A 72,089-nucleotide genomic window follows, 5' to 3' on the forward strand; every position below is an offset into this window, starting at 1 on the left:
TAGACCACAGTTTTCTCAGCCACTCATCTGTTGTTGGGCACCTAGGTTGCTTCCAGGTTTTAGCTATTATGAATTGTGCTGCTGTGAACATAGGTGTACAAATATCTTTTTGGTTGGGTGTTATGGAGTCCTTGGGGTATATCCCCAAGAAAGGAATTACTAGATCATATGGAAGGTCCATGTCTAGCATTGTGAGAGTTCTCCAGACTGCTCTCCACAGAGATTGGACCAATGTACATTCCCAGCAGCAGTGCAGAAGGGTTCCTCTGTCCCCACAGTCTCTCCAACATTTGTTGCTGCTGTCCTTTTTGATGTATACCATTCTCACAGGAGTGAGGTGGTATCTCAATGTTGTGTTTATTTGCATTTCTCTGACAATCATTGACCTGAAGCAATTTTTCATGTGTTTGTTAGGCTTTTGGATCTCCTCTGAGGTGAATGTTTTCTTCATATCCTCTGCCCATTTTTGGATGGGGTCATTTGCTTTTTTGTTGCCAAGTTTGCTGAGCTCTTTGTATATTTTGGTGATTAGTCTCTTGTCTGATGTATGGCATGTGAAGATCTTCTCCCATACGGTGAGGGGTATCTTTGTTTGTGTGATAGTTTCTTTGGCTGTGCATAAACTTTTCAATTTGATGTAGTCCCACTGATTTGTTTCTGCTTTAGCATTCCTTGCAATTGGGTTTATTTCATCAAAGATTCCCTTGAGGTTTAGGTGGGAAAGTATTCCACCAATGTTTTCCTCTAAGTATTTGATATTTTCCTCTAAGTATTTGATATTTATCTAACATCCATGTCCTTGATTCATTTGGAGTTGATTTTTGTTTCTGGTTCAATTTCATTCTTCTGCATGTTTCTACCCAGTTTTCCCAGCACCATTTATTGAAGAGAGTCTTTTTCTTCCATTTAATACTTTAGGCTCCCTTATCAAAGATTAGATGTCCATAGGTGTGGAGGTTTAGTTCTGGGCTTTCAATTCCATTCCACTGTTTTTTGTGCCTATTTTTGTTCCAGTGCAAGGCTATTTTGATGATGATGGCCTTATAATATAGTTTGAGATCTGGGAGTGTGATGCCTCCATTTTTGTTTCTTTTCCTCAAGAATTTTTGGCAATTCTGGGTGTTTTCTGGCTCAAGATAAATGATTGCAGTTTTATGTTCTATTCTCTTAAAGAAGCGTGGTGGAACTATGATGGGTATTGCGTTAAATATATATATATGGCTCTAGGGAGACTATTCATTTTGATGATATTAGTTGTTCCAATACATGAGCATAGGATGTCCATTTCTTGGTATCATTTTCTACTTCCTTGAAGAGTGACTCACAGTTTTCAGTATACAAGTCTTTTACTTCTTTGGTCAGCTTTATCCCTAGGTATTTTATTGATTTTGTTGGAACAGTGAATGGGAGTGATTTCTGGATGTCTTCTTCTTCAGTTTTAGTGTTTGCATAAAGAAATGCCACTGATTTTTGTACATTGATTTTGTAGCCTGACACCTTGCTAGATTGCCTAATAACTTTCAGTAGTTTTCTACTGTATACTTTAAGTCTTTTCTATGTATAATATCCTATTACCAGAAAATATTGAGAGCTTGAATTCTTCCCTTCCAATCTGTATTCCTTTGATATCTTTCTCTTGCCTGACTGCTATGGCAAAACTTCCAATAGTACATTGAGGAATAATGGTGATAATGGACAGCCCTGTCTTGTACCCAATCTGAGGGTGTTGTTTTCTCCGGGGCGGCTTCATGGGCAGGAGACAGAGACAACCAGAAACTCATGGCTGAGCAGAGGAAGTTTAATCTTTATTTCACGAGCGGGCAAGCAGTACAACAACCTAATCACAACACAATGGGCTCTTCCATCTCTCTCCTCAGCCGCAGCATCCAGAACCCAGGAAGTATGTAGGATGGGGGCGGGGAGAAGAGAGAAGTGCGAAAAGGCAAGGACTAAACCAAAATCTCCCAGAGGCAGGGGGAGCGAGACCAAACCAATGTAACAGAATGACCATGTAAATAGACAACAACATCAAGCAATGTAACAGAAGGGATCCCAGAAGCAGGACTAGAAGCATACCAACAATTCCCCCTTTTCTTTTTAACTAATTGACCATAGTATCAGGAGTGTGGGGTGAACAGAAGCGTATATCGTACAGGCATTAAAAAAAAAAAAATCCTGGCACAAACATGGAGGAACAAGTAAGCGAGCAACAAGAACCAGTGAGATGCCAAGGGAAGGCCTAAGGGGGGTGTTTCTTGCCTCTGTGGGCTTCTCTGATCAAGCTAAAGGACATTTCTTACCTCTGTGGGATTCTCTTGCCTCGACGGGCGTTTTCTATCTCTGTGGGCATTACCTAGCAAGGGGGGGGGGGGTTATAGCCTATAGAGTCCCAAGGCAGCTGGCTACAGTCAGTCTTTGAGAAACCCAGCAGCATAAAGGGAAGCTGCTATAGTTTTGTGCAAAGTGTCCAAGAGGTGTATCAGTGAGTCCGATAGAAGTGCCAGTCCAAAGCAGATGTCCATGGAAGAATGCCAGGGGATGAAACGTTGCATGAGAAAGGTCAGCTGCCTGAATTCTGTTTTTCTGTAGAGAACTTGACAGCTGCAATTCACTTACTTATGAAACAAAACTTGTAGCAGGTTAGAAGGTTACCACAATTGAATAACTCCATTGCAATTGGAAGTCTTTTTTAGTATGATTTTAAGGTTGTTTAAACAATAAAATGTGGAAAGGTAAACAGAAGAACCATGGTTAAAAGCCTCAGGCATGAGAATCATTAGCATAACCATTGTGCAATCTACAGTTCTTAATTGAGAAGGTATTTGAGAGCTTCACTTATCAACAACATTTTTTTTTACCCTTTGTTACACCCATACAAGATGGAGATGCACCCTAGGTGTGCACAGGTTTTTTTAGACCACCTGAGTTAAAATATATTGATTTTTTAGCTAATTTTTACCTCAGACTTTAAACGTAAGTTAATTTTACCTGTATGAGAATTATGTTGAAAACCTTTTTCATTTAACTTTGCCTGGTAAGAATATAGTCTTAAATTTACATATTTAACCTTAACGTTAATGTTTACCAAACTTTAAACACACATAAACATGGTCTTCAATACACAAGGAGAAAAACTTTTGTTACAAAGACATGTTATTTTAAACACGAATTTAGATCTGTACTGTCTTAGTTGTTCAGGGAGTGCATTGTCCGGTGGCTGTGTATTCTAACTCCTCTGCATTCAGAGCAGATCTGGGGATCTCGGCCAGGGGGCCCAGTCCCGGCAGGGAGCCCGCGGTCTCCAGGTGGTCTGGGATCTGCCCAGACACCATAGCAGGAGGGCGGGTGGGTTGGCCGTGCAGAAGGTGCAGGCCAAGATGCCCCAGGGCAGCAGCCAGGATGGGCTGCAGCCCTGCCCCCCATGTCTGCTGCCCTGCTCCCGGCGGCCGAGCAGCATGGAGGGAGCCCGTGCCCAACGCCCCACACCCCACGGCAATGAGCAGGCTCCTGTGGGCGGGCAGCGGGTGGAAACCAGAGTGAGGCCCAGAGCGAAATGTTCCAGAGACAGAGAAACTGTATCATGAAGAAAGGGCAGAGGCTTTTAGAAACCTCTCCATAAGTAGAAAGGCAGGCCATTGTAGCTTTACTTATCTGATCTTCTTTGGTCTGTTGCATGTGTGTGGAGTGGAGATTCTTGTCCCTGTTCAGGGCGCCATTATGTTGTTTTCTTTGGGGTGGCTTCACGGGCGGGAGACAGAGACAACCAGAAACTCATGGCTGAGCGGAGAATGCAGTTTAATCTTTATTCACGAGCGGGCAAGCAGTACAACAACCTAATCACAACACAATGGGCTCCTCCATCTCTCTCCTCTGGCCGCAGTATCCAGAACCCAGGAAGTATGTAGGATAGGGGGCAGGGAGAAGAGAGAAGCGCGAAAAGGCAAGGACTAAACCAAAATCTCCCGGAGGCAGGGGGAGCAAGACCAAATAAATATAACAGAATGACTATGTAAATAGACAACAACATCAAGCAATGTAACAGAAGGGATCCCCAAAGCAGAACTAGAAGCATACCAACATGAGGGGGGAATGCTTTCAGCTTCTGTCCATTGAGTATGATATTACTTGTAGGTTTGCTATATATGGATTCCACTATCCTGTGGAATTTCCCATCTACTCCCAATTTTTGTAGTGTTTTGAATATGAATGTGTTGGAATTTGTCAAAGGTTTCTTTGAATCATGATAATCATGTGGTGTTTGGTTTTGCTCTTATTGATGTGGTGAATGACATTGATTGACTTACATATGTTGAACCAGCTTGCATTCCTGGGATAAATCCCGCTTGATTGTGATGAACAATCTTTTTGATATACTGCTGTATCCAGTTGGCCAGGATCTTGTTTAATATTTTGGCATCTATGTTCATCAGAGATACCGGTCTATAGTTTTCCTTTTTTGTTGTGTCCCTATCTGCTTTTGGTACCAGAGTGATGTTGGCTTCATAGAAGGTGGAAGGGAGTGTTCCTGTTTCTTCAATCTTGTGGAAGAGATTTAGAAGTATAGCTATTAGCTGCTTCCTGAAGGTTTTGTAGAATTTGTTTGTGAAGCCATCTGGTTCAGGACTTTTGTTGTTGGGAAGATTCTTAATAACTGTTTCAATTTCTTTCAGTTTTGGAAGGGTATATGTTTCCAGCAATTCTTCCAGATTCTCTAGCTTGGTGGCGTATAGTTCTTCCTAGATGTCTTGCATGATTTTCTGGATTTCAGTGGTGTCAGTTGTGATATCTCCTCTATTGTTTACAATTCTATTTGTTTGGGTCTTCTTCTTTTTTTTTAGTGAGTCTGGCTAGGGGTTTGTCAACCTTGTTTAATTTTTCAAAGAACCAACATTTGGCTTCATTGATCTTTTGTTTGGTTCTCTTATTTTTGATGTTGTTTATGTCTGCTTTAATTTTAGTGATTTCCATCCTTCTGGTTGCTTTAGGGTCCCTTTGTTCTTCTTACTCTAGGTCATGAAGGCATGCAGTAAGGTAGTTTATTTGAGCTTTTTCTTGTTCTATAATATGTGATTGTATGGCTATGAGTTTCCCTCTCAATACTGCTTTAGCTATACCCCAAATATTTTGATAAATTGTGTCTTTGTTTTCATTTGTTTCCAGGAACATTTGAATTTCCTGCTTGAGTGTCTCTCTGACCCAGCAGTTCTTAAGCAGTATGTTATTGAGTTTACAAATTCTGTGACTTTTAGTAATTTCCTGTTTGTTGTTAAATGTTAGCTTTATTCCACTGTGGTCTGAAAAGATACTTGGGATGATTTCAATGCTCCTCAGTTTGTTGATACTGTGTTTGTGGCCTAACATGTGGTATATCCTTGAGGATATGCTGAGTGGATTAGAAAAAAATGTGCATTCCAGTTCTTTGGGGTGAAGGACTCTGAAAATGTCCAGTAGGTCTATCCTGTCCATCTCTTCATTTAATTCTCCGATGTCTTTGTTGATTCTCTGCTTCACTGATCTGTTCTAAGTGTGAGAGTGGAGTGTTGAAGTCTCCCACTATTATTGTTATTACTATTGATGTATTTTTGAATTTCTTTGAGTAGGTGCTTGATGTATTTAGATGGTCCCTTATTGGGTGTATAGATGTTAAGAATTGTTAAATCTTCTTGGTTGATTGATCCTCTAATCATTATGCAATGGCCTTGCTGATTCTATTTGGGACTCTCTGAAACTCTTGAATATTAATGTCCTTTCTGTTGTTTAGATCTGGGAATTTTTCTTCCATTATTTCTTCTAGAATGTTTACTTCCCTTTCCTCTCTTTCTTCCTCTGGTAGGCCATTTATAGGAATGTTACTTCTTTTGAGATCATCCCATGTGTCTCTGTTGTTTTCAGTTTCTCTCAATCTCTTTTTGAGCTCTTTTACTTCTTTCTTAGTTTTTTCTAATTCATCCTCTATCTGGCTAATTCTGTTTTCTGCTTCTGTTAATTTGCTTTCCCTTCCCTTAGCTTCTTTCTTCAGTTCAGTTATAGTATTAGCTTATTCTGCTAGTTGGCCTTTTAGCTCTGCTATTTCAGCTTTCATTTCTCTAATTATCTTGAGGTAGCTTGTATTTTCTTAGAGGTTCTCCTCTGTTGTTTCCCTAATTCTGATAGCCCTTTGATCCATAATTGTCTTCATTTATGTGATTATTAGGTTTATTATTGCTTGCATGCTTTTCTTATCTATGGTTACTTCTGACTTATTTGGAGTTTCTTCTGGGCTCCTGTTGTGATTCATTGTGGTAGCAGATTTATTTGCTCTGTATTTAACCACTCTTTTTACTGATGTAGTCTTTATTTTTCTGTTATGTCGTTCTTCAGTTTTTGTGTTTTGAGTATAAGCTATGTTATGACAAGTGCAGTCACCAACTTCAGAAAATACAAAAATAGTAACTGAGGCAAGGATTGATGCAGTTCAACCAATACCATTTAGCCAAACAACACCTCCATTCCAAGAAAAAATAGCAACCAAACAAAAGAAAAAGAGACAGAAAAAAATGGAAAGGAAGAAGAGACAATTATGCAAATCTTCTGTCCACTATAAATTCTCAGAATAGAAAGGGGGAAAAAGGAAAGTAGAGAAGACACACACACATAGATTCCACTCGGAGTCAGATTATTTCCCCAAAATAATTCACAAGTGAGTATCAGTAAATTCAGAAAACAAATGGAGGAAACAATTTTTAAAAAAGGAAGAAAGATAGAAAAAAAAGAGCAGTGAAATTAGTTTTTTTTTTTTAATTAGCTAAAAGGAGGAGAAAAGGAGAGTGGAGAGAAGAGGTAGAGAGAAACAAGTTCCTCTCATAATGGATAGGACACCCAGTCACCTAGCAATGGAAAAAACAACAACAGTTAATTTTTGTCAACCTGAAGAAGGTGGATGGGAAAGGGACACGTGTATATAATAATAATAGTAATAAAATAAAGTAGAGTAGGAAACCCCTAACAGTCAGTCTTCAGCTTGGACCGCTCAATTGGTTGCAGGCAGGCTGAGCCTGAGCCTAAGCAAAAACAGCCAATTTTATGAAGTATCAAAAAAAAAAAAAAAAAAAAAAAAACCCTCAAGTTAGACTTTCCCAGGCAGGGATGATCCTTTGATTGGTCAAGCATTTTGTCACTCAAATAGAGCTCCAGCCACTTAAAAAAAGAGAGAGAAGTTAAAGGAAAAGGGTTGGAATGACACCCCTGGTGAGCTAGGAATTTTGATAAAGAAAATAGCTCAGTGCAGAGTCTGCTAGGAGCAGCTGCCCTGCCCCTGGGGGCTGGTACTGGTGTGTGGGGGGACAAATGGTTTTCCTTCATCTACACCACTGTTCCTCAGCCCAAGAGAGAGTTATGGGACTGTATTTTGGTATCACTCTGACCAGCCAGTCCATGTTCACCCTCCTACAGACATCCCAGTATCCTACCCTATCCAATGAATCCCAGGTTGCAAGCTGCTGCATCTTGGAGCTCATGGCAGCTGCAGCTCCAAAGTCACCATCTTGGCTCCACCAAGTCTTATGTTCTAAGGTTGATCTATCTCCATGGCTGGTAACTCTGAATTGAAAGAACCACCCTTTATTCTCCCTCTCTTAGGACATGCCCATCCTTAGCTGATTAATTTTTCTCTATACTACTTCATCACCCATTGTTATCTAATATCCTGAGTAATTAACAAATATACAGAAATATAAGGACAAGGGACTACTGCATTAGACTTCACTACTGTAGAGGAAAAGTGCCTGCTTGAGACCTTTGGTTGCCTTTCCCCTTCACCCCTTTGCTCCTTTGCCCATTCGCCTTTGACTCTTTGCCTCTTTGCCTTTTTGTCTTTCCCTTTTTGCCTTTGCCGTTTTGCATTTGCATTTGCCTTGCCTTGCCTTGCGTTGGCCTCCAGGGTTACTTCTGGGGAGCCTGTACCACAAATCCACTGCTCCTGGGGGATATTTTTCCCCTTTTGTTGCCCTTGTTGTTTAACATTGCTGTGGTTATTATTATTGTTATTGTTATTGTTATTGATGTCATTGTAGTTGGATAGGACAGAGAGAAACTGAGAGAGGAGAAGACAGAGAGGGAGAGAGAATGATAGACACCTGCTTCCTCACCACTGAAGCAATCCCCGGCAGGTGGGAAGCTGGGTGTTCAAATTGGGATCCTTATGCCAGTCCTAATGCTTTGCCCCATGTGCGTTACCACCCCACTCCCCCAAGCCTTTTTTTCTATGATAAGATAATACTGCAGTAAAGACAACTTCTAAACTATATTAGTATAATGTCTCCTTACAAAATGCATTAAGATCCCCTATTCCATTTGTCAATAATTCATCTATGGACAACTCAACTATTATATGGTAGGTGTTGGGGGATGGTAGTGAATAACAAACATATACTGAATATACATTCTTAGACTATGAATATACATTCAATGACTATGGATATAGTCATTGAATAGAGGTTGCATATTCTACTATTTATAACTTAATGATTTTATTTTTCTGTTGTCAGAAATTTACATTTATGCTTATAAGAAAATGACTAAGTAATTTCTAAGTGGTAAGGTGAAGGGAGCTGTGTAGAGTCATTTACGATTCTTTATGAACTTTAGTTGAAGCAAGAACTGGTGTCTGGCCTTGATTAATCTCTGTGTGTAGATGTGTTAACTACATAGTATATACTAAGTAAATGATTTCACAGTCTACCTAGCGTAACTAATACTGTTAATAAAAACATTGTTCAATTTTTTATTTATAATGATGAAGTCTATAGTCATCATTTGTATTAAATGTAGTTCAGATTTCTATGTCAGGTTAGAGTATAAATAATATTACATGTATCATTCTATCATATTTTCTTTTAAATGTGAATGCATTCATTCCAGTCCCTAAATCAGTTCATCCATCCATCTATCCTTCCATCTGTCCTTTCTTCCTACCTTCATTTCTGACTATATGCTCAGCTCTGGTTTACAATAGTGCCACACATTCAACACTTATCATTCCCTGGGCAGGCATGAACATCCTTTGTTTTATGCTGTCTCCTACTTCCTCATCCTTAAAATTATAGTTGACTTTTTTCTTCATTGCTAGGTATTCACTTCATAAAATCAACTTTTTGTACATAGAAAAGATAAAAAGACAGAGGGAGTGGGGAAAAGATAACACAACACCGAAAATTCCTTCATTCCTGTAGAGTTCTGGCTCAAACCTGAACTGTGCTGTGATAAAGCAAACACACAAGTCCTTTGAGCTATGTTGTTGCCCCTGGTGATTATTCTCTACATATTGATATTGAAACTTTGTTGTTTTTCTGTAAGACTGAGGATTTTTTTTTCAGGGCAATCAAATATCTGGAAATGCCTTGGTAGTTGCAGCCACTCACACCCAGTAACAAGGACTCACACAAGGAATCAGGTTTGAGGACCCACTCCCAACAAGCAGCAGGGACACTACAAGGGTGGTGAGGCAAGTCTGAAGAAGCCCCCAAAAGAAATTTGTTCTTGCCGTCATGACAACCAGTGTCTCAGATGAAGCTGCAGAGGTGAAGAGAGGGTGAGCGATGTAGTCAAGGGCATGTCACTCACAAGAATATCAAAGGAGATCATATGGGACTGCAACAAGACAGGACTAAAATGACTTCAGAAACTCACCAAATCACCGGTGAGTGCAAAGACATGTGGCTCCTGGACAAAGAGGAGCCTAGGGAGTGATTAAGTGGCTGGTAACAGTCCAGAAGTTTACCAGTTGAGACACCACCACCAGTCTGTTTTGCCAACAAGAGGACAGCTGAAGGGAGCAGAGGACTCCACTAAGACTCACCAAATGCAACTGACTCTCCATTGCTACTGCCCTCAGAATCTGAAGCAGCAGCAGGGAGGCCCTGTGCTAAAACCAGGGGTCAGAGAACTAACCAGAAAACTCAGGAGAAGGTATTTCTGGGCTATCAGTGGGGGTGTGAGAGTCTCTTTGCATAACCACTGGATTATCTCTTCCCCACCATGACTTATCTCCTGGACAGGAGTGAGGGGGTAGCTAAGAAGCCTACTTATAGTTGAAAAGCCCTCAGGCTCCCATAGCCTACAGGGAAGAAAAATTACAAAAGAGGCTTTTAAGTCACTGAGCTCCAACTCAGAGATTAAAATACTATAGAAACAACTGGAAATTTCCACAACTGTGAACTCTTTAAGTTCTTACTTAGACACAAGTCAAACCAGGCAAGAGTGATCAGTAATTTGAAAAGTACTGAGAGAGGGACCTCATAACATACTGTATAAAATGGTTAAACCAACAAGAAGAAATATTGGAGAAATGAACCAGGACAAGAGTCCAGCTAAAAGCCCCGCAAAGGTTGAAGCACAAAATAATGAGGTCAACATCCAAACACTAGTTAAGAAAATAATCACCGGAGTCAGTAAACAGTTTGAAAGAATTGTCATCAGAAATGAAGAAACAACAAATGACAGTCTGGAAGATAATACTAACTATCTCAAGGTTATTAGAGAGCTAAAAGCTGAAATAGCTGAGCTAATAACATAACTAGCTGAACAAGCTAAAACAGTATCAGAACAGGGTAACAATAGAGATGAACTCCAGAAAACAGTAGAGGGGAGAGAGAATAGAATCAGTGAGGCTGAAGACAGAATTAGCGAGAATGAGGATGAATTAGAGACAGTTAAAAAAGAAGTAGGAGATCTCAAAAAGAGATTAAGAGATACTGAAAACAACAACAGAGACCTATGAGATGACTTCAAAAGAAATAATATACACATTATTGGCTTACCAGAAGAAGAAAGAGAGGCAGGGGAAGAAAGCAATCTTCAGGCCATAATAGCTGAGAACTTCTCTTGTCTGGACAACAAGAAGCCCAGAGGGTCCCAAACAGGATGAACCCAAACTTAAAGACATCAAGACACATCCTATTTAGAATGGAAAGGAATAAGAATAAAGAAAGGATCCTCAAGGCTGCAAGAGAAAAAACAAAGAATCAACTACAGAGGAAAACCCATAAGATTAGCAGCAGACTTCTCCACACAAACACTACAGGCCAGAAGAGAATGACAAGATATCTATGGAGTGCTCAATGAGAAAGGCTTTCAACCAAGACTATTGTATCCTGCTAGACTGTCATTCAGACTAGATGGAGACATAAACACCTTCTCAGACAAGCAATAGTTGAAAGAATCAACTATCACCACACTTGCCCTGAAAAAAGTTCTGAAAGGTCTCCTATAAACAGTCAGACCACCATAAATAGGCCATATATCAGAACACTCTAAAAGATCTACAAGAATGGTGTTAAAATGTCTTCAATCTTTGATATTAAGAAATGTTAATGTCCTGAATTTACCTATTAAAAGGCACAGAGTAGAAAGATCAGAAAATGCAATCCAAAAATCTGCTATTTAAAGGCAACCCATCTAACTCAACATAACAAACACAGACTCAAGTGAACGGATAGAAAACTATCATACAAGCAAGCCAATGGCCCACAAAAAAAGGGGCAGGAACAGCTATTCTCATATCTGACATAATAGTCTTTAAAATCAATACAATTAAAAAAGATAGTGATGGACATTACTTAATGCTCAGTAGATTAGTCAAACAAGAGGACTTAACAATTATTAACATCTATGCACCCAGTGAGAAGCCATCTAAATACATCAAACGTCTACTGAAAGATCCACAGCAATATATGAACAGTAACACAGTCATAGTAGGGGATTTCAACACAACACTCTGACAAATGACAGATCATCAGGGCAGAAATTAATAAAGACATGAGGGAGCTAAATGAGGAGAGAGACTAGAACTATTGGACATTTTCAGAGTCATTCACCTCAGAAACTGGAATACACATTCTACTTAAGTCCACATGGGTCATTCTCAAGAATAGATCATGTGTTAGGCCACAAAGACAGCATCAGCAAATTCAAGAGCATGGAAATTATCCCAAGCATCTTCTCAGAGCAAGGTGGAATTAAACTAACACTTAACAATCAACAAAAGATTAGTAATAGTCTCAAAATGTGGAAGCTCAATAGTACACAACTTAACAACTACTGGGTCAAAGAGGAAATAAAGGAAAAAATCAAAATGTTTTGAAAGTTCAATGAAAATGAAAACAAGCTATCAAAATATTTGGGACACAACTAAGGCAGTACTGAGATGGAAGTTCATTAAAGGGATACAGATTGGAAGATAAGAAGTCAAACTCTCCCTATTTGCAGATGACATGATAGTATACATAGAAAAATCTAAGGAATCCACCAAGAAGCTTTTGGAAATCTTCAGACAATACAGTAAGGTGTCAGACTACAAAATTAACATGCAAAAGTCAATGACATTCCTCTATGCAAACACTAAGTTAGAAGAAGTTGAAATCCATAAATCAATTCCTTTTACTATAGCAACAAAAACAATAAAATATCTAGGAATAAACCTAAACAGAGAAGTGAAAGACTTGTATACTGAAAATTATGAGTCACTACTCAAGGAAATTGAAAAAGACACAAAGAAGTGGAAAGATATTCCATGTTCATGGGTTGTAAGAATTAACATCATCAAAATGAATATACTACCCAGAGCCATCTACAAATTTAATGCTACTCCATAAAGATGGCAACCACATTTTTTAGGAGGATAGAACAAATGCTACAAATGTTTATCTGGAACCAGAAAAGACCTCCAAGATCTCAAATTGTATTATAGGGCCATCGTCATCAAAACTACTTGGTACTGGAACATGAATAGACACACTGACCAGCAGAATAGAACTGAGAGCCCAGAAGTAAGCCCCCATACCTATGGACATCTAATCTTTGACAAAGGTGCCCAGACTATTAAATAGGGGAAGGAGAGTCTCTTCAACAAATGTTGTTGGAAAAAATGGGTTGAAATATGCAGAAGAATGAAACTGAACCACTATATTTCACCAAATTCAAAAGTAAATTCCAAGTGGATCAAGGACTTGGATATTATACCAGAAACTATCATATACTTAGAGGAAAATATTGACAGATTTCTTCCCTGAATACATTTTAAAGACATCTTCAATGACACGAATCCAAAGTAAAGTAAGGGAATCATAAACCTATGGGACTACATCAAATTAAAAAGCTTCTGCACAGCAAAAGAAACCACTACCCAAACCAAGAGACCACTCACAGAATGGGAGAAGATCTTTACATCAGACAAGAGGTTAGTAACCAGAATACATAAGAAGCTTGCCAAACTCAACAACAAGAAAACAAATAACCCCATCCAAAAATGGGGGGAGGTCATGGACAGAATATTCACCACAGAAGAGATCCAAAAGGCCGAGAAATACATGAAAAAATGCTCCAAGTCTTTGTCAGAGAAATGCAATTCAAGACAACAATGAGATATCACTTCACTCCTGTGAGAATGTCATACATCAGAAAAGGTAACAGCAGCAAATGCTGGAGAGGTTGTGTGTGGGTCAAAGGAACCCTCCTACACTGCTGGTGGTCCAACCTCTTAGGATAACAGTCTGGAGAAATCTCAGAAGGCTAGAAATGGACCTACTCTACAATCCTGCAATTCCTCTCCTGGGAATATATCCTTAGGAACCTAACACACCCATTCAAAAAGATCTGTGTACACATATGTTCTTGGCAGCACATTTTATAATAGCCAAAACCTGGAAGCCACCCAGGTGTCCAACAACAGATGAGTGGCTGAGCAAGTTGTGGTCTATATACACAATGGATATACACAATGGAATACTACTCAGCTATAAAAAACGGTGACATCACCATTTTCAGCCGATCTTGGACGGACATTGATGTTGTAAATTAACTTAAAAGAGGTTTGAGGGTTGGGTCTGCTTGTGGCACATATAGAATTCACAGCGGTAGCTGGGAACTGGTTTAATCAATACACGGTTTATTAGGGTAAACAGGTAAAGTGCAAAATCAGCAATTATCATCAAGGGTTAAGCGTATGCTAGGTCTATAAAGTCTGAATATGGTTATCAAAGTTTAGTCCCATAAGATAAACAAGTATAAGCTCTGGTAAAGGTTGCTCATGGCTGTAGAGGGATCTAAAACTTTACCAGCTAACAGAGTCACACGTATTCAGTTCCCAGGAGAAGTAGACATAGTGGATGGTTGCCTGGAGCACCTCCGCGGGAGGCACCGGACCAGGAGAAGAAGCCACAGCCCAAGAGCCCCAGAGTTCCGGCTGCTGTCCTTTTAAGTCTATTCAGCCTACCCACAATGCTTTGCACACCAGCACAGTCTGGATTCACCTACAGTCCACCATGCGTTTGCACAGATCACTGCACACTCTGTCAGCCTTCTGTCGCCAAGGCTGACATCACAGTGTCGGGGCATATAGCGTCACCACACATTGAAAAATTCATGTTCAGTGGAATAAGTCAGAAACAGAAGGATTAATATGGGATGATCTCACTCTCAGGCAGAAGTTGAAAAACAGGGTCAGAAGAGAATACAAGTAGAACCTGAACTGGAGTTGGCATATTGCACAAGAATACGGGTCCAAACAGACAGAGACACACAAAAAAGATGCCAGAGGACCTCGTAGAGGCTCTATTGTTATATGGAAAATTGGAAAATGTTATGCATATACAAACTTTTGTATTTACTGTCGAATGTAAAATATTAATTCCCCCCAAAAAGAAATAAAATATAAGAAATACCTTACTTTTGTTTCATTTTCAACCAGAACATGTTTTTATTAGCAGTTTATAAAAATTACCTCTCGGCAGGGGGGTGGGGGTTGGGGAAGGGTGGTTGGGATGGGACACAGTCTTTTGGTGGTGGGAATGGTGTTTATGTACACTTCTATTAAAGTGTAGACATATAAACCACTATTTAATTAATATGAGAGGGGAAAAATTGATCATATGTCTAGAACTACTTAAAACACAGACTGAGTCTTTTTAATACATAGGCTGTCTTTGATATGTTGACTCTTTCAAAAGCCTAGACCAGGGAGAACAGAAGCAACTGGTAGCACAGCTATATACAAGATGCTGGGTATTATACCCCAAACCCTAACAAAAGGACTTTTCATAGTTAACCCAATCACCAAATAATGTAATGATAACAATAACTATCCATTGTCTTCTTGAACACTGAGACAGCAGGAACCTTACATTTCCACTATAGAGCCTATATTTCCCCATTCCTGGAACCCTAGGGTGGGGCCCATTTTCCTGCATGCTTCTCTCAATCCAAATCAAATAATATTGCATCTGCTAATCGCAACCCAATCAATGCAATGAGTGCCAACCGAGCATGCTTCACTTCAGACTTTGTCCAGAGACTTCAGGTATGGAATGACAACCCTTGAGCTTCATCACTCGGGTGAGACTTTTCCTTTCATAGTATTCTCTAATTCCATTCCAGGTGTTCCACTCCCCAATAAAGTCCCCAAACCTAGATATAGTCCAGGTCCCCCGAGATAGAGCATATGTTTACAAGCACCCATAAGCTAGGGAAAAATATATACCTGAAAGCTGAAGTACACAAGAGTCTGCAGGGAATACCTCCCAGCACTTCATCTGCACTATTTCACTCTTTAGGTCGATGGTCATTCAACAATTTGTTTGGCTTTGTATGTTAACTCTCTTCAGCCACCAGGTTCTGGATGCCAGCATGATGCCAACCAGACTTCCCTGGACAGACGACCCCACTAGCGTGTACTGGAGCTCCACTTCCCCAGAGACCCACCCTACTAGGGAAAGAGAGAGGCAGCCTGGGAGTATGGATTGACCAGTCAATGCCCATGAGCGGGGAAGCAATTACAGAAGCCAGACCTTCCACCTTCTGCAACCCACAATGACCCTGGGTCCATACTCCCAGAGGGATAGAGAATGGGAAATCTATCAGGGGAGGGGATGGGATATGGAGATCGGGTGGTGGGAATTCTATGGAACTGTACCCCTCTTATCCTATGGTTTTGTTAATGTGTCCTTTCTTAAATACAAATAAATAAAAATAAATAAAAAAGGATTATCAGTTGCAAAAAGAAATTACCTCTCAAAACTCCATAAAAATTTCTTTGACATAATAAATGCATACCTGCATAAACTCATTCCAGGAAAGTTATTGGTGGAATAACTCTCATTGAAACAGGTCTTTCCTAAAAGTAAACTGGCATAATTTGAGGTATTATAAACCACAGCTATCTGAAATTGTCTCCCCCCACACAACACTACCGCCAAATGAGCCTCTACTTTACTGGTGTTTGTCTTCACTCATGTAATATGTAGGCTAAGGTGACGTTTGCAACTGCAGATTTTCTTTTTCCTCTATCTAGATGGAATGCTTAAAGAAAAGAGATGGTGTCAGATGGTGGTACACACGGTTGAGTGCACACATTACCATGCACAAGAACTTGGGTTCTAGCCCTGCTCTCTACCTCCAGGGGGAAAGTCTCATGAGTGGTGAAGCAGAACTGCAGTTTTCTCTCTATTTCTATCCCTCTCTATCTTCCTTTCCCCTCTCAATTTCTCTCTGGCCTATAAAACAAACAAACAAAAAAGACAGATAAAAGAGATGATGTTACATGGCCTCTGCTACATAAAATATAAATGCTGCTTTAGGTTGTAATTCTTCAAATTAAATATATATTTTAATTAAAAGTCATGAACAGTGAATTTAATCTTGCTAACTAGTCAACTTCTCACTCAAGCCCTTCAGACAAACAGACACACAGACAGACAGACAGACACACACACACACACACACACACACACACACACACGTGTGCAATATCAAGTTTCTTCTTTATAAATATCATTTGCCGGGGTTTGGTAAAGGTAAACTAATTAAAACTATGGTGTTTCATGTGTCCCTTTAACAGTGAATTTCATTTGTTTGAGAATATGTAGTAAAAATCTCTAGTCAAAGTTTTCTGGTTATTTTTTTCATCATTTTTAGTTGACAGTGCCCTCACTAATTGACTACTAGCAGTTGGTTTTACTCAAGCAAAATCAAGTAATGTTAGCATTTGATAGTCTATTCCTGATTTTTTAAAAGAAAATTACATGTAGCACACTCATAATATGTATATATTCTATAATGTACATATTATGAGCCTGTTATATGCAAATTTTATGAAAATATAGGTGAAAATAGGCTTTTCTGAAAATCATTTTCTCTTAGTTACATGCTATTCACTGTTATGGAATAAATACCCAAAGAACTGAAAAAAACTTTGAAGTATTTCTTTATGGGGCTGGGGTGGTGGCGCACCTGGTTTAGTGCACATGTTACAGTGCTCAGGGACCCAGGTTTGAGCCCCCAGTTCACTGCAAGGGGAAAGCTTTGAAAATGGTGAAGCAGTGCTGCAGGTGTCTGTCTCTCTCCCTCTCTATCACTCCCTTTCCTCTTGATTTCTGGCTGTCCTATCCAATAAAAATAAATAAAGATAATGCAAAAAAAATTTAAGTATTTCCTACTAAATGTCTCCATCTTTACATACCCACACAAGTACCCCTTCCCCTTTTAGAAGAGGAAAGCAAGCAGCATGTTCTAGTTCACTATCCAATAGTCCTTACTTTCAGCACTGTTCAACTAATCTGAATTTCCAAAGTCATACTCTAAACCTGTTCTACAAAATTTATAGTAAGTGTAACTTTTATTTTTGAAATAAAAATTATTTTCTTTTCAGTATATTCTCTAGCTGTAAAACTTTCCAATATTTAATTTTCTTTTTTTTTTTCAAGATTTTATTTATTTAAGAGAAATACAGGAGAAGGGAGAAATAACCAGCCATCACTCTGGCAACATGTACTGCCAGGGATCAAACTAAGGACCTCATGCTTGAGAGTCCAAAGCATCACTGCACCACCTCCTGGACCACTAATTTTGTTTTATTTATTTATTTATTTATTTTTGAGAGAGCTGCAGAGAGACACAGAGAAAAACACCAAAGCAATGCTCAGAGTATTTAATTTTCTAATATTTTATACAATCTCTACCAATTCCTGTTCAGATTCTAATATTTTCTAAGGAAAATGAGATTATCACATAGTATCTCCTATAGATGCATATATGTGTGTGCTAGTCTTGGTTTGCAAATACACTTAGCTTCAAAAGATATTGCTTAGGGAAGGACATTTAGAATAAGCAAATTCAGTAATTTTAAAATAGTATTTGATCAGCTTTTGTTCAATATGTCTCCTAGTGTGAAGGGTAGCAGTTTATGTAAAATAGAGTCGTATTTTTTAAATTCAAGCCTCAAAAATCTAATCAAGGCCAACCAACCAATTATAATTATATTTATTATATTTTATTTAAATAAATTAAATAGCCTATTTGCAACCCATCCCAAAAATGTTAACATGAGGATATGTTTGTGTATAGAAACTTTGCAAACCTAGATGTTTTATTACCTTCCGAATCACTTTATAACTGCAAAACAATCTAGTATCAGTGCATTTTGAAGTATTTTGTGTTAAGTTCTTAAATACTCATTGTGAGTGTCCTAAAATATTCTAAAGGTTATAGAGGCAACTCTTAGCAAGTTTTCATATAATATCAGTTAACTCCATCTTTACTCTGATTCAGATCTATTTTTTCTTGACTCTTCATGGCTTAATTATTACAGAATTACTAAAATGTTAGTGTTAAACTGTACAGTGCAATGGGAATTAGACACTCTCCTAATTCCTCCTTAGAGTACCTTATACTTCCACTACTAAAAATAAGCCTAGTGGGGTCAGCACAATAGCCTACCTGAAGGGGTGCCTGCTTTGCCATGCACAGGACCTGGGTTCAAACACTCAGAACATCACAGGGGAGTACTATACTATTGAAGGAAACACTGGCATGGTGTTCTCTCTTCCTTAAAAATAAATAGAAGCAAATAAGTCTATATCATACCTATACTTACATATTTCAGTTTTGGGCTTATACATTTGAAAATAGACCTATTTCTTTATTTTAGAATACTTTTTTTGTCATTATAGAGTATATTTCTAATTTATATTGTGCCTATTTTTCCTTTGAGAATTTCAAATACTTTAAACAATTTGGGCTTTCCCTGATTCAACCGCAAATTGTGGAATATGATTGATAACTGCTGTTGGAATTGTTAATAGCTAAATTATAATTATTATGCAAAGTCCTACAATAGACAGTTATATGGATTGTTAAATGACTTTGCCTTTTTTGCAAACTATAATCATTTTCCTTTATTAGCTGAAGGATTTCATAATTTAAGGAAGATGAGAAACCTATAAGTCACGCTTTCAAATAAGGAACATGGATATTGCAAACATTAAATTCTCCCATAAAAATGTTAAGGCATCATTAAACTAGGTTCAGATTAATACAATTCAGTCAACTCTAGATAGATATCTCCCATAATAAGCTGAAACAATACCTAGTGATCTAAGATGTAAAATGTTTTACTATAGCCAATTTATAAACCAATAAAACATACAGGTATCGTTCAAGCTCATTATTAATAGTGCATGCTTTGTAATAAATCAAAATCATTTTAAAGGACCCTTCCTTTTGCCATTCCATCCCTCAGCAGTGCCCCTCATTACATGTTATCTCACTGAAGCTCATCCAAAGTGAATAACAGCGTCTTTTTTTTACTAGAAGCAGCAAAGGCAATTCCCAGTCTAGTGATACAGTTAACTATCTCTGAGATTTATAGACAGGCTTGCTACCCTCAACCTGCAACATTCTATAGCCTAATGTTGATGTATTTGTTTCTCTGTAAGTAGATGTGCTTTTTCTTACTTTAGAAAACTGTTATTTATTATCCTGAGGTTTCTACAAGTCACTTCACATGTGAATTATATTCACAAGAAAATTAATACTGTGATGACTTCATGTTGTAGGAACAATTTTCAGTGTTTCCAAGAAAACTTCTTTCCCCCTGGTTTTTCCCAGTAAGAAAGTCAATGAATTCATATAGGTTGAACTGTGGAAAGTTTTAATGAATTAATTTATGGTTACCTACTGCTACATAACAACACTAAAATTTTTTTTTTTACAAGTCAGGAACTCAATATATGCTAATTGTAGGAGGTTATTTTTCATTAGGTATTTAGAAAGCAAGTAGGAAGACACCGTACAGCACTGTCCTTGGAACCATGCTGTTCCCATATAATACTGTGACTTTAGCCTTACCATAAGACATGGGAAAGCAGCCACCCTACCCTGTGAACTATTCCTCTAGCCAAAAGAATAATGGATTAAAATCCCCCAATAAACAGTTATGCTTATACATTTGCTACTGGGGAAAGATTTAGGTTTCTCTGTTCTCTGCTCTTCTTGGAATCAAGTTAAAGGCTGGAATCACCTGGAAATTCACACGTGTATTTGTTGATTGTGTGGTTGGCTATTTTGGCTGTTTGTTATCTCCAACTTTGTACTGTGAGTATAGTCAGATTAGTACTTGTTGACTCATGACTCCTAAAGAGGAATCCCAAATGGAAAATCCAGCTCCTTTACTAGTGGCCTAAGTTCTGTCCATTACTTCCCACTCATTTCTTCTGCAGAAAGAGTACAAAGTCTGTCTAAAAGGTCTCTTAAATATATCTACAAGGGGAGAGTGGAGCCCCATCTTCAGTTGGGAGACCTGTCAAAAGTGCAAGTATATTGTTTAAACTCATATGATATAAAAGGGGAAATAACAATTTAAATAACTCTGAAAAATAATCAACTGTCATTTCTGAAGTGGCCTCCTGGAGACTTTTTTCTTTCTTTTTCTTTTATTCTTTCCATTTTTTTTTTCTTGCCTCCAGGGTTATTGCTGGGGCTCAGTGCCTGCATTACAAATAAATTCACTGCTCCTGGCGCCCTTTTCTTCCATTTTGTTGTTGTTATTGCTGTCGTTGTTGTTGGATAGGGCAAAGAGGAATGGAGAGAGGAGGGTAAGACTGAGGGGAAAAGAAAGACACAGGGGTCAGGCGGTAGCACTGGTTAAGCGCACATGGTGCAAAGCAAAGCTTAAGAATTCCTGTTCAAGCCCCAGCTTTCCACCTGCAGGGAAGTCGTTTCACAAGCGGTACATGTCCGCAGTTATCCATCTTTCTCTTCCTCTCTCCGTCTTCCCCTCCTCTCTCCATTTCTCTGTCCTATCCAACAACAATGACAGCAATAAGAAAAATAACAACGATAAAAAAAACAAGGGCAACCTTGAAAAGTCCCTTTGTTAGGGTTTGCTATATAATACCCACCATCTTGTATACAGTGGCGCCACCAGTTGCTTCTGTTCTCCCTCATCTAGGCTTTTGAGAGTCAACATATCAAAGACTCAGCCTATGTATTAAAAAGACTCCATCTGTGTTTTAAAAACTTTGAGACATATGATCAATTTTCCCCTCTCATATTAATTGAATAGTGGTTTATATGTCTACACTTTAAAGGAGTGTACATAAACACCATTCCCACCACCAAAAGACTGTGTCCCATCCCAACCACCACCCACCCCCCACCAACCCGGGAAGCTGAATGTCTGCCCTTCCCCTCACCACAAGGTTTTTACTTTGGTGCCCTACTCTCGATTTAATCAGATCCTGTTTTAGTTTCCCTTTCTGTTCTTCTTTCCCAACTTCTGTTGATGAGTGGGATCATCCCATACTCATCTTTATCTTTCTGACTTAGCTCACTTAACATAATTCCTTCTAGCTCCATCCAAGATGGGTCAGAGAAGGTGTTCATTGTTCTTAATAGCTGCATAGTATTCCATTGTGTATATATACCAGAGCTTTCTCAGCCACTCATCTGTTGTTGGGCACCTGGGTTGCTTCCAGGTTTTAGCTATTATTAATTGTGCTGCTATGACCATAGGTATAAACGTATCTTTTTCATTGGGCATTATGGGATCCTTGGGGTATATCCCCAGGAGAGGAATTACTGGGTCATATGGAAGGTCTATGTCTAGCCTTGTGAGAGTTAACCCAATTACCAAATAATGTGATGATAACAATAAGTATCCATTGTCTTCTTGAACACTAAGACAGCAGAAACCTCACATTTCCACTATAGAGCCATATTTCCCCATTCCTGGAACCTTAGGGTGGGGCCCATTTTCCTGCATGCTTCTCTCAATTCATATCAAATAATATTGCATCTGCTAATCGCAATGCAATCAATGCAACGAGTGCCACCCCAGCATGCTTCACTTCAGACTGTGTCCAGAGACTTCAGGTGTGGAATGACAACCCTTCAGCTTCATCACTCGGGTGAGACCTTTCTTTTCATAGTATTCTCTAATTCCATTCCAGGTGTTCCACTCCCCAATAAAGTCCCCAAACCTAGATATAGACCAGGTCCCCTGAGGTAAAGCATATGTTCACACGTGCCCATAAACCAGGGATAAATATATACCTGAAAGCTGAAGTACACAAGAGTCTGCATAGAGTACCCCCAAACACACACTTCACTGTACTATTCCAGCCTTTAGGTCCATGATTGTTCAACAATTTGTTTGGCTTTGTATGTTAACTCTCTTTTCAGCCACCAGTTTCCAGATGCCAGCATGATGCCGAACAGACTTCCCTGGACTGTTGACCCCACCAATGTGTCTTGGAGCTCTGCTTCCCCAGAGACCCACCCTACTGGGAAAGAGAGAGGCAGACTGGGAGTATGGACCGACCAGTCAACGCCCATGTTCAGCGGGGAAGCAATTACAGAAGCCAGACCTTCCACCTTCTGCAACCCACAATGACCCTGGGTACATACTCCCTGAGGGATAGAGAATGGGAAAGCTATCAGGGGAGGGGGTGGGATATGGAGATTGGGTGGTGGGAATTGTGTGGAGTTGTACCCCTCCTATCCTACGGTTTTGTTAATGTCTCCTTTCTTAAATAAATAATAATAAAACAGGGGCAACCAAAGAAACAATAGCCTCGAGGAGCAGTGGATTCCTAGTGCCCCAGCGATAACCCTAAAGGCATAGAAAAAGGGAGGGGAGAGAGAGAGAGAAAAGAAAGAAAGAAATTTAGAAGCGCCCCCCTCCCCTCCAGGTAAGGAGCTGGGGGCTCAAACCGGGAACACTGAACAGGTCACATTGAACAGTCACATTGAACCGGTCTTCACACTTCAACACCATGTGCGCTTAGCCTCCTGTGCTACAGCCCAGCCCACCTTGAGACCACTTTTAAAATATAAATTATTGTACTGGGGAGATAGCTCAACTTTCATACCCAGAGATCCGAGATTCAATTGCTGGAGCTGCACAGAGAAGAGCTGAGCAAAACTATAAATACTATGTTCTCTCTGTCAATGAAATAAATAAGTTAATATAATACATATTTTTTATGAAAAAACAGTGGGATTTCCCCTAAATTTATTGAGTATTATTGACAAGTAAACTTTTAAAGCATTTTCCAGTGTGAACTTATGATCTGACATACATGGAACATGTAAAATGACTTGCCACAGTCCAATGCATCTCACATCTCTCTCTGCTATCTTTTTTTGATGAGAATGCTTGCTCTCATTCCACAGGCTATAAGATGTGACAACCTGGGCTTCCTACTAAAAACTCAAAGCATAACAAATAATAATAATAATACAATTTTGAAATGCATACTATTCTTAAAAAAGAAATTGCTGAACTATTACATCACAGATGGACATGGAGTGTGAAATTTTTTTAAATTTATTCCCTTTTGTTGCCCTTGTTGTTTTATTGTTGTAGTTATTATTATTGTTGTTGTCATTGTTGGATAGGACAGAGAGAAATGGAGAGAGGAGGGGAAGACAGAGAGGAGGAGAGAAAGATAGACACCTGCAGACCCGCTTCACTGCCTGTGAAGCGACTCCCCTGCAGGTGGGGAGCCGGGGTTCGAACAGGGATCTTTATGCTGGTTCTTGTCCTTTGCGCCACCTGCGCTTAACCCGCTGCTCTACAGCCCGACTCCCCAAGAAATTTTTATACCAATTTGACAGTGGATATTTTACACAGAGCATAGATAAGTATATCATTTTAATGAAAGTCATCCCCTACAAATATTTTACTGGGAAAACTGGCTCAAGGATTGAAGATCAGGATAGACTTGTCAACATCCATGTCCTGCAGTGAAGCAATTACAGAAGCCAGACTTTCCACCTTCTGCTGCCCACAAAGATCTTTGGTCCATAGCCCCAGAGGGATAAAGAATAGGAAAACTTCCCGTGGAGGGGGTGGGATACAGAACTCTAGGGGTGAGAACTGTATTGAGTTGTACCCTTCTTTTCCCACAATCTTGTCAATCATTGTTAAATCACTAATTAAAAAAAAAAGATTGAAGATCAAATTTCTAAAATTGAGACTATCCAGAATTATAAAAACAAAACAAAAATATTAAAGTCAAATTACTACACTGAGATACATGTATCATAAATACTGAGACTATAAAGACTAACAAAACCCCTAAAACTAAACAAAAAACACCAGGTTTTTAAATTTTTAATTTTAAAATAAATTTTAAAATTTTAATTTATAATGATTTATTTTTACTCATTTAATTTGCTTATTTCACTTATTTAATTTTACTAATTTAATTTAATCTGAACCTGATCTGAATGTTTCTTTTTTTTTTTTTTTTTTTTTTTTTTTTTTTTATTTATTTAAATTTTTAATTTAAGAAAGGATTAGTGAACAAAGGCATAAGGTAGGAGGGGTACAACTCCACACAATTCCCACCACCCAATCCCCATAACCCACCCTCTCCCATGATAGCCTTCCCATTCTCTAGCCCTCTGGGAGCATGGACCCAGGGTCGTTGAGGGTTGCAGAAGGTAGAAGGTCTGGCTTCTGTAATTGCTTCCCTGCTGAACATGGGTGTTGACTGGTCGGTCCATACTCCCAGTCTGCCTCTCTCTTTCCCTAGTCAGGTGTGTCTCTGGGGAAGCTGAGCTCCAGGACACATTGGTGGGGTCTTCAATCCAGGGAAGCCTAGCCAGCATCCTGGTGGCATCTGGAACCTGGTGATTGAAAAGAGAGTTAACATACAAAGCCAATCAATTTGTTGAGCAAACATGGATCCCAAGATTGGAATAGTGGAGAGGAAGTGTTGGGGAGGTACTCACTGCAAACTCTAGTGTAATGCTGCTTTCAGGTATATATTTTGCAGTAGTTTATGGATACGTGTGCACATACGCTCTCTCTCACAGAAACTGGTATATGTCTAGGTTATGGGACTTTGTTAGAAAGTGAACTACCTGAGATGAAATTAGAGTGTACTATAAAAGGAAAGGTCTCACCCGAGTAATGAAGCTGAAGGGTTGTCACTCCACACGTGAAGTCTCTGGATACACTCTGAGGTGAAGCATGTTGAGATGGCAATCGTTGCTTTGGTTAGGTTGTGATCGGCGGATGCAATATTATTTGGTATGGAATGGGAGAAGCATACGGGAAAGTGAGCCCTATCCAAGGGTGCCAGGACTGGGGGAAGTAGGGGCTCTATAGTGAAGATGTGAGGTTCCTGCTGTCTTAGGGTTCAAAAAGACAATCAATAGTTAATATTACCCACACATTATTTGTTAATTGGGTTAACTTTGAAAAGTCCCTTTGTTATGGTTTGCTGTACAGTACCCAGTATCTTGTATATAGCTGTGCTATTGGAAGCTTCTAATCTACTTGGTCTAGGCTTTTGAGAGAGTCCGCATATCAAATACGTAGCCTATCTATTAAAAAGATTCAGTTTGTCTTTTGAGAACCTTTGAGACATACAATTGATTTCCCCCTCTCATATTAATTAACTACTGATTTATATGACTACATTTTGCTAGGAGTGTACATAAACACCATTCCCATCACCAAAGGACCGTGACCCATCCCTCCCGCCCATTCCCACCCCCCACTGGCCCAGGAAGCTACATGTCTACTCCTCACCACTGGGTTTTTACTTTGGTGCCCTACTTACAATTTGATCAGGTCCTGCTTTTAGTTTCCCTTTCAAATCTTCTAAGTCAGCTTCTGTTGATGAGTGGGATCATCCCATACTCATCTTTAACTTTCTGACTTAGTCCACTTAACATAATTCCTTCTAGCTCTGTCCAAGATGGGTCAGAGAAGGTGAGTTCATTGTTCTTGATAGCTGCATAGTATTCCATTGTGTATATATACCACAGCTTTCTCAGCCATTCATCTGTTGTTGGGCACCTGGGTTGCTTCCAGGTTTTAGCTATTATGAATTGTGCTGCTATGAACATAGGAGTACACACCTCTTTTTGGTTGGGTGTTATGGAGTCCTTGGGGTATAACCCCAGGAGAGGAATTATTGGGTCATATGGAAGGTCCATGTCTAGCCTTCTGAGGGTTTTCCAGACTGCTCTCCACAGAGGCTGTACCAATTTACATTCCCACCAGCAATGTAAAAGGGTTCCTCTGTCCCCACATCCTCTCCAGCATTTGTTGCTGCTGTCCTTTTTGATGTATGCCATTCTTACAGGAGTGAGGTGGTATCTTAGTGTTGTCTTAATTTGCATTTCTCTGACAATCAGTGACCTAGAGCAGTTTTTCATATGTTTGTTAGCCTTTTGGATCTCCTCTGTGGTGAGTGTTTTGTTCATTTCCTCTGCCCATTTTTGGATGGGGTCATTTGCTTTTTTGTGGCTAAGTTTGCTGAGCTCTTTATATATTTTGGTGATTAGTTTCTTGTCTGATGTCTGGCATGTAAAGATCTTCTCCCATTCTGTGAGGGGTCTCTCTGTTTGTTTAATAGTTTCTTTGGATGTGCAGAAGCTTTTCAATTTGATGTAGTCCCATTGGTTTGTTTCTGCTTTGGTCTTCCTTGCAATTGGGTTTGATTCATCGAAGATATCCTTGAGGTGTAGATGGGAAAGTGTTTTACCAATGTTTTCCTCTAAGTATTTGATTGTTTCTGGTCTGACATCTAGGTCTTTGATCCATTTGGAGTTGATTTTTGTTTCTGGTGAGATAAAGTAGTTCAATTTCATTCTTCTGCATGTTTCAACCCAGTTTTCCCAGCACCATTTATTGAAGAGAGCCTCCTTCTTCCATTTAATCCTTTGGGCCCCCTTATCAAAGATTAGATGCCCATAGGTGTTGGGATTTACTTCTGGGCTTTCAATTCTGTTCCACTGGTCTGTGTGCCTATTTTTGTTCCAGTACCATGCTGTTTTGATGATGATGGCTTTATAATATAGTTTAAGGTCTGGGAGTGTGATGCCTCCATTTCTGTTTCTTTTCCTCAAGATGGTTTTGGCAATTCTAGGTGTTTTCAGGTTCCAGATAAATGATTGTAGTGTTTGTTCTATTCTCTTAAAGAAGCTTGGTGGAACTTTGATGGGTATTGCATTAAATTTGTATATGGCTCTGGGGAGAATGTTCATTTTGATGATATTTATTCTTCCAATCCATGAGCATGGGATATCTTTCCATTTCTTGGTATCAGTTTCTATCTCCTTGAGTAGCGACTCATAGTTTTCAGCATACAAGTCTTTCACTTCTTTGGTCAACTTTATTCCTAGGTATTTGATTGATTTTGCTGAAACAGTGAATGGGAGTGATTTCTGGATGTCTTCTTCTTCAGATTTAGTGTTTGCATAAAGAAATGCCACTGATTTTTGTACATTGATTTTGTAGCCTGATACCTTGCTATATTGCCTAACAACTTCCAGTAATTTTCTACTGGATTCTTTAGGTCTTTCTATGTATACTATCATATCATCTGCAAATAGTGAGAGCTTGACTTCTTCCCTTCCAATCTGTATCCCTTTGATTTCTTTCTCTTGCCTGATTGCTATGGCAAGAACTTCCAATACTATGTTGAAGAGTAACGGTGACAGTGGGCAGCCCTGTCTAGTCCCTGATCTGAGGGGGAATGCTTTCAGCTTCTCTCCATTGAGTATGATGTTGGCTGTAGGTTTGCTATATATAGACTCCACTATCTTGAGGAATTTCCCATCTATTCCCATTTTTTGTAGAGTTTTGAGCATGAATGGGTGTTGGATTTTGTCAAAGGCTTTCTCTGCATCTATTGAGATAATCATGTGGTTTTTGGCTTTGCTTTTATTGATGTGATGAATGACATTGATTGATTTACGGATGTTGAACCAGCCTTGCATTCCTGGAATGAATCCCACTTGGTCATGATGAACAATCTTTTTGATGTGTTGCTGTATCCGGTTGGCCAAGATCTTGTTTAATATTTTGGCATCTATGTTCATCAGAGATATTGGTCTGTAGTTTTCCTTTTTTGTTCTGTCCCTATCAGCTTTTGGTATCAGGGTGATGTTGGCTTCATAAAAGGTGGAAGGGAGTATTCCTGTTTCTTCAATCTTATGGAATAGCTTAAGAAGTATGGGTATTAACTGTTTCCTGAAAGTTTTGTAGAATTCGTTTGTGAAGCCATCAGGTCCAGGACTTTTGTTGTTGGGGAGATTCTTAATAACGGTTTCAATTTCTTTGTCTGTGATTGGTGCATTTAGATTTTGTAGTTCTTCTTGGTTCAGTTTTGGAAGTGCATAGGTTTCTAGGAATTGTTCCATTTCTTCCAGATTCTCTAGCTTGGTGGCATATAGTTCTTTATAGAAGTTTCGCAGAATTCTCTGGATTTCTGTGGTGTCAGTTGTGATATCTCCTGTATCGTTGACAATTCTATTAATTTGAGTCTTCTCTCTTTTTTGTTTGGTGAGTCTGGCTAGGGGTTTGTCAATTTTGTTTAATCTTTCAAAGAACCAACATTTGGCTTCATTGATCTTTTGTATGGTTCTTTTATTTTCGATGTTGTTTATTTCTGCTCTAACTTTAGTGATTTCTGTCCTTCTGGTTGCTTTAGGGTTCCTTTGTTCCTCTTCCTCTAAGTCCTTGAGGTGTGTAGTAAGTTCGTTCATTTGGGCTTCTTCTTGGTGTTTAATATGTGATTGTATAGCTATAAGTTTCCCTCTCAGTACTGCTTTCGCTGTGTCCCAAATATTTTGATAGGTTGTGTCTTCATTTTCATTAGTTTCCAGGAACATTTGAATTTCCTGTTTGAGTGAGTGTCTGACCCAGTGGTTCTTAAGGAGCGTGTTGTTTAGTTTCCAAATTCTATGTCTTTTAATAATTTTCCGTTTGTTGTTAAAAGTTAGTTTTACTCCACTGTGGTCTGAGAAGATACTTGGGATGATTTCAATGCTCTTGAATTTATTGATGCTGTCTTTGTGGCCTAACATGTGGTCTATCCTTGAGTATGTGTTATGTGGATTTGAAAAGAAGGTGTATTCCAGTTTTTTGGGGTGGAGGAGTCTGAAAATGTCCAAGAGGTCTAGTCTGTCAATCTCTTCATTCAATTCTCTTATATCTTTATTGGTTCTCTTCTTTGTTGATCTGTCTAAGTGTGAGAGTGGGGTATTGAAGTCTCCCACTATTATTGTATTACTATTGATGTATTTTTGAAATTGTTTCAATAGGTGTTTAATGTATTTAGATGGTCCCTCGTTGGGTGCATAGATGTTAATAATTGTTAAGTCTTCTTGGCTGATTGATCCTCTTATCATTATGTAATGTCCTTGCCTATCTTTTATTACTTTATTTAATTTAAAATCTATCGTGTCTGAGATGAGAATGGCTGTTCCTGCCCTTTTTTGTGGACCGTTAGCCTGTATGATAGTTTTCCATCCTTTCACTTTAAGTCTGTGTTTATCTTGTTGTGACAGATGTGATTCTTGCAAGCAGCATATGGTTGGGTTATGTTTTCTGATCCATCCCCCCACCCTGTGCCTTTTGATGGGTGAGTTTAAGCCATTGACATTTATTGATATTATGGATTTAATGTATTGTAGTGCCATTGTTCTAAGAAACAATTTGTTTGCTCTGATATATTACAAGTATTATAGTGATGTTCTTGTTTATAAGAGGTCTTTTAATACCTCTTTCAGGGCCGGCTTGGTGATAGTTGCCTCCTTTAACTGTTGTTTGTCTAAGAAGGTTTTGATCCCTCCATCTAGCTTGAATGAAAGTCTAGCAGGATATATAATCCTTGGTTGAAACCCTTTTTCATTCAGGGCTCGATAGATATCTTGCCACTCCCTTCTGGCTTTTAGAGTTTGAGTTGAAAAATCTGCAGAAAGTCTTATGGGTTTTCCCCTGTATGTGACTTTTTGTTTCTCTCTTGCAGCCTTTAGGATCCTTTCTTTATCCTTACTTCTTCTCATTGTGACTATGATGTGTCTTGGTGTTTTCAGGTCTGGGTTGATTCTGTTTGGTACTCTCTGGGCCTCTTGCACCTTGATATCCTTTCTGTTATTCAGGTCTGGGAAATTTTCTTGTATTATTTCCTCTAGGATGTTTGCTTCCCCTTCCTCTCTTTCTTCCTCTGGCAGGCCAATTATACGAATGTTACTTCTTTTGAGATCATCCCATATGTCTCTGTTGTTGTTTTCAGTGTCTCTCAATCTCTTTTTAAGCTCTTTCACCTCTTTCTTAGTTTTCTCTAACTCATCCTCTGTCTGACTAATTCTGTTTTCTGCTTCTGTTAGTCTGCTTTCCCTTGCCTCAGCTTCTTTCTTCATTACAGCTATTTCAGCTTTCAGTTCTCTAATTGTCTCAAGATAATCAGTATTTTCCTTGGGGGTCTCAACTGTTGTTTCCCTAATACTGCCATTTCTTTCCTCCAATGTTGTTTTCATTTCTGTGATTAATAAGTTTATTATTGCTTGCATACTTTTCTTATCTATGGTTACTTCTGACTGATTTGTGGTTTCTTCTGGGCTCTTGTCTTCATTCATTGGGGTAGCAGTTTTATTTGTTTTTAATCTACCCATTTTTTTTTTAATTTATGTGTTTCTCTCTTTTTTTTTTTTTTTAATGTTCTGTTGTTCCTCAGTTGTTGTGTTTTGAGCACAAGTAACACTGTACTAAATACCTTTATGACAATTGCACTCACCAACCTCCGGAATAACCGTAGCAACTGAAGTAAGTATTGAAGGAGTTTAATCGTTACCAGTTAGCCAAACAATTTCTCCAGTCCGTGAAAAAATAGTAACCAAATCCCAGTGAAGAAAGAGAAAAGGAAGAGAGGATAGCAAGAATAGACAGTTATGCAAATCTACTATCCAGTGTATATTCTAAGGGTAACAAGAGTGTAAAGGGAACTAGAGCAGAGATACACACATAGAGAGTCCACTCTGGGTCAGATTTCTTCCCCAAAGTAATTCAGAAATTCAGAAAGGCAAAGAAGAAAGAAGTGTATGACAAGATTAAAAAAAAAAAAAAAAAGAAAAAAAAAGAGAGAGATTGAGAGAGATAAGAGAGAGAAAAGGGAGAAGATAGGAAGAAGAGTTGTAATTAAAGAGCAGTGCGAGGAACTTCCCAAATGTGTATCAGTGAATTAAAAAAAAAAAAAAGGAAAAAGGAAAAAAAAAAAAAAAAAAAAAAAAAAAAACCCTGTTTGGTGGTATGGGGTATCCTGCTAGTAGCTGGTCCCAGGCACTGCTTATGGGGGGAGGGGGGGCGGCGGGAAGGATGTATGCTTGAAAATTAAAAGGAAGAAAAAAGAATTTTTTCCCCTACTCTAATTCTTAACCCAAATTAAGTTATAGAAACATCCTTGGTATGACCGTTATGGCCCCTTATTGGATGGCCTGCTAAAGGCAGAAAATCCTATTGTTTACACGAGATGTGTCCGGAGCTCAAAGGCTAACCGCTTCTGCTTCTCCGGGCGCCATCTTCCGGGAAACCCCGCCCTCCAGACTTTTTTAAAGGATTTCTCAAAAATGAACACTAGCTCCAAGTCCTTTGATCCAATGAGAGCTATACTCAAGAAGTCTTTGGATCCACCCTCAGGGTCGCGGTGGACCCTGGCAACTCCCAAGAGGCAGCCCCCGAGCTAAAGTGCTCTCTCCGGGTCCTCTGCCCGCCGCGCTCTGCAACCGGCGGAGGAGCCGCCTTCCCGGGCGGGCGGAGGACAATGCCCGGCGCACTTGCCTTGCCTGGCGCCGCCTGGGAATTCTGGAGCCCCGCTAGTCCGTGTCACCTTTGCTCTAATTGTTAACCCAAATTAAACTGTAATAACTTCTTTGGTGCCCTCCCCCTTATTGACTGGCCTGCTAAAGGCAGAAAATCCTACCTTTGCCGGCGATGCTATCAGAGCACTCCATACCTTCCTCTAGTGAACATTTCTTATCCTGAATGTTTCTATTAGAGTTTATAGGAATTTGTGTTCACTGAAGTTTCATGAATTATAGCAATGAAGATTTGACTGACCTGCCTCATTACAGTCGTTTGCAAAGCAACCATGAAATTCATTAGTAGAAGAATTCTTGACACATTCTGTTGCCTATCTTGTATTCTAGGAAAGGTGAAAGGTAGCACATTTGTCTAGGAGTTGATCAGTGGTTTTTCTATTTGATCAAAGCTCTGTAAAAGGTAAGAGTGGGAAATTAGTGGTAAAAATTACTAGAGAGAAAGCAAAGGAAAGGATCTCTCTGTGAGATGGTAAAATATACAGACATTTGTGTGACATATTAACACTCTTCAGAGGAAATCTACCAATGAGGATTCACTTTACAACTGCAGGAAAGAAACGTCTTGTGCTACAGGCAACAACATACCCTTTCTTGGGTGACCTTTGTTTATGAGATGAATCTATGATAACAGTGGCCATGATGGCAGCAATAGAGGCAACACCTAGGCCCACCGTATGGACTTGGCCTCAATAAAACTTTTTAAGTTTCCAACCTGCTAACTGGAACTTCTGCACTCCAGAGGCTGAGGGATGAATAGCAGGCAAGTTAAGTGCTGGCATCCAGATTCTGCTTTTCCAAAATTCTGTCATCTGCATTGATTTTTGCAAGTTTAGTTTGATGGCAAGATTCCTATAGTCAATTTTACTCTGTGCAGCAGTCATTATTCAGCTCCTCAGAGTCATCTACGCCCCTTAACCAGGGTACTCCTCACTTTCTTAGGAAAGGAAGTACATCTGAATTTGTCCCATATGGCACATTCAGAGGGAGGATTCTTGGGTTAAATCTAGCAGGCCAATTCTAATGCCCTCATCATTATAATGTTCTGAACTAAAAATAGATCACACAGTTTTCTTATTGCCACTAGTGCTACTCATGTATAGCATCAAGGTTAGACGTTTTCTTCCCAAGGTCAGACTTCTAAGGAATAGCAAAGCTACAGAGATGAGCTCTTGATGTTGCTCCTGAAGTGCAAATAATGACTCATGGACACTGACACCATGTCAATGAATTCTCTCTTAGTCAAATGTTATACTTTATCCCTCCACTCCAGTCAACTACCCTCTACTCAAAATTGTCTTCCACCGTGGTCTCTGCTTACCCACACATGGCAAATAACCCTGTGTGTTTTGTGTAACCTAACTCCCAGTTTAACTTCTCTAAGACATAACCTCGGGAGCCGGGCTGTGGCACAGTGGGTTAAGGGCACATGGCGCAAAGCACAAGGACTGGCATAAGAATCCCAGTTCGAGCCCCTGGCTCCCCACCTGCAAGCGGGCTGCTTCACAGGTGGTGAAGCAGGTCTACAGGTGTTTATCTTTCTCTCTCCCTCTCTGTCTTCCCCTCCTCTCTTGATTTCTCTCTGTCCTATCCAACATGGAGAATAACAATAACAACAACAACAACAACAACAAGTCCAACAAAAGGGGAAAAAATAAAATTTTCTAAAAAACTTTTTAAAAACATAACCTCAGTTAAAAGCAATTTGACTGAAATTTTCTCAGGGCCACAACTTGAAGTGCAACAAGTTGCAAACTCAGCAAGGGCAGCTTCGGTGGTACTGAAGAAGGTCCCAGAAGAAGGTGGATAACTTCTGAAGGAAACTATATTCAAAGTAATCAGAGAAGGCTCAGATATTTTATATCTAATACAGTGTTTCTTTCAGGGCAGTCAAGTTTTCCTGGATGGATACATGCACACACACACACACACACACACACACACACACACACACACACACACACGGACAGATATAGATATATAGATGGAGACACAGGTAGATATAGAAACTATTTTAACCTAAAAGGCCCTTAGCTGTGTAAGTTCATTTTTTACCCTTGTTAGCATAATAGCATACAAGGAAAATCACATTTTCTCATCATACCAATTACAAACTATGCACTTATGGGTACAAAAATTAACTTAGGGTCTAACTTGCAAATAAGATTTGTATGCTATCAAGTGGCTTTCTAGTTTGGTGAAGGAATCAAGAAATAGCTAGTGCCTTGCCATGGGCTCAGACCAGATTCAAACTTTGGCAACAAAGAGGAGTACCCTGGTGCCAAAGAAAACTGGTGTCCTTCCCTCACTTTTTCTCTCTCTGAAAGAAAAAAAACTTGATACAGTAAAATATGATACAGTAAAATATGCACGGATATTGGGTGGGGGACATTAGTATAAAAACATTCTCTGCATTTATAATAAATCATGGGTTTTCACATCTGAAAAATTATCCCCTATATTAGTTATATGTATACTACCATGTTTTATTTGAATGAAATGATTACAAACTGAGGTCTATGGGATGACACTTTAATACAATCACAACAATTTATTTGAAAAGGCAAACCTGACAGCCACCCAATGATGGGCTATACTGAGTGCAATTTTTGTGTCATGAAGTGGGTAAAATGTGAAGTGAACAGGATACAATCATAAAGGCCAACTGTATGTTTAAAAACAATGCAGTTCATGCTCAATCATACCACACCTCTAAGCGAATTAATTTTAAATAAACACAACAGTAAATTTAATTGTCGTGTGAATGTATCGTGTGTTTACTAGACAGATTTCCTTCGCTTCCCAAATACATTATTGATCAATTTGGCCACTGATTTAGATCCACTGGGTCTTCTCTTTTCTTTGAGTTTGAAGTTTGTCAGGATTTCTGTGATAATTTTGATAAACATCATTTCTACCTCCAGTCTCTGCTCTGCTGCAGACAGTTCATGGAATTGGCATCCATTATCCAGTGCCAGTTTTTGCCCTTCTTCCCAGCCAACTTCTCTCACATGACAGAGATCTTGCTTATTACCAACCAAAAGCACTGCTGATTCCACAGTTCTGCAATACATATACATAATTCTTCGGTGCACTTCTTTTCTTAGATTAAGTATACATCAAAGGGATTGTTAACCAACAAAAAAGCATGTGCACTGTGAGTACACACACACACTTGTGTGTTTGTGTGTATGTAGTGACAAACACTAAGCCATGGATATAATAGATATAATATAATATACATAAATAACAATACTCTTAGAGTATAAGTTCTATTTTTTAAAGGTTTATTTACTTGAGAGAGGAGAGAGAGAGGGTAGAAAGAAGACAGAGAGAGCCAGAACACGTCTCTGGCATATATGTGAACCTCATAATGCAGGTTCTGCACTCTACCTGCTGAGTCACTACCTAGCCACATGGATATGATTCAAAATGACACAAATGTAATCTTGACTTGTGGCTCTGGTTATTTAAGAGGCACAATGATATAACTATTACTTTCTCTACTTTAAGTGTCCTTTTGTATGATAGTTCCTATGATACAGGATTCTCCTAGAGCCGACTGAGATGCTGTTCATAAAAAAATATCCACCACAGTGCCAAGTAACAAAGATACCTTATTGAGATTATTTTTCATTTTCTTATCACCTGAAAGGGGCTAAAGCCCTAAACCAAACTGTAAATTAACACTAAATTTAGAGAAAATTTTCTTATAAAAATATTACTAGGCATTCATGGATGCTTGTTCTTTATTAACGCTCATTAAAATACTCTGAAAGACACCTGTGGCCTCGGGAAATATTTCCCAGTAGTTTTAATACTGTAAAGGATAAGTAAGAATAGTTAAGTGAAATATTTTGAAGACCGAGTCACAAATATGAGATGTTATAAGAACAACACACATTCTGCTTTCCTTGTGACCTACAACTAAGAACTGGAAACATTCTAAAGAACTGTTGAATGAGCAAACTGGAAAATCGCCTGAAAATTCCCATCATATATGCAATTTTTTTCAATTTTTTAAGTGTCCTTGAGTGATTCTTTTAATTTGGAAATGTGTCAAACTATCAGCATCAGACTTATTTTTTTCCTTATCTAGGTTCATAAAGCATGAATATGCTTTAAATCAAAATTTAAATGTAAATCAGTATTATAAAAAATTCAGAGTTATGAAGTAAAATCTCACATTTTTGCATGTCCATGTTTTTATCAGTTCTGATATATATGTATATATTATAGAGATAATATTTAAATATATTTATATTACACTTAATAATATCATAGTGATTAAACATCGTGATGAAAATATATTTATATCAATAATATAAAAATGAGATCTAGTGATTAAAGTGGTTTACTTAAGGTAAACCAAGTATAAACAAGAAGTCCTAACAACTGACTCGAGGGAAATACCCTTTATTAATTGTCAAATATTTTCACAATACTGACGCTTAAAATAGACATATAAAGCACAGATAACCAATTTTCAGTAACAGTGCTATGATTTTTTTTTTTGCTCTCAGATTAAAATGTCATTTTACACTTTAAGGGAAAAACTCATTAAGAAAATGAAGAATCTCTTACATCAGCATGTTGAAGAAAAATGTTTTAAATGGGAATGTTTAAAACAAAAAATATAAGAAAAATAAAAATTAGAAGTTCATATAGTTATTCGCTATCCTAAACTAGGACATTTTTATACTTATTTGTGCCAAGGAAATTAACAAGAGGGAATTGTTTATCAACTCATTTTAAGTAGCAAAATAAAGAAAAACGTACTCACATATTAGAAATTGTAAGAGGTTTGATTATTCAGTCTATTTTGTTTTGATAGACAGAACAAGTCAACAACTAGGAATTGGATGCCAGATGTAATAAATGTGTATTGATTTAGTATCCTTAACATTTTTCTGGAAATGTAAAGGAAAGGTTGGAAAGCAAACTGTCTTGTATACAGAGAGCATTATTATTTCACAAGTGAGTGTCATGTTAACAATAGAAGCTGTCTTGTAAAATAGCCATTTACTCAGGGCAAGTAACTATTTCTGTCAGCCAGGATATAAAGTATTCTCATCTTATTCCTTTTACTACATGTGTAACTCCTGTGGAATGGAAGGTGAATTGTTCAGGGCTGTTAAATTTTGTAATTGGAAGTATGTATTAAACTCTTCCTAATGATGCTTACAGCTATATGATGGTTTACTAAACAGAAAGGAGAGAGGAATGAAAAATATCTTACCTTTTACAGTGACTTGTTTGTGGTTCCCGGATTCTATATATCAGTGCTTTGGCAAAAGCAAATGAAGACCTGTCACTGATGTCATATACAATAATAAACCCATCTGCCCAGTGTAGTTCATTTGTGAGGGAGATTTTTGCTTTCTGGGGCTGAAAATAAAGCAAGCACATTGAAAGTGGTGGGATCTGATACTTGTATTTTGCAGTTAATTAATGAAACCAGTGTTACTTGGAAAAAAAAAAACTAAACTAAGACAAATGATTTTTTTCTTCTTTTTTTTTTGCCTCCAGGGTTATCACTGGTGCTGGGTGCTGGCACTCTAAATCCACTGCTCCTGGCAGCCATTTTTTTCCATTTTATTAGATAGGACAGAGAAAAATTGAGAGGAGAGAGGGAGATAGAGAGAGAGAGAGAGAGAGAATGATACCTGCAGACCTGCTCCACTGCTCACAAAGTGTCCTCCCTGCAGGTGGGGAGCAGGGGCTCGAACCCGGACCCTTGCACTTCATACTATGTGTGCTTAACTGGGTGTGTCACTGCCCAACCCCTAATTAGATGTTTTCTAGTTAGTATTTTTAGTTCTCATTATCAGCCTCTTTCTTTAGTTGAAATCCTTACAACTTTAAAATTAAAAGGAGCACTAAGGACCCAGGAGATAACTCAGTAGAGCTCACACTACCCAAGGAACTGGGTTTCAGTCCCTGGGCACCACATAAGACACCATGCAAAGGGAAAGCTTCATGGCTGGTGGAATGGTGTGGTGTTTCTCCTTCTCTTTGTGACTCTTTTACCTCTCTCACCTTCTACCTTGAAAAAAAAATCCACTGGGAGCTATAGAATTTCTAGGCCTTGGTGGGGAAAAAAAGGAGCGAGAGAGATTGTGTGTGTGTGTGTGTGTGTGTGTGTGTGTAGTTTTGTAATGCTTCCCCTTTCTCTAAATAAATATTTAAACTTTTCCTGAAAATAATAGTAAGATATAATAATTGTCTTTTAAATAGCCATATAGTTGATTTGAAAATAAATTTAACAGTATTTTATAAAATAGAAGATATATATATATATATATAGTACAAAGCTTATATCTGCTACACACACACACATATTCCCTCATAGGATTCAAGTGATATTTTTCTTGCCTAAAAGAATTTTCCCGGCGACTGGGCAGTTGCGCAGTGTGTTAAGCACACAGGAAACCTAAGGACCTGCGTGAGGATCCCAGTTCCAGTTCCTAGCTCCCCACCTGTAGGGGTGTTGCTTCACAAGCGGTGAAACAGATCTACAGGTCTATCTTCCTTTCCCCGTCTTCCCTTCCTCTCTCGACTTCTCTCAGTCCTATCCAACAACAACAGCAGCAATAACAACAACAATAATAACAACGATAAACAACAAGGGCAACAAGAGGGAAAAAATAGCCTCCAGGAGCAGTGAATTCGTAGTGCAGGTACTAAGTCCCAGAGATAACCCTGGAGGCAAAAAATAAAATAAAATAAAATAAAATAAAATAAAATAAAATAAAATAAAATAAAACAGAATAACATAGAATAAATAAAAAATTTCCCCATGAAGTTATATTAAAATATCAAATAGCTGGTCACTCATTCTCCTATTTATATATTCTAATTCAACACTTGCATTTGAATAAACAGAAGGGTTTGTACTCAAAATTTATCTTACTATTGCCTTGGTTAATTACATTCTATATAGTAAAAATATAAATCAAATACACATGCCATTAAACTATTATCTTCTGACAAATACATTATAACCCTGTAGACATAAAGTTTGAATGTAGTCTAATGCAATACTGTAATGTCTCTCCCACTCTGTCTCTTTCTCTATCTCTCCATTCCTGTCTGAAATAAAAAGAAAGAAAAAAAGTTGGCTTGGGGTCAGCAGAATAATATATAAGTGAGGTTCATTGTTGCAAAATAAATAATCTCAAATTATTAATAATTAAACTTGAATAGAATCATCTATTTTAACACTGGAAATGACACACTATTAAAATCATTGTCTTTAAATCATGATTTTATAAAAAGGGAAATTTGTTTTACTTACTTGAGAACACGGATCATATATTTCTAGATTCAGTTGCTTTCCTTCCAAACATAAATGTTTATTATAAATTGATTCTGTAAAATATGCACATTAACTGTCAGTATAAAAATATTCCAGAATTTTAAAAATTGACTCATTCAGATCACAGTCTGGCACACACAACCAGTGCTGTTTTTATGAAGCAGTGTGGTGGCTGTTCTTTACTTTTGGTGATCACAAACACTATTTTATTTGCTCATACATTAATATATTTCCTAGAACTGAAATTCACTACCACATCTATTCACCTACATGCTTTTATACTTAGATACTTGCCTTCTCTTTGTTACTATGAGTGATCTGTGCTTCTAATGCCAATCCATTTCTTACCCTCTAGTTGCTATTTCCTCTCAGCTACTGAAAATAGGGCTCCACCCATGCTATCTATCTCCTCTGTATCACCTTTCTCTTAGTATGTATCTAATAACAGTTAGACAAATTCATTCCTAACTGAATTATCCCTTATAACTCACAATCTCTTCTAACTGGTGTCCTACATTTCTTTTCTGTCCTTAAGGTGTTTATACACCTCCTGTTCCAATATTTTTCCTCCCATGGTCTTCAAAGGAGGAGGCGGGGGGTTGGTGCTAAAGTAAATCCCTAGTCTCCTTGCAGAGACTGCATCTGTATTTTGCACAAGAATTTTCCATTTCATTAAGTGGCATATTTATAAAATCAGTTTTTCCGGTTAAAGACATTAATTAATCAAGGCTATCTTTGATTCTTCCTTCTAGCTCCCATTTTTTTGTATACTAAATCCTTCAAAGTATATTTTGAATTTATCTGCCTCTCATCACCACCCTCACTAACACTCTGATCCAAGCCATCACTATTTTTGTCTAGATTACAAAATTTCCCATTTCTTTCTCTTTTTTTTTTCTTCCCTGCCTTCTCATGCCTCATCTATCACCAAAGCAAAGTCGAACTTGTGGTCAAATCACTTGTCAACACCATAATTTATCAGCTTTTCCCAAAGGCTCCCATATCACCTGGATAATCCAAAACCTTTATAATGATTAAAAGTATTTGTCATATTTTATTCTCCACCACACCAATGACCTCAAGTAAGCTCTGACTATTGACCAGTTCTCTCCAGGAGAGTTGCAATGGCTTTCATCTCATCGCTCCATTTTTTAATTTTAAAAAATATATATTTATTTATTCCCTTTTGTTGCCCTCTTTGGTTTTTTTTTTTATTGTTTTAGTTATTATTGTTGTTGCTGGATAGGACAGAGAATGCATGGATCGACCTTCTCATGGTGCATCCCGTGAGTACCCATTCATTGGGGAAACTGACGATCCTTCCTAGCCGACTGAATCCACATGAATCCCAGTCACTTTCAAAGCCAGCAACAAGCAGCTCCTGACAGCTTTCAACCTGACCTGTTGACTGGCTACGGAAGAAGGGCAAACGCTAGAAGAAGAAGGACAGAGAAATGGAGAGGGAAAGAGAGACACCTGCAGATCTGCTTCACCACCTGTGACTCCCCTGCAGGTGGGGAGCCAGGATCCTTACACCTGTCCATGCCCTTTGTACCACCTGCGCTTAACCTGCTGCGCTACCACCGACTCTCCATTTTTTTTTTTTTTAGTTAGCTCCTATCTCAAAAATGTTACTAATTTTTTTCTATCCAAAATACAATTTCCTAAATATTTTGGTGGCTTATTTTTCACCACTTTCACATCTCCATTCAAATGTCACTTTCTCAGTAAGGTCTACTGACTACCTGATTTTAAACAGCCACATATTGTATTAGTGCTACTCCTGTCTGTTGTTTTATTTTCCTTCATAGCACTGATCATATGTCATAATTTACATTTAATATTTTTAATTAACTGATGCTTACTGCCAGAATATAAACCTGGCAAGTGTTTGTTTATATTAACTTATTTAGTCTGAAATCTACTTCAAACAACACCTGGGATATGTCAAGCATTAAATAAACATTTCTTGAATAAATGAATTTCTCTAGCTGTTCTTCCACAGTTTAGATAAAAAGCTCTATTTCAGGGGCCAGACAGTGGCACATCTGGTTAAGCACTCACACTACAGTGAGTTCAAGCCCTTGGTCCTCATCTGTAGGGGGACAGCTTCACAAGTGGTGAAGCAGGGCTGCAGGTATCTATCTCTCTCCTCTATCTTCTTCACCCCTCAATTTCTCTCTGTTTCCATCCAATAATAAGTAAATAAATAACAATAAAAGTAGCTTTTAAAAGACTCTAAAAAATAAATTATTTTTTAAAAAGGTCTGTTTCTCTATAAAGTGGCACACTGACCCTTCCTTTCACCTTGCTGTGCTTGACAAAGCAAGATGGGTCATCAGCAGCTCTACTGGAGCTACTTGAGAAAATTTGGCCAGGGTTCTCACTCTTGCTGAGTCTGTTCAAACCGGCATGGTCTGATCTGGAAATAGGGCCTCAACATATGCTGTCAGTGTTTCTACACCAGTACGCAAAGGACATTGGATTCATTAAATTGAACTGAGTGTACTTCCTGGAATTGGCCATTCAAGGCATTTACAGTAGAAATGACATCTCTGTACATAAAATAAAGAGAACTTATTATAAAAAATAAAATAAAATAAAATGGCACACTGACACAAAAATTAGGACTCATTCTGGCAACTTCTCTGCAACCCTGTTAGGAAAATGTAGCACATTTTGAGGAGCTAACTTCAGTTTCCTGAGACATTAAAATCTATTTTCAGATACTCCTTTTAAACTTTATTTTGAATATCAACTGACTTTGAACCATAACACTTTCTGCTAAACATTTAAAACTATTAATGTCCACTTTGATGGTAAATAAGAATTGCTAATGCATATTTTGGGGAAGTGTGAAATTACACCCCTGGGATAACAGTTATGCAAAACATTTCCTGAATGGGAAAATACATATATATACTTAAATCTTAAAAACTACCAGCAGGGGTCAGCAGCTTTTAACTTTTTAGATTTGTATTGTTTTTCCTTTTACCCTTTCTGATGTGTAGTCAGTTTTTTGCTACTTTGTCTCACACAATAGCTAACTTTTTGACATTTGACAGTTTTTTCAAGGCGTTTCTAAGTCTAATATACTGAAGAGAGAGATACAAGGCAGAAATATGTAAACAGTCCATTTGCTATTATATCTTCTAATGACTAAGTTGATGTTTCGTTATTGTTGTTTAGGGATCTTGTTTCACCTATATTTCAGTTCATTTTTTAGTTGTGGAGTATTTTCTCACATCAGATACCTAGACTGCAAACTATGTTGACTTGGCTGAGCTTGTTAACCTGATAAGTGAAACAGTAAGAATTTCTTTCTCTATATTCCTTTTTCAAGAATGTTTCCAAGCATTTGACCTAAAATGCTCAGTGTCATATGGACTGAAACACTATGTTGGACACATACAGAAAAATAATATAATGTTCTTTAAACAATTATTTTCTAAAGTATTCTAATAATATTACTTCATAAATAAAGGTTTGGGTTTTTTGTTATTTTTTTTGTTGTTGTTTTGTTTTGTTTTTAGTGTTTTGTTGTTACTGTGTATGTGCCTTAAGAAAAGACTAGTGATCAAAGCTTAATCTAAGTATTATGGAGCAAAAAGCTCATTGCCTTTCTTCCAATTCTTATATTTTCTATAATGAAAATGTACTTCTGATGTATTTTCATATGCTTTCAACCAGGTGAAACATTAATATTAGTATACTGATTAATTTCTGGGCTAAAGACATACTCTAAACTTTGGCAAAATCCCTGCCCTCTTTCTAATCCAGTATTATTCCCTATATATTATGTTAATTCTAACTAAGATAACATAAACTTGTAATAGTTAATGAAATGATCTGAAGGTTACATCAAGGTGTCCTGGCATCCATTTTAGAATCTCTCTGAAACAAAAAAATCAACCTAGACAGTTAAGAAATTATCTTTAGCAAAAGTATAATTTTCTGTTATTTTCGCATATTTACAATAAAAATAAGTTCTGCTTTGTAGTCATTTGTGTTTTCATAGTTAGTATTTCTTTCAACAGATGTTGTTAATTTACTTTTAATTTTCTTTCATAGCTCACAAAAATTCATACCCATAAACTCTACAATGTTGGGATTAAAAACAGTTTTAATATTTTTCTAGTCTTTTCCTGAAACCAACTGATTTTCCAGTCCACTTCAGTTACCACCAAGTTGGAACAACCACCTATTTTTAAAGATTTTATTTCTTTATTAATGAGAAAGATAGGATGAGAGAGAAAGCACCAGATATCACTCTGGTACATGAGCTGCCAGGGGTTCGACTCGGGACCTCATGCTTGAGAGACCAATGCCTTATTGACTGTGCTACCTCCAGGACCACTCAACTACATATGTTTGAGTTTTTAGCAGAATCTATAAATGGATTACTTATTTATTAATGCAAAATCTGGATAGTCTGTGAAAATGCTTCTCTAATCTTAAGTATAATTTAATTATGTTATTGAAATTTTAGGGTGAAAGAAACCAGTGGTGACTTACCAAAATTAGAAGCATATTCTCCTATAAATCGTTTGGTAAGAAACCTTACTATAAGGGCTGCAAAACAAACAAACATACTTAGGCAATTTAGATAGACACATGAAGTTTAATCTTACAGCTCAAAAATTACAACCATAAAAATCAGCAGGTGGAAAAGTGACCTTAGTATGATGTTCATTCAAATTACAATGTAATTAATTCATCAAAAAACATAATGTAACTTACCTATTGTAACACAAAGATTTATGAGATGCAAGAATTAGAACATCTATTTTTTTAAATCAAATGCGATCTGGCTTCAAGATGCTATACATAAATTGTGACAAAGACAGAATCAAGAATTTGAGGTGTTTGTTAATACTGTGATTTCAGCATACAGGAAATAAAGAAAGGCTCAGATGATTATTGGTATAATGTGCACAGAATAAAACAAAAAAATGCCTTCCAAATTCAGGTAAACTATTACTCAGTTTCCTTATATCTACAGTAATGATCCTCCAAAGTTCTTTCATTTTATTCATATCATATTTTAAAAAATACACAGGTCTGTGTGTATCTCCCCTGCTAGTCTCAGGACAGAAGAATCCTTTCAAAGCTACTGTCTGGCCAGTCATGGGTATAAGGGAAGTATGCTGGAGGGAAAAGAAGTTAAGACAGTGATAGGAGGTCCTGTATTTCCTGTGGATTTTAAGCACCTGTGTAACAAGATACAAATCAAAACTCTGAATAAGCTGTCTTACTATGTCTGCCTGTAGGTTTTACAAATACATAGTTGCTTGAAATGCATGTTTATAATATGAAAACTAAAGAAAACAATACATACATGATAGTTTATCAAATTGCATATAATTCATATATAATATATGTATATATTACCTTACTAGTTTTTCCTATTTACATATATTGATATTTCTCACTCCATTTGCATGCTACACATGCCATAGAAAATTACCACTTACCAGACTTTCCTGCCCCTTCTCTGCCCAAGACCGCAAGTTTCACATCATTCATCTTGCTTTTCTGCTCCTTCTTAATCAGACCTGTCTCTAGGGCTCTAATGACCTGAGACAAGCACTTGTTTGTTCGTATCCTTTTTATCAATGTTGCTCCCATTTTTCTAAAGCTAACTCCACCCCATAATCCTATCATCCAACAATAACTTTAGAAAAATAAGAGCTATACTTAGCAACCAAGGCTAGTTAAGTCAAACTATGAATTTGTAACAGAGCACAGTTCCCAGTTTACCGACATTCCAACTTCTCAAATTAAGACATTGAAAAATACTGTGGTATCATTATATAGTTTTTTTAAGAATTTATATGAAATTTTCTTTGATTGGATCAGGATTTTTTTCTATTAATATGTGAGCCAATATTTTCTTGGGTATCTTTTCTGAAAGGCAAGGGAATTAGCTAGTTCAGTGGTGAAGAGAATTAAGAAACATTATCCAGGATTCATCCCTCTCTTTTTGGCTTATCTCATAATTGTACTGTAAGCCACTAACCACCCCCACCGCATTCCCATTCCCTGCCATGATTTGAAACAACAAAAAGGAAAGTAAATGAAGAAGAAAAAAACAGCTATATCAGATGTACTACGCTGGGTTGACAAAAATGCATAGGAATATTCAGCCCATTTTTTGAAACACAGTGTCATCAGTCAAGCAAAGGATCCCACATGTACAAAGCAGATGCTATATTGCTGAGCCGTGGCCCTGGCCCCATCCCATGTTCTTGAATCATGAGGCTCTCAAGGAGAAACAGGCACACTATACAATTTCACCTTTCCAATATTTTCCTTGACAAGTACCTTCTCTCCTTTAAATTTTATGCCAATAAACAATAGTTAAGGAGGCAGAGGATAAAGCAACCAACTTTATTTAGTTTAAAAATAAACAAAGAAGGGGATGGTTGGTGGCACACTTAGTTAAGTGCACTCATTACCAAACACAAGGACCAAGGTTCAAGTCCTAGGTCCACACCCACATGGGAAGAGCTAAACAATTTTTGAAGCAGTGCTGCAGGTGTCTATCTCCCCATTTTACTCTAGGTTTTGTCTTTATCATATAATAAAAATGAATAAAATATTAAAAATATAAACAGAAAACTTCTATATTTCCTTCCTAGTACTTTAAAAAACAAATGAAAAAAAACAGAAAATTAGAAAGTGGCATTCTGACATAATTCATTCCTACTGAGAAATAAAGACATTTACTATTAAAAAGTGATGAGTCTTTTCTTACTCATCTAAGTATTCAGATTACTTTTTCCTCCATCACACTCCCCATGTGTATGAATTAGAAATACAATAAATGTTATCATTGCTAATACAGGGCTAATACATTGCTAATACAGAGGAGATATCACAGCTGACACCACAGAAATCCATAAAATCATGCAAAACTTCTATGAAGAACTATAGGCCACCAAGCTAGAGAATCTGAAAGAAATGGAAGAATTCCTAGAAGCATATGCTCTTCCAAAACTGAACCAAGAAGAACTACAAAACCTAAATGCACCAATTGCAGACAAAGAAATTGAAACTGTTATTAAGAATCTCCCCAACAACAAAAGTCCTAGACCAGATGGCTTCACAAACAAGTTCTACAAAACCTTCAGGAAACAGTTAGTACCCATACTTCTAAAGCTTTTCCATAAGATTGAAGAAACAGGAACACTCCCACCTTCTTTGAAGCCAACATTACCCTGATACCAAAAGCAGATAGGGACAGAACAAAAAAGGAATACTACAGACCAATATCTCTGATGAACATAGATGCCAAAATATTAAACAATATCTTGGCCCACTGGATGCAGCAGCATATAAAAAAAATTGTTCATCACGACCAAGTGGGATTCATCCAAGAAATGCAAGGCTGATTCAACATAGGTAAGTCAATCAATGTCATTCACCACATCAATAAAAAAAAACCCACATGATTATCTAAATAGATGCAAAGAAAGCCTTTGACAAAATCCAACACCCATTCATGCTCAAAACCCTACAAAAAATGGAAATAGATGGAAAATTCCTCAAGATAGTGGAATCCATATAGAGTAAACCTATAGCCAACATCATACTCAATGGACAGAAGCTGAAAGCATTCGCCCTCAGATCGGGGACTAGACAGGGCTGTCCACTGTCACCATTACTCTTCAGCATAGTGTTGGAAGTTTTTGCCATAGCAATCAGGCAGAGAAAGGAATCAAAGGAATACAGAATGGAAGGGAAGAAGTCAAGCTCTCACTATTTGCCGATGATATGATAGTATACATCAAAAATCCTAAAGAATCCAGCAGAAAAATACTGGAAGTTATTAGGCAATCTAGCAAGGTGTTAGGCTACAAAATCAATATACAAATATCAGTGGCATTTTTTTTGTAAACACTAAATCTGAAGAAGAAGACATCCAGAAATCACTCCCATTCACTGTTGCAGAAAAATCAATAAAATACCTAGGAATAAAGCTGACCAAAGAAGTGAAAGACCCGTATACTGAAAATTATGAGTCACTATTCAAGGAAATAGAAACTGATACCAAGAAATGGAAAGACATCCCATGCTCATGGATCAGAAGAATAAATATCATCAAAATGAATATTCTCCCCAGAGCCATATACGAATTTAATACAATACCCATTAATGTTCCACCAAGCTTCTTTAAGAGAATAGAACAAAAACTACAATCATTTATCTGGAACCTGAAAACACCTAGAATTGCCAAAATCATCTTGAGGAAAAGAAACAGAAATGGAGGCATCACACTCCCAGATCTCAAACTATATTATAAGGCCATCAAATAAATATTAAAATATTAAAATAGCCTTGTACTGGAACAAAAAATGGCACAAAAAACAGTGGAACAGAACTGAAAGCCGAGAACTAAACCCCCACACCTATGGACATCTAATCTTTGATAAGGGGGCCCAAAGTATTAAATGGAAGGAGGCTCTCTTCAATAAATAGTGCTGGGAAAACTGGGTCGAAATATGCAGAAAATGAAAGTGAACCACCTAATCTCACCAGAAACAAAAGCCGACTCCAAATGGATCAAGGACATGCATGTTAGACCAAAAACTATCAAATACTTAGAGGAAAACATTGGTAAAACACTTTCCCACCTAAACCTCAAGGGCAACTTTGATGAAACAAACCCAATTGTAAGGAAGACTAAAGCAGAAACAAACCAATGGGACTGAATCAAATTGAAAAGCTTCTGCATAGCCAAAGAAACTATCACACAAAGATACCCCTTACAGAATGGGAGAAGATCTTCACATGTCATACATGAGACAAGAGACTGATAACCAAAATATACAAAGAGCTCAGCAAACTTAGCACCAAAAAGGCAAATGACCCCATCCAAAATTGGGCAGAGGATATGAATAAGAAATTCACTTCAGAGGAGATCCAAAAGGTCAACAAACATAGGAAAAACTGCTCCACATCACTGATCGTCAGAGAAATGCAAATTAAGACAACACTGAGACACCACCTGTGAGAATGGCATACATCAAAAAGAACAGCAGCAACAAATGTTGGAGAGGCTATGGGGACAGAGGAACCCTTCTGCACTGCTGGTGGGAATGCTCTCTCTGTGGAGAGCAGTCTGGAGAACTCTCACAAGGCTAGACATAGACCTTCCATATGACCCACTAATTTCTCTCCTGGGGATATACCCCTAGGACTCCATAACACCCAACCAAAAAGATGTGTGTTCGCCTATCTTCATAGCAGCACAATTCATAATAGCTAAAACCTGGAAGCAACCCAGGTGCCCAACAACATGAGTGGCTGAGAAAGCTGTGGTATATATACACAATGGAATACTATGCAGCTACTAAGAACAATGAACTCAACTTCTCTGACCCATCTTGGTCAAAACTAGATGGAATTATGTTAAGTGAGTTAAGTCAGAAAGGTAAAGATGAGTATGGGATGATCCCACTCATCAACAGAATTTGAGCAAGAAGATCAGAAAGGGAAACTACATTCTCTGACTAAATTGAAAGTAGGACCCAGTGGTGAGGGGGAGGTTGGACATGCGGCTTCCTGGGCCAGCAGGGGGTGGGGGTGGGGGTAGGTGGGTGGGATGGGAAACAATCTTTTGATGATGGGAATGGTGTTTTTGTACACACCTATTAAATTGTAGTAATATAAATCACTAATTAATAAGAGGGGGGAAATTGATTGTATGTCTAACAAAAGGACTTTTCAAAGTTAACCCAATTACCAAATAATGTGATGATAACCGTAACTATCCATTGTCTTCTTGAACCCTAAGACAGCCGGAACCTCACATTTCCACTATAGAGCCTAAACTTCCCCCAGTCCTGGGACCCTAGGGTAGGGCCCACTTTCCTGCATGCTTCTCCCAATTCTTATCAAATAATATTGCATCCGCTGATCACAACCTAATCAACACAATGAGTGCCACCCAAGCATGCTTCACTTCAGACTGTGTCCAGAGACTTCAGGTGTGGAATGACAACCCTTCAGCTTCATCACTCGGGTGAGACCTTTCCTTTCATAGTATTCTCTAATTCCATCCCAGGTGGTTCACTTCCTAACAAAGTCCCAAAACCTAGATATAGACCAGGTTCCGTGAGATAGAGCATATGTTCACATATATCCATAAACTAGTGCAAAATAATATACCTGAAAGCAGAAGTACACTAGAGTTTACAGTGAGTACCCCCCCAACACTTCCTCTCCACTATTCCAACCTTTGGGTTCATGATTGCTGTACAATTTGTTTGCCACCACTCTCTTTTCAGCCACCAGGTTTCAGATGCCATCTGGATGCCGGCCAGGCTTCCTTGGACTGAAGACCCCACCAATGTGTCCTGGAGCTCCGCTTCCCCAGAGACCCACCCTACTAGGGAAAGAGAGAGGCAGACTGGGAGTATGGACTGACCAGTCAACGCCCATGTTCAGCAGGGAAGCAATTACAGAAGCCAGACTTTCCACCTTCTGCAACCCACAACAACCCTGGGTCCATACTTCCAGAGGGATAGAGAATAGAAAAGCTATTGGGGAGGGATGGGATATGGAGATCAGGTGGTGGGAATTGTGTGGAGTTGTACCACTTCTATCCTATGGTTTTGTTAATGTCTCCTTTCTTAAATAAAAAATTTAAAAAAAAATAAAAAATAAACCCCACTTGGTCATGATAAACAATCTTTTTAATATACTGCTGTATCTGGTTGGCTAAAATTTTGTTCAATACTTTCTCATCTATGTTCATCAGAGATATTGGTCTGTAGTTTTCTTTTTTGGTTGTGTCCCTGTCTGCCTTTGGTATCAAAGTGATGTTGACTTCATAGAAGTTGAAGGGAGTATTACAGTGTCTTCAATCTTCTGGAAGACTTTTAAAAGTAGAGGTATTAGTTCTTCTTTTAAGGTTTTGTTAGAATTCATTTGTAAAACCATCTGGTCCAGGACTTTTATTTTTGGGAAGGTTGTTGATTACTGTTTCAATTTCATTAGCTGTGATGGGCCTGTTCATGTACTCTAGTTCCTCTTTATTTAATTTTGGAACTTCAGAGGTATATAGGAAATCGTCATTTCTTCCAGTCATTTCTTCAAGTCTGGTTAAAGGTTTGTCAATTTTGTTCACTCTTTAGAAGAACCAACATTTACTTTTGTTGATCTTCTGTATGGTTTTCTTATTCTCAATGTCACTTATTTCTGTCCTAACTTTAGTGATTTCTGTCCTTCTGGTTGCTTTAGGGTTCCTTTGTCCTTCTTCTTCTAGGTCTTGAAGATGTGCAATCAGGCTGTTTATTTGTGTTTTTTCTTGTTTCCTGATATGTGCCTTTATGGCTATGAACTTCCCTCTCAGTACTGCCTTAGCTGTGTCCCAAATATTTTGATCTCTTGTGTCTTCATTTTCACTGAACTTTCGAAACATTTTGATTTCTTCCTTTTTTTCCTCTTAGACCCAGTAGTTGTTAAGTAGTGTACTGTTGAGCTTCCACATTTTGGGGCTACTACTATATTTTTTTATTTTTTCTTTCTTTGTTTCCTTTTGTTGTTCTTGTTATTTTATTGTTATAGTTATTATTGATATTGTTGTTGTTGGATAGGACAGAGAGAAATGGGGAGAGGAAGGGAAGACTGAGAGGGGGAGAGAAAGACACCTGTAGACCTGCTTCACCACTTGTGAAGTGACTCCCCTGCAGGTGGGGACCCGGGGGCTTAAACTGGGCTCCTTATGCCGGCTGTGCTACTGCTGGACTCCCTATTACTAAACTTTTGTTGATTTTTAAATATTAGTCTAATTTCACTGTGGTCTGAGAAAATGCTTGGGATGATCTCCATGCTCTTGAATTTGCTGATGCTGTCTTTGTGGCCTAACATATGGTCTATCGTTGAGAATGATCTATGTGGACTTGAGTAAAATGTATATTCCAGTTTCTTGGAAGGAATGACTCTGAAAATGTCCAATACTTCTAGTTTATCTATCTCTTCATTTAGCTCCATCAAATCTTTATGAATTTTCTACCTGGATGATCTGTCAAGTTGTGAGAGTCGGGTGTTGAAGTCCCTACTATGACTGTGTTGCTGTTATTATATTGCTGTAGCTGTTTCCATAGATGTTTGATGTATTTAGATGGCTTCTCATTGGGTGCATAGATGTTAGTAATTGTTAAGTCCTCTTGATTGACTGATCCTCTGAGCATTAAGTAGTGTCCATCCCTATCTTTTAAAATTTTTTTTTCATTTATTCCCTTTTGTTGCCCTTGTTTATTGTAGCTGTTGTTGGATAGGACAGAGAGAAATGGAGAGAGGAGGGGAAGACAGAGAGTGGGAGAGAAAGACAGACACCTGCTGACCTGCTTCACTGCCTGTGAAGCAACTCCCCTGCAGGGGAGCCGGGGGCTAGAACCAGGATACTTATGTTGGTCCTTGTGCTTTGCACCATATGCGCTTAACCTGCTGTGCTACCGCCTGACTCCCCATCCCTATCTTTTTAAATTTTATTTTAAATTCTATCATGGGTGTTGGGCAGTGGCATAGTGGGTTAGGCGCATGTGGCGCAAAGTGCAGGGACCGGCGTAGGGATCCTGGTTCAGGCCCCTGGATCCCCACCTGCAGGGGAGTCGCTTCATGGGCAGTTAAGTGGGTCTGCAGGTGTCTATCTTTCTCTCCCCCTCTGTCTTTGCTAACGGCATCAAAAATGGCAATAATAGTGACCACAATGAGGCTACAACAACAAGTGCAACAAAAAGGTGGAAAGGATGGCCTCCAGGAGCAGTGGAATCATGGTGCAGGCACCGAGCCCAGAAATAACCCTGGAGGAAAAAAAAAAGTCTATTGTGATATTCAGATAGGAGAATAGCTGTTCCTACCCTTTATTGTGGGCCACTGGCCTGTATGATAGTTTTCCATCCTTTCACTTTGAGTCTGTGTCTGTCTTGATGAGTTAGGTAGATTTCCTGTAGACCGCATATTGTTGGGTTGTATTTTCTAATCCATCTTCCTACTCTGTGCCTTTTAATAGGTGAATTCAGGCCATTGACATTTATTGATATCAAAGATTGAAGATATTTTAACACCATTTTGTAGATTTTTTTAGATTGTTCTGATATATGGCCTATTTATGGTGGTCTGACTGTTTATATGAAAGTTTTCAGAACTTCTTTCAGGGAAGGCTTGGTGATAGTTGATTATTTCAACTGTTGCTTGTCTGAGAAGGTTTTTATGCCTCCATCTAGTCTGAATGACAGTCTAGGAGGATACAATAGTCTTGGTTGAAAGCCATTCTCATTGAGCACTTGATAGATATCTTGCCATTCTCTTCCCGCCTGTAGTGTTTGTGTGGAGAAGTCTGCTGCTAATCTTATGGGTTTTCCTCTGTAGTTGACTATGTTTTTCTCTTGCAGCCTTCAGGATCCTTTCTTTATTCCTTTCCATTCTAAATAGGATGTGTCTTGGTGTCCTTAAGTTTGGGTTCATTCTGTTTGGAACCCTCTGGGCTTCTTGAACCTTTATGTCTTTTAACATGTCTAGACTAGAGGAGTTCTCAATTATCATGTCCTGAAGAATACTTTCTTCTACTCTCTCTCTTTCTTCCTCTGGTAAGCCAATAATGGGTGTATTATTTCTTTTGAAGTCATCCCATTGGTCTCTGCTGTTTTCAGTATCTCTTAATATCTCTTTGAGATATATTTCTTTTTTAATGGTCTCTAATTCATCCTCTTGCTAATTCTGTCTTCAGCCTCATTGATTCTATTCTCTCTCCCCTCTACTGTTTTCTGGAGTTCATCTATTTTGCTACCCTGTTCTGATACTCTTTTAGCTTGTTTAGCTAGTTGTGTTCTTACTTCAGCTATTTCAGCTTTCAGCTCTCTAATAACCTTGATATATTTAGTGTTATGCAAAAAGACTTCCACATCCCCACCATCAGGCCACCAAGGTATATATCTTCTCCTGAATTTCCTTGTTAGTTATCTGTCCCCTGGTGTCAGCACAGGGCTTCCCTCTGACAGTGCTCCAGATTCTGAGGTTAGTAGCAACGGAGACTAACAGCTGCATCTGATGAGTCATAGGGTAGTCTTCTCCCTTCAGCCATATATTTGTTGGTGAAACGGACTGGAGGTGGTGTCTCAACTGGTAAATGGCCAGACTTTTACCAGCCACTTAATCTATCCCTAGGCTCCTCTCTGTCCATGAGCCACTTGTGTTTTCACTTAGTAGTGATCTGCTGGGTTCCTGAAGTCCTTCTAGTCCTATCTTGTTGTGGTCCCAGGTGATCTCCTTTGGTATCCTCAGTTTACCTGGGACAGGAAAGGAGAGAAACACAGCTGCTACTCCATAGACCCACCTCTGGAAGTCCTCCCAAAGATCTCTTTAGATGAGTATATTTTCTTCATTTGTATATTTTCAGTAGCCCAATAGTCTTTTGGGAACCATTCCTTTAAATTTGCCAAATCATGTCAGGATACTGAACATCAAGTAAACTGTAATAATACGAGACCTTTTTCCTTCTTTTCTATCTCCCTCCCCTCTAGCCTTGTGTGCACCTTTTTACTCCCCCCACTTTCCCCTTCCCTGCATGATGGGGAGTATGAATTTCAGTAGAATGCTGCAGGCCTCTCTCTACCTCCCACCCTTCTCCCTCCCTCTTCCCTCTCCTTCACTTCTTTCTGTCTCTATCAAAAAAGAAAAGATCACTGAGAGCAGTGCAGCTATGTGTAGGCACAGAGCCCCAGTGATAACCCCACTGGTAAATAAGTAAATAAATAAATAGAAAGTAGGAAGTGGATGACAGACACTGGTCAATGAAATAAGGTTTACATTAATTGAGATCAAAGGATGAGTGCAGATTGTTCCTTCTTTATAAGATATGACATGCTAAGGACATTACCCTTCAGGAACTAAGGTGTTACTGATAGTTTTAAGTAGTTCAGTAAAACTTCACTATTAAATGCTGCATTTTAGAAGTAATACAAGCCAGGTTTTGGAGATAGAACAAAAGGTCTGAGAGAGTGGGAAGTTCTGTTGGGGTTGCTTCCACTCTCAAGGCATCAGAATTAGAGTAGCAGTCAGATAAAGGGAAATACATGTATTTTGAGAAAATTTAGCCAGCAAAATAATCAGCCAGTCAGGAAAAATGCAGTGGTATCACATCTGAAAAGGTGGTATGTGAGAGGAAAAATAAAACCAAGTTCCCAGTTCTGACTTTTATGAGTTGGTTGACAGTACTGTCATGAGATACTACTGGAATAGCAGAGTTTTCCAGTTTTAGGTGTATTAAGATTCAGATACGTTCAGGGTGTTCAGTAGGAACCTGGTTCACTTGAATCCAGTGCTGGAGAGATGTGAGAAGCTGAGCTGATGGCACTTACAATTAATCTTCTCAATCTTCTCACCTCTCATTTTTAGACCCTCGCCTCTCCTCCCCTTTCTTTGCCTCTTCTTCTTTCCCCCTACTTCTCCCCCTCCTCCTTCTTCTTCTATTCCCTCTTCTTCCCCTCCTCCTCCATCTTCTCCTCTTCCTGCCTCTCTCTCTGCTCCCAACCAGGGTTATCACCAGGGTTCATACCAACAGAATAAAACCACTGCTCCCTTTAGCCATTTTTCCCCATTTCTTCTTTTCTTTTTTCTTTTTTAATATGATGGTGGGTAGAGGGAGAAATACACCTGCAGCACTACTCCACTGCTTGTGAAATTTCCCAGTACCCGTCCCCCCAGTTGGGGACAAGGAGCTAAACAAGTCCCTGTGCATGGTAATGTGTGCACTCTAGCAACATGTGCACCATCACCTAGCCCATACTTATTCTCTTTCTTTAAAAAAAAAATGTTTGTTTGTTTTAGATAGAAACACAGAGAAACTGAAAGGGAATGGAGGAAGAGTGAGAGGCAGTCAGGCAGACATCCCTGTAGCACTGTTTCTCATTAAGCTTCCCATCGGTAGGTGGCTATCAGGGGCTTGACCCAGGTCCTTGCACACTATGATGTGTGCTCTCAAACAGATATCCAGCTGCCCACCCCCCAGACATTTTGTTTTTAAGCCAGAGTGTTTTAGTATTTTAGAAACTTGAAAAAAATACATTAAATATTTTTTTTTCTGGGGACTGGGTGTTGGTGTACCTAGTTTAGTGCACATCATCATACAATGTGCAAAGACCCTGGTTTAAGTCCTGGTCCCAGCCTACAGTGAGAGAGTTTCATAAGTGAAGTAGTGCTGTAGGTGTCTTTCTTTCTATCACCCCTCCCCTCTTGATTTCTGGCTGTCTCTAATCAATAAATAAAATAAAATAATAAAAATATTTTATATACAAATAAAATATTTTAAAAATAAATTAAAATTTTGTTTATTTTAACAACCCTATGATTAGTATCTTCAAATTGTATCTTCCCCTAATTTGTGGCATAATTCAGAGGGACAATTAAGTAAAGAAGTATATGTAGTTGATAAGCTAGAATTCAAGTTACAGTTTCTATGATACACAGTCCCTAAGTTCTTTAGTTCTTCTTACTCTACTATTGTGTCTCTCAGCTTTAAGATATGTATTGTCAAAGTTAAGTGGTTTTTATTCCCAGCATTTGCTGAAGCTTGTAGTGGTAATAAAGCCAAGAATGTTACAAAAATCAAATTATAATGCTACAAAGAAATAAATTAAAAAGCAATTGTATATACCATAGCACTTAACAAATAGTAATCCAAGTGTTATTTATTAATTGTTGGTTAACTTATCTTGAGTGCATATAATTAAACAAAGGTTAATTCTAACTTGTCATCTTTCACACTGATAATTAATTTTTTCTTAAGAAACTCCAGCTGAGAACAGAAATCTTCCCATGAGAATATAAAGGAGATTTTCTTTTTGCAAATCCATGGAATCTCATGTTCTTTATTCTTACACTTCTTTTTTCTTATTCAATGATGTCAGTATTTAGCAATGCTTTTCTATATGGGGTCCAAAGGAAACCCATATATTTTGTTTTAAAATGTTTTGGAAATGGGAGGCTGGGCAGTAGCTCAGCAAGCTAAGCACACATGACATAAAGCACAAGGACAGGCATAAGGATCCCAGTTTGAGCCCCTGGTTCCCCACCTGCAGGGGGTCGCTTTACAGTAGGTGAAGCAGGTCTGCAGGTGTCTATCTTTCTCTCCTCTTCTCTGTCTTCCCCTCTTCTCTCGACTTCTCTCTGTCCTATCCAACAACAATGACAGCAATAATAACAACAAGGGCAACAAAAGGGAAAAATTGCCTCCAGGAACAGTGGATTCATGGTGCAGCCATCAAACCCCAGCAATAACCCTGAAGGCAAAAAAAAAAAAAAAATCTTTGGAAATGCATTCATAAGTAGAATATTTGACCAAAGAACTATGTTGGCAATTCTCTTCTTAAAAATCAAAAGTCTTTCCCATTTTGCCAATGTCTTGATTAGTTTTCTGCCCTATATGGACAATCACTACTCTGGTCCCCATGAGTCTGGATGTATTACCACTATCCCTTGCACACCAGATTTAAAAGTGACAAAGTGACCCAGTTGGGGGGTTAAGAGTTGAGCAGTAGTTCTCCACTGGTCCTTAAGCTGACTGGGTTCTACATATATCTACTTCTGTCCCAACACACACATATATCTCAGTCTGGGGTGTTGTATTCCTTAACAATTATTGCTAACAAGTAAGGCTTAATATTTCACCATATCCTGCCAAGTCAGAACAGAATTATCATATACTTGTAAAAATAAAGATGCAAAAAAGTTCAGAAAAACCATAAATGGTAATAAATCTGGAATTATCATTAGAAATAGGAACAAATGAATAATTCTGACAAATAACTGAAATTTTGTGTAGAGAAAAACAGGTTATGAAAGATGAAAATGTTTCAGGTTTTTAATACTTGGATACTAATGGGAGTATTTAACAAGAGTGGGCAAATTGGAAGGCATAGATAATTTAGGTTTCATGATATATTATACTTGAGAATAAACTGATGACAAGATATTGAAATAGAGAAATCAATCAAGCATACAGTGATAAATACTCAATAAGTTAATTAACTGAAATGAAGCAACAATCAAATAAGGCAGAAATATCTTCCACATAAATTGTATTATTTATAAATGACTTATGTAGAGAGTTTTAACTCTATCTTCAAAAATGACATTGCCAATTAGATTAGATTAACAAATACCAAGAAATAGGGTTTAAATTATAAGACTTATATTTCCTGCCTATGCGTTACCTGAAACACCTCTTCTCCACTAGAACAGGGAAGGACATTATGGGCTAATAATGAAGAGCTGTAGATGGGCCGATGCATTTCAACTCTGGCCCATATGAGAAGAGAAAAAAAAAATCTGCCTAACAAATACTTGATTCTAACTTCATTGTCCAGAGAGCTATCCTAGAGAGTCTTAGTGAATTTCCTTGTTAGAGGAAAAATAGAATAATATATTGAGACAAAATCTTCTATTTAATAATATAGGTCTGTGATTTGAATTTCAGCATTTTATTATCTACTTAATGGTCAACAAGATTCTTTAATTCCATCTCTATAAAGTTAATAATAATGATACTTCACAATGAAACTCTAAGAATTAATACATCTGATATATAAGAAATGCCCCAAAATACTACCATATAGACCAGAGAAATAGCTCCCTAGGTAGGGTAAAGGCCTTGTAAAGTGCACCTTGTAAAGTACATGGACAAACCCCTTCAACCCCACATAGAAGGTGCTGTAGCAGGAGGGGGAGTTTCAGTGCTGTGGTGTCTCCCTTTGCATGAGATGGGGATTCAGAAAGGGTTTGATTGTGAATATACAAGCTGACTATTAAGCAGCTATAAAGTAAGGAATGTTACATAGAATCTCAGTGATATCATTCCTAATTTTAGAAAAGGTGAGACAAGGGTGTCAGGATGCACAGACTGACCTCTTAGTCCCTATGGAGAGATGGATTGTTTCATATTTTTAATTACTTATTTATGTATTATAAGAGGATAGATGGAGGGAGTCAGGGAGAGAGGAAACCAGAACATTGCTTAGACCTGGCATAATGTGGTGTCAGGTCTTGTCTTGCTACCTCTAGGCATTCAAGTAGGTGAGTCACTGATCTAACAAGCAGAGCTATCTAACCCAGCCCTTATGTCTCAGTTTTTTAAAATGCACTTATTTTAGAGGTAGCGCAGTGGGTTAAGCACACATGGTGGAAAGCCAAGGACCGGTGGGTATGAGGATCCCAGTTTGAGCCCCCAGCTCTCCACCTGCAGGGGGGTGGCTTCACAAACAGTGAAGCATATCTTCAGGTGTTTGTCTTTCTCTCTCCCTCTCTGTATTGCCCTCTTCTCTCGATTTCTCTCTGTCCTATATAACAACAGTAACAGTAACAACAACAAGGACAACAAAATGGGAAAAAAATAGCCTCCAGGAGCAGTGGATTTGTAGTGCAGGCACCAAGCCCTAGCGATAACCCTGGAGGCAAAAATTAAAAAAAAAACAAAACTTATTTTTAAGACATTCTGATAGCACTATCGGGCTTGTAGTGTCCATGTAACTTTTTTTTTCATTATTGGGGATTAGTGGTTTAAAGTCGACAATAAAAGACAGTAGTTTGTACATGTGTAAAATTTCTCAGTTTTCCAAATAATTCAACCCCATCTAGGTCCTCCTCTGTTATCATGTTCCAGGACCTAAATGCTCTCCTTGTCCATGTAACTTTTACTCATTGTCCCTTGATATTCTTTCCCTTCATGTTGGATTCTGATAAAGCAGCTTTATCCTGTTGGCAAGTGTTGTTAAGAATTATCTGTTATATTTCAAAATGATGCTTTTACTCTCATGGGCAGCATGATAGAATTTCTTAGACATGTACTGTATGTATTTTTGCAGAGTCCTGGAAAGTAATACTCACAAAAGTAAAGCCCCCTCATGCTCCACAACTGGGTTGCTCTGAAGATTTTAACTCTCAGATGGCAGACACCAAACCTCTCATAATTATCAATTATGGTTCAGGTTTAACTATCCAAGAACTGTTTCCCACAAAGCTTTCTACTCTCTGTATTCTGCTCTATTCAGACCTATTACATGCTTGTCTATCTCTAGTTTTTTTTGTTTCATCTCCAGTTTTAGTGTAGTCATCTGGTCTTGAGCTCAGCTTTCTGATATGACAAAGAGCTTTTTTTTTTTTTTTGCTTTTCTTTTCTCTTTTTTTCTTTTCTTTTTGGCCTTTTACTTGTTAGGAAGAGGTGACTTCTAAGTTCCTTACATGCCAAGATGCCTAGGCATTATTTTTAAAGGTGGGGGGGGAGTAAACTTGAGCTGACAAGGTAGCTCACCTGGAAATGCACCTGCTTCATCATGCTTGTTCAAGCCTGGTTCCCACTCCAATGCAGAAGTTTTGTTGCTATGATATCTTTTTCTTTCTCCCCCTGTCTCTGATTCTTTTCTCTTTGTACCTAAAAATGTCAGCCTGGACTGTCAATGCCCATGTTCAGCGGGGAAGCAACTATAAAAGCCAGACCTTCCACCTTCTGCACTCCATAATGACCCTGGGTCCATACTCCCAGAGGGATGAAGAACAGGAAAGCTATCAGGGGAGGGGACAGGATACGGCGTTCTGGTGGTGGGAATTGTACCCCTCTTATCGTATGGTTTTTGTCAGTGTTTCCATTTTATAAATAAATAAATTTTTAAAAAAATGTCAGCCTCGAGTGGTGAAGCCCCAGTGATGACAGAAAATTAACAAGCTGACTGAAATGGACAGGACAACTATAATACTTCAGAAACAGGAAGAGGGTTCAGAGGAGTCACAAAATTAGACCATCATTAAATATCAACTGCTGCCAGGTATGTTTTGAACAAGTATTGCCATTATACTTCCTTGGAAAATTGAAAGCACATTTATGGAATTTTTTTGTACTTTTTTTCTGATTTAATAATGATCAACAAGACAACAGGATAAGAGGATTACAATTCCACACAATTCCCACCACCCAAACTCCATTTCCCACCCCTTCCCCTGATAGCTTTCCCATTCTCTATCCCTCTGGGAGCATAGACCCAGGGTCATTGTGGGTTGCAGAAGGTAGAAGGTCTGGCTTCTGTAACTGCTTCCCCGCTGAACATGGGTGTTGACTGGTCGGTCCATACTCCCAGTATGCCTCTCTCTTTCCCTAGTAGGGTGGGTCTCTGGGGAAGCAGAGCTCCAGGACACATTGGTGGGGTCTTCAGTCTAGGGAAGCCTGGCCGGCATCCTGATGATATCTGGAACCTGGTGACTGAAAAGAGAGTTAACATACGAAGCCAAACAACAATTTTGTTGAGCAATCATGGACCCAGAGCTTGGAATAGTGGAGAGGAAGTGTTAGGGGGGTACTCACGGCAAACTCTAGTGTACTTCTGCTTTCAGGTATATATTTTGCAGTAGTTTACAGATATGTGTGACTTTAATGATGGCCCTTTTGGTCACTACTAAGCCACCCTATCATCTAAGGCCCTAGTCAGGAAATCCTGGGATTCCCACACAGACATGATGGGCCTAGACCTCTAACAGATCCCTCTCTCTACTATCACTGGTCATCTCTATCAGGAGCAACATCATAAACTCTCTTGTCAGCCTCTACAGGATCTTGCCCTCAATGCAGAAAGATGACAGAAACTGCTCCACTCTACAAAGGGAACACGGGTCAACATACTCTGCCATATGAGGAAAATAGGTCCTGAAATGAATGCAGCCTAGAATGTTCCTAGCTGTGATTATGGGATACAAGCCCAGACCTACAGGGATGCAGAGGTTACACAGGCTCTTATGCTAAATATGAACAGACCTGGGCACTAGGTTAAATTGATAGGGTTTACAGTTAATAGTATTTATATACTTTCCCCATATTTGCAAGCTACCTCTGTCCTGAGCCAGCTTTCTAGTCTTATTTTCAACTCTGACACCATCTTCCCAGATAATACTTTTAGCCCACCAGCATGTTAGCTGTCAGTGCAAGGAAAAATTAGTAAAGCTATGGGCCCCATGGAATATATCTAAAATAGACTTCCTAGCTTCTTCCAACACAATGAACACAAATTTCATCTGCTATATTCTTACCTTTAGGGTCCTGGTCATTAAACAATTTGCTCTGCTTAATATATTAATGCTGTTCAGCCACCAAGTTGCAGCTGTTACCATAACTTCCCTGAGCAGACAACCTCACCAATGTGTCCTGGAATCCCACCTCCCTAGAGCCCTACTCCACTAGTGAAAGATAGAAACAGGCTGGGGGATGGATCAACCTGCCAACACACACGTCCAGTGGAGAAGCAATTACAAAAGCCAGACCTACCACCTTCTGCACCCCATAATGATCCTGGGTCCATACTCTAAAGAGGGATAAAGAATATGGAAGCTTCCAAAGGAGGAGAGGAATATGGAACTCTGGTGGTGGGAACTGTGTCCCTCTTATCCCACAAACTTGTCAAGCATTATTAAATCACTAATAAAAAATTTTAAAAAGAGTAAATGTTGGGGTTGGGCTGTAGCGCAGATGGTTAAGTGCACATGACTATGAAACGCAAGGATCCTGGTTCCAGCACCTAGCTCCCCACCTGCAGGGGGGTTGCTTCACAAGCGGTGAAGCAGGTCTGTAGGTGTCTATCTTTCTCTCCCCCTCTCTGTCTTCCCCTCCTTTCTCCATTTCTCTCTGTCCATTACAACAATAACAACAACAACAACAAGGGCAACAAAAGGGAAAAAATAGCCTCCAGGAGCAGTTGATTTGTAATGCAGACACTGAGCACCAGCAATAACCCTAGAGGTAAAAATAAACAAATTTTAAAAAAAAGAGTAAATGTCTATCCCATTTAAAGGTATTTGACACAAACTTAGAACAACAATAAAAAAAATTCTCTGGTTAGACTTGTACATTAAGTCATCAGTTTTTAATCCCTCCTGTAAGAAATTAAGATATAGCTATATTTTGATATTTCAGTTTTTAGCATAGGACATAATTTTGTAAAGATTTTATTTATTTATTTGATGATAAAGACCAGAACACCACTCTGCTCCAGTATAGAGTGTCTGTGATCAAAGCAGGAACCTCATGTGTCCAGTCCTGCATTCTATCCACTGTGAACCTCCACAGCCACCATCTAATATAATTTAACTGTAATTTTTCAATCAGTCTGAGTGTACCCAACACAAGGAGTCAAAATTTATGTCCCCAAAATATTAGTTGGTTCAAATCCAAGACCAAAATAACTCACATAGGAAAAAAAATTTTTAAAAGAGAACAAATACATTACCAAAAATAAAGTTAAAAATAAATTATGGGACAAACTAAAAATAAAACATGGGAACAAAACAAATACGCTTATTCTGAAAATAATCTGACTATAAAGTTATAACTGCCTTTAAAATGTATTAAGTAAAATATTATATGAATTTGTTATGAATTCTACATCATTAAAACCTCACAAGCAGGAGGTCATGTGGTACCACAGCAGGCTAAGCGCACATGGCACAAAGTGCAAGGATCCAGTTAAGTATCCAGATTCAAGCCCTCAACTCTCTACCTGCAGGGGAGGTCGCCTCACAAGCGGTGATGCAGTTCTGCAGGTGTCTATCTTTCTTTCCCCCCTCTCCTCTCTCCATTTCTCTCTGTCCTACCCAACAATGACAGAAATAAAACAATGATAATAACCATAACAACAGCAACACAACAAGGGCAGCAAAAGGGGGGGAACAGCCTCCAGGAGCAGTGTATTCATAGTGCAGGCACTGAGCCCAGCAATAACCCTGGAGGCAAATAAATAAATAAATAAAATGAAACCTCACAAGTGTCAATAGTTCAGTTTCTTTTCCTAATTCACAAAATTACATGCTAAGATTAGTAAAAAGTACATTCTTTGTTTTTAGTGATAATGTTAGATTATTTATTGAGAAATAGTTTGTCATATATACTTGTTTCTATATATTAATCTCCATTTGAAATTGATGTATCATTTTACTTTACATTCCATTATTATTATGCCGATTCTGAACTCAACCTGAGATTTTATAGGTAAGGTCTATTTTTTTTTCCTTTTTCCTTTAGGACCATTACATCTATATGTGTTGTTCTTCAGCATCTCAATAATATTATGTTGGAGGCTCTAATTTCTTTGTTGGATTATTTTTTCAATTATATAAAACACTGAGCTAGTATTTATTTGTGGATGAGGAATTATTCTGATGCAGTTATTAGTTAGGAATTATTCTGATGCAGTCTCCGCCCCCAGGTTTTACCATACCCTGCGAAATCCTAGCAGTGCCCCCTTCAACTAATCCTGGCCCCACACGTCACCCCTGGTTGTCGCCCAATAAAAAGCCCCCTTATCCCCTTTATCCCCTTATCCCCCTTATCCCCTTATCCCCCCCCCCCCGGGCTCTCGCAGATATCACAGATCTCTCTCCCTTCTCTCGCCTCGTGGTCAGGTAGTGGGGACAGCCATTGTCGGCTGACTCCACGTGTCCTGAGCCACTCCCCCATCCTATAATAAAAGATTTGTGCACCCCCTTGCTCCGGACTTCCCCTCTCTTCTCCACGGTGCAGCCCAACACCGGACCACAACAACATCTGGCGCCCACCGTGTTCCGCACCCACGCCCCGCTGGACGGCCCGGCCTGAGGTCCCCAAAAGCCACCCAGACACAGGTAAGTGGTATCCGCCCACCTCTGTGGCCCCGCATTTCCCTCCACCATGGGAAATTTTTCGTTTTATGAGGAGGTGTCCCAGTCATTATCTCCTTCTGTCCTGGGACAGATTCGCGCTCTCAGAGACGGTTTAATTTTCACTACACCGTGGGCTCTCATAGCTATAATCACAACTTACAAGATATGTACAACGTGGTCTGCCTTGAGGATACGCAACCTTGAGGCTGAGATACAAGAGTTAAAGCACATGTACTTAAGACTTAGACGCCCTAAGCGATCAGCGGCTAGACCCAAAAATTCCGTTCCCACAGATACGTACACCTGTTTGGACACTCCTCCTCTGACCCCACCCCCTGCTGCCCCAGGTTCAGCTTCTCCTGAGGCTTCCTCTTCTCTGGCCCCACCCCTGCCGCCCTGGGTTCAGCTTCGCCTGAGGCTTCCGCTCCTCAGACCCTGCCCCCTGCCTCCCCGGTTTCAGCTTCTCCTGAGGCTCTGACCCCACCCCCTGCTGCTATGTCATCATTAAGGGACCTTGTGGCTGAGATACGAGAGTTAAAGGATATTTTTTCAGCATTTAAGGACCTTAAACTATCTGCAGTCCGCCTCGAGAGCTCCGTCCCTGTAGATACGTGTTCAGTTTCCCCTGAGGCCACTACAGCAGTTTCCACGGCACCTTCCACTTCTGTAGCTCCTTCTCCCATGCCATCGGACCAAATCCACACCTTCCTGGTAAACGTGGCCCCTTCTAAACAAAACCCTCAGCCGTGGCAGCCATATACCTCTAAAAAACTCAGAGACCTTAGACAAGCAGTCAGGGAGGATGGAATTCACGCTCCATGGACCAAGTCCGTTTTAAGGAGTTTTTACCAGCATCTTAACACGCCCCAGGATTGGAAGGACCTGGCTCATGCTGCACTCCCAGATAATTGGATTTTAGCAACACAGGAACTTACATCAGGCAATTATGGGGCACCCGCTATGACACAGATTTATGCAGTTACCCCACGTAATCAAAACGGGGCCTGCTTTCAGTGCGGTTGCCAAGGACTTTGGCATAACCAATGTCCTGATAAGCTGCGACCATGCCTCCAGTCAGGGAAGCCATGCCTCCAGCTAGAGCTACCATGCCTCCAGTCAGAGCAACCCTGCTTTCAGTCAGGGAGCCAGAGGCCATGTACTGTTTGTCCAAAATGTCGTAAGGGGTTTCATTGGAAGAGAGATTGTTGGTCCCAATTTCATAAAGATGGTTCGCCCCTGAATGGTACAAATTTGGGGCCTGAGATTTTGTGGACCACTCCTGTTTTAGAACGGGGTCACCCTTCTATGACAGTAAATATTGGCAATATTTCTTTTAAATTTTTGATTGACACAGGGGCAGAAAAGATGATTTTAAGGCAAGAAGAGGTTCCCCAAGATTGGGAACTCCTTCCTGGACCCAGTATACATGGAGTAGGAGGGATGACCCCATCATTTCGCACACGAGATTCGCTCATGTGGGAAGACCCAGAAGGCTCTACCGGACACTTCCGCCCTTTGGTAGCTAATATTAGCACCAACCTACTGGGCAGGGATCTTCTGGAATGTCTTGATGTTAGGATATCCACAGATGCTTCTGCAGAGCGTAACACTCGCTCCTGCGAGACCAGGTCTAATCAGCACCCCCAATACTAAGTGCCACTGTTCATAGCCAAACATCCTGCTTAAGCTGGCTTTCTAATGAGCCTGTCTGGGTGGAACAGTGGCCTTTACCTAGGGATAAACTAGAAATTTTAAAAGAGCTCATCTGAGAGCAGTTGTCCTTGGGACACATTTGTCATTCTCGAAGCCCATGGAATACTCATGTCTTTGTGATTAAAAAGCGCTTGGGAAAATGGCGCCTCCTTCAAGATCTCTGTGCAGTAAATAAAACCATGCAGGTCTGGGGCTCCCCCCAAAGGGGTTTGCCTCTTGCTTCTGCAATTCCCAGGGGAATTACAATCTTGGCTATTGATATACAAGATTTTTTTTCTCTATTCCCTTGCATCCACAAGATTGTAAATGTTTTGCCTTCTCTGTTCCTTCTATTAATAACACCAGCCCTGCTGATAGATTTGAATGGGTGGGGCTGCCCCAGGGTATGGCCAATAGTCCTACAATTTGTCAGGAGGCTGTTAAATCTGCCCTTTTCCCATATATTCATAAGGGCCTTCATGTTTTTCATTATACAGATGATATTTTAATATGGGGAAATCAGATACAGATCTCTATGCCTTATGTGATTTTCTCATTCCTGCATTAAAGAAAAGCGGCCTTAATGTAGCCCCTGAAAAGATACAGCTAATCCCTCCAATATCCTTCCTAGGTTCAGAGATTTCTCTAACGAAAATTCGTCCCTTAAAACCTAATGTCACCTTCCCTTCTAACCTTACTCTTGCTTCTTTACAAAGTTTTCTAGGAAATTTAAATTGGCTTAGGCAGTATCTCTATCTGCCTACAAGCTGCCTCCAACCACTGTTTGACCTGTTAAAAGGAAACAAACAGCCCTCTTCAAAACGTAAGTTAACTCCCGAGGCCTCCTCGGCATTGGAAAGGGTTAACCAGGCCCTCCAGGACATCTACCTTGTTCAATTCTCCCCCTCCTCTCGGTAAACATTCTAATCTTCAACTCCACCCCCACAGTAGTAGGGACATTGTGGCAAGACCATGGGGTTCTCGAGTGGCTTCACACACCAGTAGGAGGAGCTCCAAGACTCCTCACTGAGATAGACGCATTAGCACTCATGGTTCACCAAGGGAGAAATAGGTCTGTGCAGGTCTTAGGGAAAGTACTGGATTTAATTATTCTGCCCTTTTCTCTCACCGATGCAGAGTGGCTTATACGCCATCATTCCTGCTTCTCCATAAGCTTCGTGGGGTTTCCAGGACAAATAGATAACCATTTTCCTTCTAATAAATTGATAGCTTCTTTACCTCTTCTGCCTCCACTAGCACCTAAACTTTTCTCTCGGGATCCCATTCCCTCTGTTCCTACAATCTTTACTGATGGCGGAAAAAAGGGAGCTGCTGCCCTTATATATTACCCAGACAAACAATCTCCTAAACCTCTCTTTACTGAGCTTCCTGAGAATTCCCCTCAGTACAAAGAACTTTATGCTGTTTTCCTTGCATTAAAATCTGTACCAGAATCCTTCAACCATTTTTCTGACAGTGTGTACACTGTTAACTTACTTCCATGGCTTGCTCTTTCTTAAGTGAAAATTGATGACAACCCACTTTCCCCTCTCTTGATTCAAATCGCATCTATGCCCTGTCTCGAACCCAACCACTGTATATTCAACACCTTCATCCCCACAGCCCTCTTCCTGGTTCCCTGTCTGAAGGGAATGCTGCAGTTGACCCCCTTGCCTCCACAGGAACTTTCCCAGTCTCAGTCTCTGATCCTACTAATTTTCATTCTCTAACCTATGTTAATCTTAAAGGCCTTCAAGCTCGATTTCCTGATGTTCCTGTACCACAGTTAAAACATATCCTCGCTATATGCTCTACTTGTGCAAGTCTCATAAAGACACCTGCTATCCAGACCCTTGGAGTTAACCCCCGAGGTTTAAAAGCTAATGCTATTTGGCAAATTGATGTCACCCACATACCAAACTTTGGCAAACAAAAATATGTGTTTGTCTCAATTGATACCTTTTCTAAATTTATGAGGGCTACAGCTCAGACAGGAGAAAGCGCTACAAAGCTTAAAAGCCATATGCGTTCCTGTTTTGTTGTGATGGGTTTACCTCTTCAACTGAAAACTGACAGTGGACCGGTGATTACCAGCAAACAATTTAAAGATTTTTGTTCCCTCTGGAACATTACTCATACCACAGGATTTCCCTATAATCCACAGGGACAAGGCATTGTCGAGAGGGCCCATCAAACCCTTAAGGCTCAACTAAATAAAATTAAAGGAGGAATGTACCCCCTGAATATCCAGCTAGCAAAAGCCTTAACTACGTTAAATCTCTTTAATATTTACAATAACTCAGACCTACTTCCTATCATTCTTCACTGGCAAACACCATCTACCCTCTCATCTATTAAGGTCAAATGGAGAGACCCACTCGACAAAATTTGGAAAGGACCTGACCCACTATTGACCATGGGAAGGGATTTCACATGTGTTTTCCCTCAAAATTTCTCTAAACCTGTCTGGGTTCCTGCCCGCCATGTCCGACAATACCCGCAGGATGGCGCTGTTATTCCTGAAGAACAAGAAATACTACAAGAGGACCAGATGCAGGATACATCGCAGGACCCATAATACGACATGGCAGTACCTACAAAATCTGGCTCACAGAAACCCCTCTCCTACCCTTTCCCTGAATGTATTATGTTATAACTGGCCAGTTGTTTTTGTGAGTGTGTTGAATGACAAAAAAAAAAAAAAATTTTTTGCATGACCCATCTGCTCAGAGTACTCTAAAAGGTAATTGGCTTTATATAAAAATGCTGGAGGCAGCCAAAGTTTCTTGAGACATCCAGAAACATTCCAGAACTTTTGTTTTTCTCCCTCTTTTGATTTTTATAAATAGTTTCGGTATATATGTAAGTGTTTAGTCAAACTGTGTGACTAATGACGGATATAAATTTGTTTTTAGATTTAAGAAGGAAGATGGCGGACTGAGAAGCTGCTAACAGCGAGTGCTCTGAACACATTGTCGGCAACGGTAGGTTTTTCTGCCTTTAGCAGGCCAGTCAATAAGGGGGGACACCAAAGAGGTGATTATAATTTAATTTGGGTTAAGAATTAGAGTAAAGGTGACACGGACTAGCGGGGCTCCAGACTTCCCAGGTGGCACCAGGCAAGGCGAGTGCGCCGGGCATTGTCCTCCACACGGGAAGGCGGCTCCTCCGCCAGTTGCAGAGCGCAGCGGGCAGAGGACCCGGAGAGAGCACTTTAGCTCGGGGGCTTTCTCTTGGGAGTCTCCACGGTCCACCGTGACCCTGAGGGCGGATCCAAAGACTTCTTGAGTATAGCTCTCATTGGATCAAAGGACTTGGAGCTAGTTTTCATTTTCGAGAAATCCTTTTAAAAAGTCTGGAGGGGGGGGGTTCCCGGAAGATGGCAAACAGAGAAGCTGCTAGCCTCTGAGCTCCGAACACACTCCCTTGGAGACAATAGGATTTTCTGACTTTAGCAGGCCAGCCAATAAGGTGTCCTTAGACACCAAGGAGGTGACTATAACTTAATTTGGGTTAAGAATTAGAGTAGGGAAAAAAATTCTTTTTTCTTCCTTTTAATTTTCAAGCATACATCCTTCCCGCCACCACCCCCCATAAGCAGTCCCTGGGACCAGCTCCTAGCAGGATACCCCATACCACCAAACAGGGTGTTTTTTTTGTTTGTTTGTTTGTTTGTTTTTAATTCACTGATACACATTTGGGAAGTTCCTTGCACTGCTCTTTAATTACAACTCTTCTTCTTATCTTCTCCCTTTTCTCTCTCTTATCTCTCTCTCTCTCTCTTTTTTAATCTGGTCATACACTTCTTTCTTCTTTGCCTTTCTGAATTTTTGAATTACTTTGGGGAAGAAATCTGACTCAGAGTGGACTCTCTATGTGTGTATCTCTGCTATAGTTCCCTTCCCCTCTTGTTACCCCTAGAATATACACTGGATAGTAGATTTTCATAACTGTCTATTCTTGCTATCCTCTCTTTCTTTTCTATTTCTTCACTGGGATTTGGTTACTATTTTTTCACGGACTGAAGAAATTGTTTGGCTAACTGGTAACGATTAAACTACTTCAATACTTACTTCAGTTGCTACTGTAATTCCAGAGGTTGGTGAGTGCAATTGTCATAAAGGTATTTAGTACAGTGTTACTTGTACTCAAGACACAACAACTGAGGAACAACACAGCATAAAAAAGAGAGAAACAAATAAATAAAAAAATGGGTAGATTAAAAACAAATAAAACTGCTACCCCAATGAATGAAGACAAGAGCCCAGAAGAAACTACAAATAAGTCAGAAGTAACCGTAGATAAGAAAAGTATGCAAGCAATAATAAACTTATTAATCACAGAAATGAAAACAACATTGGAGGAAAGGAATGGCAGTATTAGGGAAACAACAGTTGAGACCCCCAAGGAAAATACTGATTATCTTGAGGCAATTAGAGAACTGAAAGCTGAAATAGCTGTAATGAAGAAACAAGCTGAGGCAAGGGAAAGCAGACTAACAGAAGCAGAAAACAGAATTAGTCAGACAGAGGATGAGTTAGAGAAAACTAAGAAAGACGTGAAAGAGCTTAAAAAGAGATTGAGAGACACTGAAAACAACAACAGAGACATATGGGATGATATCAAAAGAAGTAACATTCGTATAATTGGCCTGCCAGAGGAAGAAAGAGAGGAAGGGGAAGCAAACATTCTAGAGGAAATAATACAAGAAAACTTCCCAGACCTGAATAACAGAAAGGATATCAAGGTTCAAGAGGCCCAGAGAGTACCAAACAGAATCAACCCAGACCTGAAGACACCAAGACACATCATAGTCACAATGAAAAGAAGTAAGGATAAAGAAAGGATCTTAAAGGCTGCAAGAGAGAAACAAAAAGTCACATATGGGGGAAAACCCATAAGATTATCTGCAGATTTCTCCACTCAAACTCTAAAAGCCAGAAGAGAGTGGCAAGATATCTATCGAGCCCTGAATGAAAAAGGGTTTCAACCAAGGATAATATATCCTGCTAGACTTTCATTCAAGCTAGATGGAGGGATCAAAACCTTCTTAGATAAACAACAGTTAAAGGAGGCAACCATCACCAAGCCAGCCGTGAAAGAGGTACTAAAAGACCTCTTATAAACAAGAACATCACTATAATACTTGCAATATATCAGAGTAAACAAATTGTTTTTTGGAACAATGGCACTACAATACATTAAATCCATAATATCAATAAATGTCAATGGCTTAAACTCACCCATCAAAAGGCACAGGGTGGGGGGATGGATCAGAAAGCATAACCCAACCATATGCTGCTTGCAAGAATCCCATCTGTCACAACAAGATAAACACAGACTTAAAGTGAAAAGATGGAAAACTATCATACAGGCGAACGGTAAACAAAAAAGGGCAGGAACAGCCATTCTCATCTCAGACACGATAGATTTTAAATTAAATAAAGTAATAAAAGATAGGCAAGGACATTACATAATGATTAGAGGATCAATAAGCCAAGAAGACTTAACAATTATTAACATCTATGCACCCAATGAGGGACCATCTAAATACATTAAGCATCTACTGAAAGAATTTCAAAAATACATCAATAGTAATACAATAATAGTGGGAGACTTCAATACCCCACTCTCAAACTTAGACAGATCAACAAAGCAGAGAACCAATAAAGATACAAGAGAATTGAATGAAGAGATTGACATACTAGACCTTTTGGACATTTTCAGACTCCTCCACCCCAAAAGACTGGAATACAACTTCTTTTCAAATCCACATAACACATACTCAAGGTTAGACCACATGTTAGGCCACAAAGACAGCATCAATAAATTCAAGAGCATTGAAATCATCTCAAGTATCTTCCCAGACCACAGTGGAGTAAAACTAACTTTTAACAACAAACGGAAAATTATTAAAAGACATAGAATTTGGAAACTAAACAACATGCTCCTTAAGAACCACTGGGTCAGAGACTCACTCAAGCAGGAAATTCAAATGTTCCTGGAAACTAATGAAAATGAAGACACAACCTATCAAAATATTTGGGACACAGCTAAAGCAGTACTGAGAGGGAAACTTATAGCCATACAATCACATATTAAACACCAAGAAGAAGCCCAAATGAACGACCTTAATGCACACCTCAAGGACTTAGAGGAAGAAGAACAAAGGAACCCTAAAGCAACCAGAAGGACAGAAATCACTAAAGTTAGAGCAGAAATAAACAACATCGAAAAAAAAACCATACAAAAGATCAATGAAGCCAAATGTTGGTTCTTTGAAAGATTAAACAAAATTGACAAACCCCTAGCCAGACTCACCAAACAAAAAAGAGAGAAGACTCAAATTCATAGAATTGTAAACGATGGAGGAGATATCATAACTGACACCACAGAAATGCAGAGAATCCTGCGAAACATCTATAAAGAACTATATGCCACCAAGCTAGAGAATCTGGAAGAAATGTAATAA

General features: G+C 39.0%; 1 protein-coding gene and 1 pseudogene across 1 annotated transcript; one reads left to right on the forward strand and one right to left on the reverse strand.

Annotated features, from left to right (window-relative positions):
* Positions 1-34,454: 34,454 nt before the first annotated feature.
* Positions 34,455-44,841, reverse strand: RERGL (RERG like). Its single transcript, XM_007527614.3, has 5 exons — positions 44,722-44,841; positions 43,763-43,819; positions 39,227-39,300; positions 37,169-37,317; positions 34,455-34,992 (listed from the first exon to the last, which is right to left on the reverse strand). The coding sequence occupies exons 1-5, from the start codon at positions 44,771-44,773 to the stop codon at positions 34,710-34,712; spliced, it is 615 nt and encodes a 204-aa protein (XP_007527676.1). The 5' UTR covers positions 44,774-44,841; the 3' UTR covers positions 34,455-34,709.
* Positions 41,401-41,764, forward strand: LOC107522779 (small ribosomal subunit protein uS14-like; annotated as a pseudogene).
* Positions 44,842-72,089: the final 27,248 nt, after the last annotated feature.

This window comes from Erinaceus europaeus, chromosome 7 (genome assembly GCF_950295315.1).
Source record: "Erinaceus europaeus chromosome 7, mEriEur2.1, whole genome shotgun sequence".
NCBI classification, from domain to species: domain Eukaryota; kingdom Metazoa; phylum Chordata; class Mammalia; order Eulipotyphla; family Erinaceidae; genus Erinaceus; species Erinaceus europaeus.

Bases quoted from the DNA above. Each gene is read 5' to 3' on its own strand.
- RERGL (XM_007527614.3), bottom strand. From the start codon at position 44,773: ATGAATGATGTGAAACTTGCGGTCTTGGGCAGAGAAGGGGCAGGAAAG. The intron at 39,301-43,762 runs GTAAGTCACCAC...CATATTTTACAG, and splicing joins AGAATATGCTTCTAATTTTG to AATCAATTTATAATAAACAT. The intron at 37,318-39,226 runs GTAAGTAAAACA...CTTTATTTTCAG, and splicing joins TATATGATCCGTGTTCTCAA to CCCCAGAAAGCAAAAATCTC.